General features: G+C 47.7%; 2 protein-coding genes across 2 annotated transcripts in view; one reads left to right on the forward strand and one right to left on the reverse strand.

Moving 5' to 3' along the window:
• Positions 1–21,693: 21,693 nt before the first annotated feature.
• On the forward strand, positions 21,694–31,160 carry LOC149333446 (uncharacterized). Its single transcript, XM_089556047.1, has 4 exons — positions 21,694–21,727; positions 26,668–26,724; positions 28,124–28,253; positions 30,245–31,160. The coding sequence occupies exons 2-4, from the start codon at positions 26,675–26,677 to the stop codon at positions 30,386–30,388; spliced, it is 324 nt and encodes a 107-aa protein (XP_089412173.1). The 5' UTR covers positions 21,694–21,727; positions 26,668–26,674; the 3' UTR covers positions 30,389–31,160.
• A 34,318-nt stretch (positions 31,161–65,478) lies between these two features.
• LOC149333447 (signal-induced proliferation-associated 1-like protein 2) overlaps positions 65,479–72,089 on the reverse strand; it is a 101,171-nt gene continuing 94,560 nt past the window's right edge. Inside the window, exon 27 of the mRNA XM_089558684.1 lies at positions 65,479–70,952. Coding sequence (XP_089414810.1) covers positions 70,809–70,952 — 144 coding nt within the window. The 3' untranslated portion in view covers positions 65,479–70,808. The remainder of the gene's footprint in view (positions 70,953–72,089) is intronic.

The raw sequence follows: 72,089 nt of genomic DNA on the forward strand, positions 1-72,089 counted from the left end.
AAGGGGGAAAGGAAAAGATATTAATTCCACGTGTGATCCAGGTATGCCAGCTCTTTTTCTGTTAACGAAATGGACGGTGCGCTTATGCATGAATTTCCCTGTCGCGAAATATAAAAAGCCTCGGTAATTTCGCGCTGGAGGCGTTCTCTATGATGTGACAGAATTTCAGCCTGCGCATAAAGTGGATTGCATTTTTTCTTGCACACTGGGCCACATTCCGGCACACAATCCGGCTTGCACTCCTTACATTCTTGGCAATGGTCAACCAAATGCGAGGACTTCGACCCAGAGAGCGATTTCTCGTGTTCTTTTAGCCGCACGTTTACACAACGCCCTGTCTGACCTATGTAGGTCTTGCCACAGGAGACGGGCAGTTCATATACCACACCCGTTTTGCACGGGATGAATCCCGAAGGATGGCATGTCTTCTTCTTATTTTTATTTTGTCCTCTCTGGTTCCCTATTTTTCTGCTTACTAGGCCGCACACTTTCTTGAGCTTGTTTGGGGCCGAGAAGATTACCTGTACGCCATAGCGCCTGGCCACGTTGGCAAGGTTGTGCGAAAGTTGATGCTTATATGGTATCACCACTTTTTTCTTCTTTATCTTCTCGTCCTTTTCCTTCTTTGGGGCAATACCTTTTACCCAGCGGATAAGTTTTTCGCATGCAAAACCAATTGCGCTGTCCGGATAGCCTGATGTCTTTATTCTATTTACTTGTTCATGAAAACTTTTAGCCATGCCGTGCGTGCAGGACTTTACCAGGACTGAACGTAGGCATGAGAGTACAATGCCATTTTTTACAACTTTCGAGTGGCCTGAGGCGCAATGCAGTAGGGGTTTTACTGATCTCGGATGATAGCGCCAGCAAACATGATTCTGGTTGAAAGATAGCAGCACATCAAGAAACTGCAATTTATCTCCGGCTGGTAATTCGTTTTTGCACCCTTTATGTACCTTTTGCACCCTCAGCACTCTTCAGATGTATCGCCCTCTAAGGTTTATCTTGACCATATCATGTATGTTTCTTCTTTTTGATTTACTTCACGAGATGGGTATATATATATGTTATGTGTTCTTCCATTAAAGTTTTAGTTGCGAAAAAGCGCTCGTGTTGTGTCTTCACTCCTACTTTGTCCTCGTTTTTGGCGCTAAACTTCATCATTCATCATGACTATCACAGGACATGGGCACAATAAACACATGTGAGAAAAGGCCTCTAAATTCAGTGAGAGCTTCGCCTTTTTCGCACTTCTTGACCATGACATCAGCTATAAAAGCAATAGCAAACCTGCTACAGGAAATAGGTCTAAACATAGCGTGCGACCAGAAACACAGACTTGACCACGATATGAACGAATACACTTGAGCCCGGCACGTCCCAGAAGCTAGAGCTCGCTAGACGCTTCAAACGTTACACGCTTGAAACGGGCGTGTAACAAAGTTTCTGCAGTATGCTAAGAGCAAACCGAGCGCAGCTGCTTTCTTTAAAATATCGCCCTCCGCCCAAGTCATGACCCCCGCCGCTCACACAAGCGCAATCGCCGAAAAACTAAAATGACAGTTATACCAACACCAGTGACAATCGCTGGAGCGTTGGAAGAACACGCACAAGTAGCAACGAGGTTTCACTGCCGATGTAAACGAGAGAGCGAATGGCACACGCATACTGCACGCACAGGACGCGAAACGTCCGCACAATGTGCCGACGACCTCTCTAGCGCACGCCGTATTGAATCACTGGTGAACGAACGGCGCGAATGCTCTCCAGTGAGCAGCGGTAGTCTCCCGACGGCTCCGAGAAGAGACGCAGTACACGAAATGCCCGTGCGATCGTTGAAATCCTGAGGACGTTGAAATCCATGCACGCAACAACGGGTTTTTTGCAGTGAATTCCACCTGAGATTTGAGTGGAACGGCGCCAACGTCAGCCTATGAGCGCGATCAAAAACAAACTCGAGCAGTTGAGGAAAGTACGCCTACGCCGCACTGCAAATGCTTCACCGCGGCCGTCTGCTACCGCCCTGCTTGTAAACAGCAACTACGACGCCGTTGCTAAGCCGCCCGGACAAGATGGCCTCCTGATCGAGAAAAACCACGTGATTTCCTCCACACTTTTCTCCCTGGGTGTTGTGTGGAAAGGGCCTCTCCTGAGTTTTTTCCTTCCTCCAAGGCAGGAGCGGTGGCCGCGCGGTGACCGCGACGAGCCGAGTTGCCGGAGAATCGAGGCCCGTGGTGTGACGTCACACAGAGGGCGCGGCGAGCACGCCAGGTGTGGTGGTTGCCAGGCAACGGCAGACGTCAGCGCTTTGTGGTGTTTCCTTACTTGTGCGTGTTTGTCTTTGCGCTGTGTAGTTGTAAGCATTATTTACCAACACGCGCAGCAAGTGGTGTTAAGAAATGGCTGTCGCGCGCCTCTAAGAGCGGTGGCCGTAGCTATGTAGCTATAGCTACAAATTTTCTACAGTCTAGCACATGACACCGAGAGGGCATCGCTACTGACGGGCGCCGACATTAAGTGTAGGAAAGATAAGTATGGCTTTAAGTTTGAAACATAGCTGCAGGCCACGTCGGGCGAGCGGATTACCGATCGCACTTTCATGCAAGGCGCGATGGAAGTATCCGGAAAATATAAAGTTTGAATAATAAGTTAAAAGTAAGGAAGGTGTAACAGGTGAGCTTTGAATAATTAGAATGTGAACTGGGTTCTGAGAGCAGAAGTCTACTTCAACTGCATTCTGAATAATGGTGCTGCAGACAGGTGGACGGAATGGCTGTGCGCTGCTTTGAAAGCGCGATCAGACTTGGCTCACATCGCAGAAATCCAGCCACGTGACGCCGCAGTCGTCAAACGGTCGACAAGTTAGGAGACTACGCTAAACACCGTGCATTGCACTAGACCGAAGACGACGCCATCAGAACTGCCGACTGGATGTCGTCGTACTGTCAGAGTAGTTGAGGCTAACGGTGAAAAAAACCTGGATGGAGGTTTGCAACACGACCGGCTCCAGACATAACGGCGGAGAGCATAGTCTACTTATCTTCGTCACTTGTGTCTTTTTCGCGAAAGTGAGAGTCAAATAGTACTCCCTATCGCAGCATGAAAATTCATTGCTCAAGAATAGTCGTGACGTTGGAGGTCACTTCATGGCCTATTAAGCATTCAACAGCATGGCAATCGCATCCACCAGCGCTTCTTTTGCTTTCGCAGCTAGGAAGTGTAGCATGTATTGCTTTGCCAAGCAATTATTCTCCTACGTCGAGTGCGGCTAACTTAGTCTCAAGCAGAGAAAATACACTGGGTTCCCAAAGTGGCTAAGTAATTAAACAGTTTAGCTATTGTGCTGCCATCTTCATCGCCATAATCTTGAACACCGTTTGTGTTATATCTCACGTGCTAATATCCTTTGATACAGTCTTGTTTAAGGATTGGTTCAGGTAATTCAGCAAGTGTTTCCGAAGCAGGCCGTGAAAGAAAGGTAGAAGCAGATGCCAAGACCAGCACCCGATACATATATGGAAGCTGCAGTAGTGTTGTCAGCCCGGCTACGGGAAAAGACAGTGTGGAGGTATTGGCTACACGCCTCATGCAACTGGCGAGCAGCAGCGTCATATTCATAATCATAGTCGTAGTCATAGGCCGATTTCGCGTAGTCTGCAAAGCTGCCGCCGCTGTTTACTTGGCGTTGCCCTCCTGAGCAAGGGATGCGCATGACAGCATTCCCTGTACGTCAGCTATTTGCGACGCTGCCTTCATCACTCATATGGAGATATTTTTTAATCAGCGCGGAAACTCTTGGCCGCAGGGAAACCACTTTCATTGTTTCCTTATGATTGCAATTTCAACAGCACGGAGCAATGCCGCACGGACTGTCTGCAACCCGCGGAACTAAGGCGTCGCACATCCGCGATTCGGCCGCGCAGATCGCGGATGGTTTTTTAGAAACAATCAGGACAAACAAAAGTCCTGTATCGGCAGCCTGCTGCGTTTTAAGCGATCTTCGCACCTGATTTGAGAGGCTACGAATGCTTCCTGGCACAGGCTCAAAGGAAGTTTTGACCAAGCCACCTCAACAGACTAATTATATTTTTATTCCTTCAGACATAGGTCAAAACGGTCTAGTAGTGTGATGCTTCTCCACTTTTCACTAGGTGCTTAAAACTGAACACCTGTTATGCCTCGGTACGCACACATTTCTCCTGAACAATTTTTTTTTACAGGCATCTTTGCATATGGCCACAATGCTGGGCATTCAGCCAGGGCCATCTCAAGCCTTTCAACTTACACCAGTAAGTTTCATATCATCTTAGTGTGGTTTCCATCTAGGTTTATTCACTGCATGAGGTACGATGTCGTTGCAATTCTTCAATGTAAAGTGCAACAGAACCTGCATTTGTTTGGCAGGCCCCGTGCTTACTGGAGACAGTAGCAGAGTGCAGTAGGTTCTGCAAAGATCCTTCGTATAGGTTGGTACCTTTTCTGGAAACACATGAGCACATGAGTAACTGCCACAATATTCTTTCGTGTGCCTTCATTGCTTATGTTCGTTGCACAAATTAGTATAGTCGTCTCGTCAGAGTTCCACTACAAATAATCTGTCAGTATCAAGAAACATTTGGCTATGCAAGACGCACTCCACCAGGTGAGTGATATCTTTTCTGCAAAATTTTCTCACATTATTCCAAACTAATTTTACTGAATTTGAAGAAGGCCATTGACAACTATGTAGAAAGTATTTGGTGCAAACTGGCATGCGTGCTACATGAAAAATTTGTATTGTCATGTTTTCTTCTTTTTCAGTTGTTCGTTGTAAAAGTTCTCATGAAATACTTCTTATATGGGTACATGCCAACCTCTTTAACGTCAGTTCCAGTGGGCATTCAGAAAAGAAGATTGCACGACACAAAATTTAATGCAATAATTTTTAAAACAGTATGAATTCATGCTTCTACACTGTTGTGCTATTACCCCTGCTTCATTTCTGCAAGACTTTGAGTGTATAATAACATTAATTAAAAATAAAATGTCTAGACATATACCATTACCTTGGTATGCTAGTCGATATCAGTTTAACAATGTGCGAGCGTTTTTCTTTTGCAGTGACATTGACAGGAATTGAGTACACATACACTGAAGCTGTTGCATGGCCCAGTTGTGGGCATGCCGAGTAATTTTTTGATTAGCCTCATGCCCTGCTTTCCTTCTTATGTCTTGATGCATGGCGAAGGAGAACAGGGCAACGGGCATTCAAAGGTGGGCTGCATTACTAAACAGTTTATATTATGCAGGAACTTCTTACTTTGCCAACCACCCCAGCCTCTGCCGGGATGCCACGAAGAAGGAGGCCAGCAATGGTAAATGGGCCTGTCAAATGTGCCTATTTCTCAAGCAGAATTCAGCACCATGAATGTCAAATGCTTGTGCATATGCCAAGAGCGTATTTGATAGCATAAGTGGCCCATCCACAGCACGCATTATAGCATAATCTTTAACACAGCATGTGCAGGCACCCAGACTGTGTGAATGCACCTAGCTTGATTTCGCCGTGGCAATTTTTACTAATATCCACTGAATGATCTGCATGGTGTAGTGTATGCAATGATGAATCAATAAACCAATCAATTTTTAAAGGGTCAGTCTACTCACCGAGATGAGTGTATAAATAATGGCATAATCTGGTAGTTGGCATCCTATAACATCATTAACGAGGGGTCTGCCCTTATAAAAATGGTCTATAGACTTTCTATAGACTTTTTATAGACTATATAGCCATCCTATAGACTTTTCCTTTTGTCTACAGACAGTCTATAGAAAATCTATGGACTAAAGTCTATAGCTGCTTCAATTTCCTTTTGTCTATAGACGGTCTATAGACTCTCTATAGACTAAGGTCTATAGCCGCCTCAATTTCCTTTCGTCTATAGACTTTCTATAGACTCTCTATAGACTAAGGTCTATAGCTGTCTCAATTTCCTCTTGTCTATAGACTGTCTATAGACACTTCATAGACTAAAGTCTATAGCTGGCTCAATTTCCTTCTGTCTATAGACGATCTATAGACTCTCTTTAGACTGAAGTCCATAACTACCTCCATTTCCTTTCGTCTATAGACGGTCTATAGACTCGCTATAGCCTAAGGTCTATAGCCTCCTCAATTTCCTTTCGTCTATAGACGGTCTATAGACTCGCTATAGACTAAGGTCTATAGCCGCCTCAATTTCCTTTTGTCTATAGAGTGTCTATAGACTAAAGTCTATAATTGCTTCAATTTCCTTTCGTCTATAGACGGTCTATAGACTCGCTATAGACTAAGGTCTATAGCTGCCACAATTTCCTTTTGTCTATAGACTGTCTATAGACAAAAGTCTATAACTGCTTCAGTTTCCTTTCGTCTATAGACAGTCTATAGACTCTCTATAGACCAAGGTCTATAGCTGCCTCAATTTCTTTTCGTCTATAGACGGCCTATAGACTCTTTATAGACTACGGTCTATAGCTGCTTCAATTTCCTTTCGTCTATAGACGGTCTATAGACTCTCTATTGACTACGGTCTATAGCTGCTTCAATTTCCTTTTGTCTATAGACGGTCTATAGACTCTCTATAAACCACAGTCTACAACTACCTCAATTTCCTTTCGTCTATAGACTGTACACTATAGATAGTCTACTGCCTACAGACCAGTCTATAACAATCGTAATTTTATCTAACAATGTTCGATACACTGACTTTCGACTAAGTCCAGAACAATGTCAATTTCTTTTTGCACTGCATGTTGAGGGGACCTGCATCTAGTGACCGCAACTATGTCGGGAGTCCCCCACCTCCTTCGCTATTACGGAAATTAAAAAGTATTGCGTAAGGCCATTACAACACCCTCCTGTTTATTGTTTTCAGGAGCATTGACAAGCTCCTTTTCGTTATACCGTGACGTATATTGTCAATACAATTAGATATTTAATGCTAACAAGTAAGCCGAGGAAAGGCAGCCATTCTTGAAGTAAGGGCGCCCGCAAACTGTACTACATCGAACGAATACGCTGTCCCTTAAAGGAATCGCTCTACACAATTCCATGCCATCTTTCGAGCGTTACTGTCCAACGCGCTGAAATCAGAAACATTTCATCAATGGTTCTACATTTCTCTTTAAAACGTCCTGAAAGCAAAGGGGGAAATACGGGTGTGAGAATTCAAGGAAGCGCCCATCCCTTAGAAACATCTTAGATTAATCTCAAAGAGCCTGGTCCTCTGTGCGATTAACATCTGCCAGTTTGTATTCACGTGAATAAGTGGCGACGCAACAATCACAAAGCCAGTATTTTTTCGTTCCTACCCTTGCACCTGTTGCTTCGGAGCCGATGACACGCTGATGTGGCGCATATCAGTTTTCTAAACACGAACACACGCAAAAAAGACGTTATGCTATGGAACCTTATAATTATTATTTGAGAATTGTACCACATACTATTCGGTGGGAGATGCGGCGCGTATACCGAGAAGTTAGATTTCGGTTCTGTTTTCACGAAAACAATAAGATTTTTAGAGGGTAAGCGAAGTATTTAAGCTTATAAACCAATTGCCTTCTGTGGTCTTGGATATGAGATAAAGCTGCACACGGCAAGAGTGCGAGCGATAAAGATACGACCGTGAAATGGGTTTGTGTTTCACGTTTTACCCATTTTACCGCGAGACGGCGGAAAATCATTCGGGCTGCAAACAACCCTGTGCGTGGCTGCATCAATGGCGTTGGCGTGTTTTTCGCGGATTACGTTTTCTTCAAAATCCAGCTTCATCGTCCGCTTACGGTAAGTCTACACGTTTATATTTTATTCATTTGGTCTCCTAAACCACTGTGTGTGCAGAACAGATTATGTGCGCAGTTACAAAAGTCCGATCTTCGTTTCTAAGGCGGAAGCCATCGGGTTCTCGACTTATGCCGCTTATCTCTGTCCCGCTGTCTTTACTAACGCGCGGAAAGGCAGTCTGTGCGATGCCCTTGATGATAAGCCGCTCCTCGCGAGCTGTCTACTAGATTTTTCGTGTTTCAAGGTTGGTGTGCGGCCAGAAATGTCGTTTAGCCTGTGAATGATGGCCGAATTGGAACTGTGTGTTAGTTAGCGCCGTGTGAGCTGAATTTACTTTGCACCTCCGAAAACGTACTTACATACAGTCTCGTTCAGTGGTGGATTACATTTATTTTCTTATCTTTGTGTTATCGCCTGTCTGGACCATGGAGTGCTGTTCTTTTTGAGGTGTGCATTGCTTGCTACGTATGGACGCTCGCTCGGTGCGCGTCGTGGACGCCGACGTTTCAGCAAAGGTGTCTTGTAACGCTATAGACTGGAGCGCGTTACGTTTGTCAAAGTTGTACTCAAGCCGCGCTGGAGGAATGCTTGTAGTGTGATGGGTGAATAAAATTCGTTGCCGGCGCGAATGGCCGGCGTGCTCAAACACCGCGAAGAAGCCACGAGCTCCATCCCATCTCCCCTTCGTTGCACACGTATGGATTCGTCCGTGTCTGTCATCAGAGCCGTTGGCCGCCGCCGCTGGCTTGCGGGCACTTCATTTTGAAAGCCGGGTAAAGGTCGGCTCGACAAGAGGTGGCTTACATTTCGTTCCGAGTGGTTCGTTCATGAATCCCGCTCACGCGTGCACAGATGTCTAGAATACCATTTGCGCGAGAGGCAAAGTATGTGTTTCTGATTTCAGACTGCTACGTTACGGAAGCGCCGATGTGACTCGCCGCTAATTTGCGCCTAAAATTTAATTAAGCTCTCGTGTTATTATAGCTGCGCCTATTGAAGGTGTTAATTGTTTCATTGAAATACTTCCTACTTTGAGCGCGTTCAATGCTTTCGCTGAGTTTTCTAGCAGAGTTGGGTTAGGCTGCCTCCATGCAAGAAACACACCTCTTTACTGCGCTGTTGGAGCTGCACTTGAAGGAAAAACTAAATGAATTTCAGACGGTATTTTATCGTGACAGTAATTTGCTGTCTCAACCTTGCGACTGCTTTTGAAATGGCGCAGCTGCAGCCTCTGTGTGCTGTATTAGTTTTCTGAATAATGAGCGCGGCATGGAAGCGCTGCAACCCGCTTGTTTCTAAGAGCGCGCGCAGATGTACGAGTATACTGTTCCGTCTTTGTGCTTCAAGTTATAGGCGCAAATCTGTGGTGAACTGGTTGCTTCTGCCTGCTGGTTTCGTATAGCTTGTGCCCGTTTGAGTATCGGCTTACGTACACTCGGCCAAATCTTTAACTGGCTTAGGTGTTGCATCGCTAAATGCACCTTGTAAAAAGATGTCTTTTGGCTACACTGCTGGCATATTCATGTTGTAATTTGACGCGTGAGATCGGATTTCATAGTTTCTTTTTGTTAATATAATATTTGAGTGGAGTACTTGCATGATCAAAGTTATCAGAAATATTCATCGTCTGCCGCTATGAAGAGCCGAAACAAGCGGAATACGCAGCAATGGTTGTGGCGGCGCATTTGCACTAATCTGGGTAAACGACTTGTCCGCCATGAAAGGAGTGGTACTTTACCCAGAGGATGAGGCCATGTGGACCAGATCCATTACTGCGTATGCCGCTTGTTTCAGCTGTTCGTAGTGGCAGACGAATGTTTCTGATAACGTTGACCTAAACACGCACGTACTGCACTCAAACATTATATGAACAAAAAGGAACAACGAAATGACATTTCACTCGTTAAATTACAGCATGAATATGCCAGCAGTGTAACCGAAAGGCACCTTTTTTACAAGGTGCATTTCGCGATGCAACACCTGAGCCAGTTAAAAATTTGGCCGGGTGTACCAGGCTTAATTCACGCAGTGTATTCTGAAGCGCTTCTTCTATAGCGGTTATAAGAATAAATGCTGCAATATTCTCCTTTTTGGATCCCTCTGTAAGGTGCACTGAATCTGTATTTTATGGAGGTGGCATTCTTAACAGCTCCTTGCGAGTCAATGCAGATATGTGGCACAATTGTTCGAAGTCTTCTGTTACAAATAGTGTAAAAGGATTGCCATAAAGAGATCAGTATCGGCTGTAACAGTATTGCCATACAGAAATCAATATCAGTACTGGATTCAGAGTAGAGTGCTCCAGGGATTAGGGGTCTTTGTTACAATATTTTATGACGACACTTATAATCTGTCGTGTATTTACTGAAATGATTGAGCCGGCGTGATAGCTCAGTGGCTATCATGTTCGTATGGCGACCTGAAAGATGCAGGTTCGATTCCGGCCTAGGCGGTCGCATTTTAATAGAGGCAAAATGCTAAAGGCCTGTGTACTCGGCACAGGTGACCGAAATTACTCCCCAGCCTTTCACTTCAGCGCCTCGTAGCCTGTGTCGCCTTGGGTTTTTGAACCCCATAAAACCAAACCAAAAGATCAAGATTGCCTTTCTAGAATGGCATAGCCAGGATATGCCTTGCATTGTAAACCACATGTGTAGAGATGGAAGGGGAATTTTTTTTTCAGTTCCTCTTATATTATTTTTTTCCTTTGTGCTGTACAGGTGAACATGCCCGGATGATTTGGTTTGGTTTGGTTTATGGGGTTTAACGTCCCAAAGCGACTAAGGCTATGAGAGACGCCGTAGTGGAGGGCTCCGGAAATTTCGACCACCTGGGGTTCTTTAACGTGCACTGACATCGCACAGTACACGGGCCTCTAGAATTTCTCCTCCAAAGAAATTCTAGCCGCCGCGGCCGGGATCGAACCCGCGTCTTTTGGGTCAGCAGCCGAGCACCATAGCCACTGAGCCACCGCGGCGGCGCCGGATGATTTACTGCAGACAACAGGCCACAAGAATGCTTCTGAGGACTGTTACTTTCAACTTTTATGTTAATGTGGTGCATTCTTATGGTGCATGTATTGCATATTCCCAGCCTGGATAGCTTGGAAATAAACTAAATTTGTAAGTATATTGATTGTTTCATGTGTGAACTCTGTCTGGTGACCTTTTTCAATGATTGTGGACAGTCTATAAGCAGTCTATAGATAATGGTCTACTAATAGTTTAGTAGACAGAGGTCTATAGACTGTCTATAGACAAAGGTCTATAGCGCTGCCATGCCACACACCTATGGAATGTCTATAGACAGTCTATAGACATATGTCTACTGGACCAGTAGACTTTTGTCTGTAGACTGTCTATAGACAGTAGTCTACAGGAAGTCTATGGCCATAAGTCTATAGGTCGTCTATAGTCCGTCTATAAACAAGTGTCTATAGACGGTCTATAGACAGCTCTATAGGAAATGTATGACCATAAGTCTATAAATCGTCTATAGACTGTCTATAGACCTATGTCTATAGACTTCCTATAGACCTATAGACTTTCAGTAGACATTTGTCTATAGACTGTCTATAGACAAAAGTCTACTAAAAGTGTATGGCCATAAATCTATAGACTGTCTATAGACCAGTCTAAAGGATTTGTCTATAGACAGTCTATAGACTTCATAGACTAAAGTCTATAGACAGTCTATGGACTGTCTATAGAAATTTTTATAAGGGTGCGCCCGGTTTAGGCAGGAATTTATATTATATTTCGGCGTTAAAAGTCGCGTAAAAAAGCATGGTGGCGACCCCAAACCTTCATTTTGTTCAAGAAAGTGGTAGTCTTTTTTTGTAGAAGCATAAGTGAATATACTACGTACCATTTGTATGCCCCAATGTCAGAGAAACGCACGTTTTGTTCTAATAAACTGTAGAAGGCGTACCGCTCGCTTTTTCTGTAAATCACATGAATATTTATAGTTACACGTACGCAAAACGCAGGCACATTCCCACTTTTAGTTCAGCGTATGCTAGCAGAGACGCAAAAATAAACAGCCTATAGTGGCGCCATCTGGTCGTCAGGACGGGAACCATTGCTGTAAACAAACCGACTCTCCACTTAAGCCTAGGAGCGACAGAATCGTCACTCTAATTATTAAAATAAAGCAAATTTATCTCTTATATGTTTTCTTATAGGCGAGATGAGACGAAGCGAAAGACAGGCGCCCCATTTATGGCCAGTGAACGCACTGAAAAAGGCAGCAACAACGAGAATTCAGTCCGAAGCGAGAGGTCCGGCTTCGACGGGCGCCACCATCTTTGTCGCCGCTATCGCCGCGCCTAGCCGCGCGGCGGAAATCTAGATGGTTGCCAGATGAGACTACCATCTCATACAGATGTGTTCCCACATTAATAAATTCTATTTTAAAATGTTCTACCGCACTCCTTGGCACCACAGCTGGCTAAACGGTAATTTGAGTAAAGAGCTATCGGTTGCCGCAAAGAAAATATTGTCGATAAAATTCAGTAGACTGACCCTTTAAGTGTGTGAGTGGCCTGCAAGTCAAGGTGAGGAGTACATTATGGAATCTTCTTCTTCAACACCTCTACATCTACCAGAGGAGAATCGGTGAGTCAGAGCTTTATTTATTGATCTATTCAAATACCCTAAAGGTTCACTACGAGCAGTACATAGGGGGAGATGGGGGGACTCAAAGCGGAACAAAATCCTTTCAAAAACAAAAAAATCAGCGTAGGTCGGGAAACATCATTGCCAAGTAAATATTCTTACAAAAATTCACGAAGAAAAAATAAACAGCAGGTGCGAATTTGTCATCTGGGAAATCAAATTTTGTTACTGAAAGTGTGAGGAATCCATATAAGTAAGTGATGCTTATGTATCAGCAGCGCGAACACCACACAGGAAGAAGAAGGAGAAGAAGGTAAAGAGCGCTGTGTGGTGTTCCTGTGTGGTGTTCGCGCTGCTGATACATATGGATCGCAACCAACTAGCCCGACAGATGGTGTTATTTAAGTGGTGCTGACTGAAATAACAGACTCCGCTATCATGGCAATCCTGGAAGGTAAACCATTGCATACTTTTATTATTAAGGTTGCGGGTGAATATTTGTACTTTTCCATCTGGACAAAAACAGGGTTACCCTTGTAGGAATTACCGACTCGATGCGAGGTGAGGTGCTGGTAAAATATGTGATAGGGCAAATCATCTGTTACTATGTTACAATGTGCGAGAAAAGGATGATCAAGTGAATTTTCTGTGCGTTGTAGGTGATGGCATGTTGAGCATTTCCGTCAGAGGTGAAACACTTTGATATTAAAGTAGGACGACGAGATTCTTCTTTTTATGGAACATTCAGAGTGCTTTCTGCTTTATATGTGCACACTGCTGTAACTGCAGTATGCAAGACTTGGATGTGCATTGTTCTAATGATGCATTGCATTTTCTGTCTCTCTTCATAGGAGGACACACCCGAAAAAGCTTATCTGAGAGCAAGGGCTGCATGGTTTTCTGCAATGCATGCTCAGTCAAGAAAAAGCATCAAAAGGCTGCAGCAAACAAGGCGGAGACTGCAAAAGAAAAACGCCGAACTTAAATCTGTTCTGTCAGCATTAACTACGGAGAATATCCTCCTGAGAGAGCAAGTGTCTGTCTTATATGGCCTGAGTAAAGTAAATAAGCACCTACTTGAAAGACAAGTCGCAAAGCATGGTGGAATTGGCACTCCAAAGCAGTACTCCCCTGAACTGAGAACTTCTGCCTTAACTCTAAATTTCTATTCCCCACGGGCCTATCAGTACGTCAGGAAAGTTTTTGACACGTGCCTCCCACATCCCAGAACGCTGCGAAAATGGCATGAGACTGTTGATGGCCAGGCAGGACTGTCAACAGACACTTTCAATGCACTAAAAATGAAGTTTGTGCTGAAACAGCAAGCAAAGGGCGCCAAACAGTTTGCAGCCTCATGGTTGATGAAATGGCTATTCGGCAAAACATCCAATGGAACAAACGCAACTTTGAAGGGTTTGTTGACTTCGGCAGTGGCATTGACAGCGACTCTTTGCCACAAGCAAAGGCTGCATTCGTTGTAATGGCTGTGGCTATTAATGGGCGATGGAAGTTGCCCTTTCGGTAGTTCCTAGTTGATGGCTTAATTGGAACTCAGAGGGCTAACCTTGTCACCCAGTGCCTTCATAAGGCACATGATGCTGGAGCTATGGTCGTTTCACTCAATTGTGATGGGGCGCCTGCAAATATGACAATGTTACAAGAGCTTGGGTGTGATTTCCAACATGTCGGAGACCTAAAAACAACCTTTCCACACCCAGCTACCCGGGAACCAGTGGCAGCTTCTTTGGATCCCTGCCATATGCTGAAACTTGTGAGGAATGCGCTGGCACACAAGAGGGGCTTTATTAACCACCAAGGAAGGACAGTGTCGTGGGAGCATATTGAGTGGCTGCATACTGTGCAGCAGAAAGAAGGCCTACATTTGGCTAACAAGTTGCGCAGAGCTCATATTGAGTGGAAGCGACAGCCCATGAAACTTAGACTGGCTGCCGAAGTGATGAGCACTTCTGTTGCGACCGCACTAGCCGAGGGCAGGGAACTTCACCTAGAAGGGTTTTTTTTTGGCACACAGGCAACAGAGAATTTTTTGTTGAAAATTAATGACACATTTGATTCCTTAAATTCTAGAAGCCCATATCAGAAAGGTTGGAAGAAACCTATAACTGAAAAGAACATTGAAGCTTTCGAAGGCATGTTCAAAACCACAACCCATTACCTGTCTTCCTTGAAGGAGTCTGCAAATGGGAGACGAATGATCGAAACAAACCGAAAGACAGGTTTCTTAGGTTTTATCATCTGCATGCAAAGCCTAATTAGTCTTTTTCATTTTCTTGTCACTGAAAAACGAGTGCTGAAGTACATTCCGGCCCACAAAATTTTCCAGGACTATTTTGAACTGTTTTTTGGCCTGATTCGAGCACATGGCGGGCATAACGACAACCCCGCTACACAGCAGTTTCGTGCTGCCTTCAAAAAAATGATTGTTCAAAGTGAACTGGTTGATGTATCAACAGGCAACTGCCTGAGCCGGGACAGCATCTCCATATTGTCATGCAGCAGTGCAACAGTTATTTCTTCTCAGCTCTTGAATATATCTGCACCAAGGAGGCAACTTGTAGACAGTGATGCTGTTCAGCAGTCTCAGGTAACAGCTGCAGACCATGATTACATCATAGCTCCAGGCTACATCAGTGAATGTGGAGCCCAATTGTGGCTTACATGGCAGGTTATGTAGCTCAAAAATTGGCTGCAAAGCTGACTTGGGAGCACTGCACAAGTGCACTGCTCACAACAGAACGAGGAAACATTTACTCATTAATTAAGAGGAAAAGCAGAGGAGGGCTGAAATACCCAACAGAAAGTGTACTGAAGATCCCTAAAAAATTGGAGGCGGTGATCACGACGGCAGTGCGCCTGAACAAATTGGCATCAAGAACACTACTTACTGACCTTCTCCACGAGGTTCTTTAAGCATTCCACGGTAGGGAGCTCTTCAGTGAACTTCATGAGCACATTTTCGACAACTCTCCACTCTACAATCATTACATGCACCTTGTCAGAAGTGTTGCATAAAATTACATCAAAATGCGCTTGTTTCATGTTGGCAAGCAGGAAACCGAGAGCCTGCACACTGCTCAGGTCCGGCAGATGTTTTAAAAAATAACTCAGTTCAAGGAGCTGTGACTGATGCGACAGTAGTAATTCAAAAATCAGACTTGGTTTTCGTCAGCACATGGTCTTATATTACCGTAGAGTATGAATGCAACCAGCCCATAGAGGTCCCATGATTCACGTTGACGCTGCAGTTTGCTGCCGCAATATGGGCTGAATAAGAATCTCACATGTAACAGACTCTCATATGTGACTTTGTGAGAACAAAATTCTATTCAAAGGGCCGCTCACAATTTAGAGTACATTACAACCTGTCATACTGAGTATTGAAAAGAATAGCTTTCTAATGTGAATGCGTCATGTACACCATCGATTTAGGCTCATGCTTGATGGCAGTCACTGTCAGTTTTTTCAGGAGTGATCAGGGCTTTGGTTTACCTTCATTGCTACTGAATCAACCAGAAATTACCTGCTTCCTAAAATCATATTTTCATATTTTGTGATAAATGAACAATGCGCACATTTTCAAAAAGAAGTCAGTTACGTAACATCAACAGTACATGTCCAGAGCGCAAATGCTAGTTCTTGTTCATGAATCTACAGGGTATCCCAGCTGACTTGCACCAAGATTTATTCAGAACTGAAATCGCGTGGATGGTGTTAGGGTTTGTCTAAAGTTACAGTACTATTTTTTTCGCTCCACCTATTTGATTAATTAGTCGATATAAATAAATTAACTTTTTAAATATAGCTTGAAATGTTCAGGCGTAAATGGGAAAGCTGCGGAGCTCCATAAATATTGTTCAACCCAGGCACTTCTAACGAGATAGACTTAGAGTGGCCGTATTTACTCGGGAAAAACCCAGATGCGCCGCGATTACAGCGCTCTCATCCGTGCTTTGTAAAAACATCACTCGCTTCGCACCTTTCTTGCTGCCCAAGACAGAGCTCCGCGCTGTGCTTGGTTCCATGATAAGCGCCAGTGGGCACGGGCGGCAGTTGTAAGAAAGCGTGGCTCCAGTTTTTGCGGCGATAATTGCGCTCTCACGTTAGCAGAATGCATGCGCAGGAACGATGACAATATCATGAGTTTGAATTAGGGAGCAAGATCCCAACAAGCAACGACGCATATAACAAGCTTGATAACTTCGCGTGAATTACGCTGAAAAACGGGAGCCGCGCTTTCTTTAAACTGTCGCCCGAACCCGCTGGCGCTTATCTTGGAACCAAGCAAAAAGCGAAGCCCTGCTTTGGGCAGCACGAAAGGCCAGAAGCGGGTGATGTTTTTTACAAAGCACGGATGAGAGCGCTGTAATCGCGACGCATTCGGGCGCACGTAGCGCGCTGTCACGTGGTATTTTTTAAATTCCGCGGGCTTTCGTTTTTCCCGAACAAAAACGGCCACGCTAAGTCTATCTCAATGGAAATTCCTGGTTTGGACAATATTTGTGGAGTTCCACAACTTTCCTTTTGACGCCTGAATGTTTCAAGCTTTATTTAAAAAGTTTATTGATTTCGACTAATTATTCAAATAGGAAGATCGAAAAAATATTACTGTAACTTTAGCTAAAACTTAAACAGCATCCACGCGATTTCAGTTGTGAAGAACGCTTAGTTTTTTTATAAATCTTGGTCCAAGTTAGCTGGGACACCCTGTATATGCTTTAGCGTCACAGATGGACATGTACTATTGCTCACTGATGTTCAAGAATAGGGGCTGCAGTTAGCGATCTCCCAGAGCTTTCTTTACAGCGTGCTTGACAACTGACATTTAGGGTACAGGGTGACTGAAGTATCGTATTTTGTAAAAATAGAGAGTGCATGTTTTTCATACTATAGAAGCCGTAATAATCAAGACAGTAATTAGTGTACCATACTTACAATTTTAGTTCTAGATATTCAACACAAACGAAGGTGATTTTGGCCTTTCAAAGTAAAAGTGTCAAAAGGGGGTGGTCATCCCACAGCACGCAGCAACAGAGTAAGCACTAGCATATGAGTTTTGCAACCTGTAACAAATTCATGTTCTTAAATGAAGAAAACACTTCTCCACATGAACTTGGTACATTCATGCATACAGAGAAAAACCTTATCATTCTACCAGCCGCAATTGGTACACTACTTTAATCATTCTTTAGCTGTCATCATGCCATAGTTGGCCACAGCTCAAAGCCCCGTCTTATGTGCACACTATGCTGGTTTGCTCTTGTTTCTGACAAATAAAAAACAGCATGTGCACACAAGTACCACATAGCACACAACAAACAGAAGAGAAAATGGGACAGAAAATTATGCTACTTCTATACTGTTGCAGGCTAGGCAGATAAAAGCCGAATACAACATTGCAACAATAGAAACAGTGTCCTAAGGGTACTCTTTCTTTACATATATTACAGAAAGGAATACATGAAACAGAACGGAGGGAATTAATTCACTTTTTCCACTAGCTGCGACAACTGTTACCAATTTTTCAATTCACTTGCACGCAGTGCTCCAATTACTTTGCATTTATATTGCTTAAATTTTATCAACTTTATGATGCAGAAGCAACTGAAATGAAAGCTTTCACACAATTTGGCAAGATCGGTCCACAAATATTTTTTTGTCTCAAAGGTCCCATTTACTGCCTTCCTATATGATTTTGCTCTCTCTGTTCGAATAGTCCATGGTTGCAAAGCGATCTAATTCAGTTGTGCATTTCTTCTTCTTTCTAGTCTTTTTGTTGAATCCTTTTTGTGTGTTCTCCCTCCATACACGAGTGTTATCACTTTTGTTAAAAGATTTTGCTTGCTTCAGGTAGCAAGCTATGTTTTGTAATAAGTGCTATGCTATATCAAACCTTTTTAAGGATCATATTTTGATTGTCCAATAAACTACAAATTTCGAACCCCAGTAATGCGTTTAATCAGCTGAATGCAAGAAAGTGCAACTCGGCGAGGTAGTCGCGGATCGACTCGGCATCTCGGTAAACGGTATGTTGCGAGGTACACTTAATCTTACAGTGGAATGGCCTTACACTTCGCCACCCTTAAGCGCAAATGTTTTAAACCTAACAATGCGCCTCCTAAACCCGATTATGTGTCACGCCCGCACAACAGCACTCGATCGAGACAGCAGCGCGGCTCGGTCAATCCACTGGGTCCATATTGGAGAAAGCTTGCACGCAGTTGACATACCAACAGCACAGCGTACAGTAAATAGATGTGGTACGCTTTGTTTCGTTTGGTTTGGTTTATGAGAGACGCCGTAGTGGAGGGCTCCGGAAATTTCGACCACCTGGGGTTCTTTAACGTGCACTGACATCGCACAGTACACGGGCCTCCAGAATTTTTCTCCAAAGAAATTCTAACTTTGTGTTTTGGACACTTACGTTGCTTGTGATTGTATGTGTGCGCATCGGGCGACATCTGTCGCTGTAATGTGTTCTTCTGTTTTGTAGAGGGATGGCTGTCCCTTTTCTGCTCCTGGGTCCAAATGAACTTCTCTTCAGTGGCTTCAAAGTGCTTCGCGTATCGCTTTGCTGACGGATACCATCGAATGCGGCGCGGCTTTCTTGGCACTCCACGCTTCGGTGCAAAGGGGAATGCAGACGCAACGGGCATACTTACAAGGACACGGTCTGTACGAGTTTGTATTTATTCGTGGTTAAAACAGCGCAGGAAAAATACACAAAAAATGAAGGAACACGCAAGCGGCGACTCGCAAAATGGCTTTTTCTTCCCGCGCTGCTGTAACCATAAACCAGCGTGTAACCGTCGTCTATCGCTTTATGAGCCGTCGGCACTGTCAATTTATCCTTGGAACAAGGCTAGCAGCGTTGAGGGACGCAAACGCACAAAGCCGAAAGAGAATAGCGAAGCTGCAGCGCCAAGCCTTTTCAGAGAAATCTGTAGCGGGCTTCCAAAACAACCGATTTCGTCAAGACGGCATCCTGAATGGACTAAGCGCACAGCAGTGAATACCAGCACCGACTACAGGCCTCCGGAACTTTGTGGCTCCGGCGAACCACAACGATTGAATAAAAATTCGAATTTCCAACTCGACCGGCTCTGCCAATATGGTTGATGCGTGAAACAGAGATAAGTGCAGTGCGTCGACACTTAGTGAGTGAATAATGAAAGTTTGAACGCTGCGTACTACTTTCCAGAATACTTCTTGCCTGTGGACGGGCCGGACCTGTCGCCCGCAAAAGCGCCACGTGATTTAAACGACATGTTTTTGGGGTCAGGGAAGGTTTCTGCAAAACAACATGACACTGACTTGAAGCGGCGCGTTCCAGAATGACCCACCTTATCTCCTGAGAGCTCGGAATGCAGTTTGAATGGCCAAACTAAAAAGAAATAATTATTTCAGAGCGGGAATGAGGGGCGTTCATGACGAGAAAATACCACAGCGTATTTATGCCGAGAATGGCAGTGACATGCATGTCCATGCGCAGGACATGACAGCTCGACGTACAAAAATATGCATGCTTGAAGAGCAGGCCAAGGACGTAAGTGTCGAGCTGCGGAGATGAGATTATCTTCTGGAGCCAACATACAGCCCGCGTAAGAATTATTTCGCTACACTCATAACCGTAATGTGCGTTTCTTTGCTAAGCTTTTAGTTAACGTATCAGTTATTAGAATTGTTATTATTACTATTTGGCGCTACAACAAGATGGCAGACGCAAAAACACAACGCCTGCCTACTCAGAAATGGGTGAGAAGGAAAAGATGGCGAAACAGTGACAAGGAGAGAAAGAAAGATTATGCAGCCAAGAGCGGTAGCAGAGCCCGATACTACACACACTGAAAAAGGAGGCGCTTAAAAAAAAACTTAATGAATCAAGGCATGAATCAGAAAGTATTGGGCCAGTACAAAGGGTTTTAGCGGGGCAAGCAAAGTTTTAGCCTGGACTGGCGGTTCCCCGAAACGGAATCTAACAGAAGAAGCGTTCCTGTTTACGAGCAAGTCGCAGTACGCCGATGTTTATGACAGAGAAGGCATGCAGAACAAAGCGTGGTATGCAAAGTAGAAATAGCGCGTGTAGTGCAGTGAAAATGTAGTTCTCTTGCGGACAGCGGAATAATGTAACAAAACGTGACAACCACTCGTCTCAAGGAAAGTCAAAAGTGCACACAGCCATCCGAGAAGCACGGCCATACAGGACGAGAATGTCTTCTTGAGTGGCACGGTATAATTCTCGTGCCACTCATTTCGAAGAGCAACATTTCCAAGAGCAGCAAGGTTATTCATGGTGAGTGCTCAAAAATGAAAGGAAAACTACTGAACAATTTTACAGCGACAGCTTTTAAAGGACCGTTCCCCGAATATGCAGCGTTCGTCGTGGCGTAATGCCGCGCCTTGGTGGTGCAGTGACGTCACGCAAGGCCTCACTTCGACATTGTACACAGCGACATGACGCGCCCTCAGGTCGAACAGAATACAAACAACGGATAAAAAAAAAACATTCTTTTGACCACTGTCAGCAATTGCCGCTGAGCCTTACATTGGAAACTGGATATCATCCTATGAAAGAACTAGTATTCTTAAAACCTTAACATATTAGGGATCCTCACGCGGTAACACATGCAAAAATAAATCACAGGCAATGACACAAAACAATAGGTTAGTGCACTTTCTACTTTTGTAGAAAGAGGAGAAAACAACAAGTATGCGAGTGGTAGAAATATTTAGAATTTGAGAAATGAAAACGAGCACCCAAAGTGTTAGAGAATTTCACACTTACGATTATACAGTAAGGTATTTCATTGGTTAAATGCATCGAATCCAGTTATCTGAAATCCTGAAAATAGTTGCATATTTAGTACAGAAATTTGTAAAAGTGCATCACGCTTCAAGGACACTACGACATTGCTTGGCGCGACACTGACTGGCACATCTAATCTATGTGATAGGGCATGGTAGACATCTACTCTGATGTGACGTTTAGAATAGCTGAACATGTCAACTATCTCCACAGTTTTAGCACGAAAAATTTTGTGACGGTGTCTGCGCCCGTACACCGCTTTCTAATGGGATTCGAATTCCGCGGACACAAACTGGAAATTTCTCGTGAAGAGATAATCAGCTGAAACGAGATAATTGTAACAGAACTGTCTCTCTTGTCCTGCTCGTTGATCGCTCCAGCTGTACTAGCGCACTGCCTTGCATTTATAAGGGCTCGCGAACAACAAGGGCGTTATATCAGGTTACTATTGGAGCTGGAAGTAGCAACAGCGGAACGTTGACGGTAGGTGCTATGAGCATTCAGTGTTTCTATTAGTAAAACTCTGGCACCCTTGCGGTTTACTGAACGAGAACTGGTATTATGTGTTCGATAGCATTTTACTAAGCTCATGGAGCAGCACACAGTAGTCATAAGAAGTACAGCTGCTGCATTGGCATAACGTTGTAGCGTATTGAGAATCTTTTCGATTTCTGTCCACAAAATTGCGCTATTTTTTGTAATCAGCTTTTAAGCTTACTTCGATTCAACCTTTCCAAGTTTTCGAAGGCTTTAAATTGCTTTACAATGGTTGACAATACACTGCTGCCGGTTCCTGCGAACACCGCTGCCGGTTCCTGCGGCCGGTCCGCGGTATTTTGACCGTTTCTACATCTTGGAATTGGCACCCGTTGCCCTGCTGTAGTTGGCCGCGGCGCCTGTCCTCACCGGGAAAACATTCAGTCTGTCCCGCCTGCGGCGCTGGGAGACTCAGGTGGGCCGTTTCATCGCCCTCCCGCGCGCGGTCCTCGCCGGCTCCCTTTTCTGGGGCGCTGGCCTTTGCTGGCCGCGTTTTTCGCGACGCTCGGTCCCAGGGCCTCGCGTTGAGGCTTAGCCCTAGCAAGGCGTAGGGCGAGCCCTCCCCCGGGTCCCCGGTGTTCGCAATTCTTTACCGGGTTTCTTTAGAAAGAGTACACTCCATGTGTCGATGCAACTGTACGAACAGGCCTGGGGTGCGGCTTAATCTCGGTGAATAGAACCGACAACGCACTTCCTCACCAGAGCAGCATTTGGCCACCCTGGTGTAGTACTTGGCCGCAACCTTCTGTGAACAACCCAATCAACCCTCGGCCCTCAATCCCCAGTGGCTGCGGAGCAGCTGGCGGGGGCGGCGGTGAGACCTGTGACACAGCGGACGGTGCTAAGAATCATTGGCTCCTGAAAGGCCGCAGGTCGCCATTGGAAACTGAACCTAGCAGCGTTTAACTCAAGCAGCTTAACCAGTTAGTGCCGTTGGAGGAATTAGCGGGTATTAATTGGGATGTCATATATGGCTTAGTGAGGTTAGGAGGACAGATGAGGCGCATAAAGTACTGATGGGCGGGCGCGTACTGTGCTACCATGGATTAGTAGACCGACGACAACTAGGCGTGGGATTCCTCATCAATCAGGATATAGCTGGCAACATAGAGGAGTTTTATAGCATTAACGGGAGGGTAACACCTACAGTAATTATGCTTAATAAGAGGTATAGGCTGAAGGTGGTGCAGGCCTACGCGCCTACATCAAGCCATGATGACCAGATCGTTGACGCCTTCAATGAAGATATGGAATCGGCCACGACCAAAGTAAAATCCCAGTACACTGCACTCTTGTCGACATCAATGCGAAAGTAGGCAAGAAGCAAGATGAAGACCATGTGGTAGGTAACTATGGCATAGGTTCTAGGAACTAGTAGGGTTCGCAGATAGAAATTATTTACGGATCACGAATACATTCCTCCTAAACGAGCCAACAGGAAGTGGACGTGAAAGAGCCCCAATGGTGAGAATAAAAATGAAATAGGCTCCATACTGTGCGCTCACCTGGCATCGTAGAGGATGTGCAGGTCCTCGGAAAGGTCCGTTGTAGCGACCACACAATGGTAAGGACTCGTATTAGCTTAGATTTGAAAAGGGAACGGAGGAAATTAGTGAAGCGGAAGTCTATTAACGAGTTGGGATTAAGAGGGAAAGTAGAGGGATTCACGATTTTGCTGCAGAACAGATTTTCCGCTTTAACTGATGATGACGACTGTAATGTTGAAACAATGAACAATCGTCCCACAGATATCATTACAGAGTGGTGCGCCATAGAAGTAGGCGGTAGGATGGTTCGACAGGATACCGGGAAGCTATCTCGGGAGACTAAAGTTCTGAATAAGAAACGGCAAAGCATGAGGACGTGTAACTCGATAGACAGAACAGAACTAGTAGAGCTGTCGAAGTTAATAAATAAGCGCAAGGTAGCGGACATCGGGAAGTTTAACATGGAGAAAATCAAGCATGCCCTAAAGAGCGGAGGTAGCCTAAAAGCAGTGAAGAGAAAACTAGGCATGGCAAAAACCAGATGTATGCGATAAAAGACAAGGAGGGCAATGTCATTAGCAATATGGATAAGGTAGTTAAAGTAGCCGAAGAATTTTACACAAATCTATAGTGTAGCGATTGCAATCAGAATGTTACTTGGAGAGGCAGTAGAGCACAGCAATGGGACATCCCGCCAGTAACGAAGGAGGAAGTGAAGAATGCCTTAGGAGCAATTCAGACGGGGAAAGCAGCTGGTGAGGATCAGATAACAGCAGATTTGCTGAAGGATGGAGGAGAGATTGTGCTCGAAAAACTAGCCACCCTGTATGCGCAATGCCTTGTGACCTCGACCTTACCTAGGGCTTGGAAATACGTTAACATTATCTTAATTCATAAGAAAGGAGACGCCAAGGACTTGAATAATTACAGATCGATCAGCTTACTGTCTGTTGCCTACAAGGTATTTACTAAGGTAATCGCTAATAGGGTCAGGACAACCTTAGACTTCAATCAACCAAAAGACCAGGCAGGCTTTCGTAACGTATACTCTACAATGGACCATATTCACGCAATTATTCAGGTGATAGAGAAATGCGCAGAATATAACCAGCCCCTATATATAGCGTTCATTGATTACGAGAATGCATTCGACTCCGTAGAAACCTCAGCAGTAGTGAAGGCACTGCGGAATCAGGGTGTAGAAGAGTGTTATGTGAAGATATTGGAAGATATCTATAACGATTATATAGCTACCATAGTTCTCCATAAAATCAGCAGTAAAATTCCAATAAGGAACGGTGTCAGGCAGGGAGACACGATCTCACCTATGCTATTCACGCTATTCACAGCCTGCTTATATATTCCGGGGACTGGAATGGGAACAGTTGGGGATAAGAGTTAATGGAGAAAAGCCACTCAGGACAAGAACTGCAAAGCATGATCAATCAGTTAGACAGGCAGAGCAGAACGGTGGGGCTAAGAATTAACATGCAGAAAACCACAGTAATGTTCAACAGCCTAGCAAGAGGACAGCAGTTCGCAATTGGTGGCGCCGTGCTGGAAGCAGTAAGACAATACGTCTATTTAGGGCAGGTAGTAACAGCTGATCCGGATCATGAGAGGGAAATAGCTAGAAAAGTAAGACTGGGATGTAGCGCATATGGCAGGTTCTTTCAGAACATGAATGACACTCGTAATCCCTCAAGAGAAAAGTATACAACAGCTGTATTTTCCCGGTACTCACCTATGGCGCAGAAGCGTGGAGCTTAACAAAGTTGGTTGAGCTTAAGTTAAGGACAACGCAGCGAGCTATGGAAAGAAAAAATTATAAGTGTAACGTTAAGAGATCGAAAGCGGCCGGAGTGGGTGAGGGAACAAACGCGCGTTAATGGTATCCTAGTTGAAATCAAGAGGAAGAAGTGGGCTTTGGCAGGGCATGTAATGCGAAGGCAAGATAACCGCTGGTCCTTAATTGTAACGGAGTGGATTCCAAGGGAATGCAAGCGTAGCAGGGGGCGCCAGAAAGTTAGGTGGGCGGATGAGATAAAGAAATTTGCGGGAATACGGCGGCCGCAACTGGCGAAAGACAGGGTTAATTGGAGAGACATGGGAGAGGCCTTTGCCCTGCCGTGGGCGTATTCAGGATGATGATGATGATGATGACAATGCTTCTAATGCTTTCATATCTTTACTCATGCAACTCCAGCATTCACTAACTTTATGCACCCAGGAAACTTATAGGACGCAGGAGAACTGGAAAAGCAATTAGTCTTCACTTCATTTCACTTTATTTTTCTTGAAGACCTCCATCGCGAAGTGGTTCATAAAGGGTGGGGTTACAGATATTTGGAAAAAAAGAAGTGCAGTTCTTTGAAAATGGGCTGACACGGCTTCCAGAAATGTAGGTGGGCATGTGGTGGCGGCGACTTCATTGGGAAATGCATTCCAGTCTCCAATTGCTCGTGGAAAAAAAGATGCTGATAACACTGTTGCGCGAGCACCAGGCCGAGTTATCTGAAACGGATGCGTAGCGCGATGAGATATGAGATGCGATGAGATATGCGAGGAGAACACATCGAATTTTAGAAAAGTTCTTAAGGACTAATCAAAGCGCGCCGCCAAATCTGAAAACCCATCTTCACTGGAGGAGCTGGAAGACTGCGGCAGTATCGTGAACGCCATCAGCCGGGCCGCATACGTCATGGACTAACACCACATGAACGTTTAGACCGTGAGTGGGATCGTGCGGAGAAGCTGGAGGCCTGCGTGCCACGAATTATCTTGCTAATTAAAGTGTTTCTATCCATCTATCCACCGCTACCGGAGAGGAGAATCGTAGCAGGAGACGTCAGTGTCAGAATGGAGTGGACCACTACGCCATTGCCACAGCCGAACACCCGGTGTGTTTAACTGCCAGTCTCTCGCGCTGTGCTCTGGATGTCGTCTTCATCAACTTCAATCCGTGAGCAATGGATCCAGAACACACCGTTATCGCATTGCCCTGACTTGAGGGAACCCATAATTTTTTGTATGAGACCCACAACCTTTAATTAGGACAGTATCGACCGTGCCAAAAGCAACCAGGATGTCTCGCGACTAAGGAAATGGAGGCTGGGCAGCTAAAATTTGACGCAGAGGTCGCAAGACCTCGTCGGCTCCTATAGGATAACCTGTGTGGCGTAAAGCTAGGTCATGGCGTTCCTCCTCTGGGTTATGTCTCCTGAAAGCACGAAGAGTGATAGTTGCTGTCTGGTTACTCCTGTAAAGAAGGTATGCATGTTCTTGCACTGCAAGCTCAGCGGCCCCAACCGCTCCCGGTAAAATTTTCAAAAAAGAATTATTCCTTCAGCTGAAATCTGAGGACGGATAAGACGAGCTAAGCGAAATCTTTTCTTCCAGGTACACGATGAAGTTTGCGCTGATGTCACTGTTGGCCACTGCGCTGGTCGTTTCTGGGTGAGTACAAAGTGAATAAAAGAACGGAATACAACAGAAATTAGGCTCTTATAGCAGCGGCATGCTGTCCACACATCTTGTTTTCATATTATCAAATTACATGCACAGGTAATTAAAAGCAAACAGCACAATGCATTCTTTAATCCCGCTTGTGGTACATAAGCCTGCCAATACATTGCTTCGTCACAGATTGCAGCTGCCAATGACAGAGGAGCAAACAAAAGAATAACCTGGGATATGAATGGTCTGGAAACACAACCTCTGCCTTGTTCGCACGTATACGTACCCATCAGTTCGATTCCATCTGTGCGCCCCTTCATTCTATCCTTTTCTATTTCTTTCCATTTTGCACATTCTCTCCCTTTCTCTTTCATTCGTGCACCCCTTCAACGTTCTCTCTCTTCCTCTTTTTATCATTAGAGTTCTCACGTCAAAATCCCGCCGATGTCAGAGACGCAACTCGCTGATTGGTCGAGAGATGTCACGTGACCTTGTGACGTCATCTCTACCTGCCCACCGGGTTGTGTGCAGCCTTATTTATAGACAGCAACCTAGATAGGCGATCGAAATGGAAGGTCAGAAATAAAATGTTATATGTGCAAATGCCGGCACCGTCACAGCATGGTGGATTGTAGCTAGCAGTCGGAATATTGCTGTCGATGGACCGGAAGTTCGAGCGAAGCTGCAGCAAACACTGATCAAATATGGAACAAAAACTGCGACAAATGTTAAATCTAATGCTCAGTTAAGCGTGCCCATAGTTTTCTTCCTACCTTCTCTTCATATCTTTTAACTTTTCTCTCCACCGTCTTCCTTTTTTGCCTCTTTCCGGGCTTCTTCCCACCATGCGCAAATCTGTTATGAAACAAATTCGATATCAAACGACGCTGAATTTGTGTAAGCAGACATCACTGTGCCCAGGGAACGCCTCAGAGTTCGGTAGGTATTTCAACGCAGGTATTTCTTAATCATGAGCATTCCAATGAGCGCCGTGTAGGAAGAAAAACTACGCAGCCTTCTAGAAAATTTCGCAGTTGAAGCAAACGTGAAATTTTTTAATCTGTGAAGAGTCTGAGACGGCCGTCTTGGTTTTGCTTATCAGCTGTTTGACTGAGCTTAGCATGTTGTTGGTGAATGATTCTATATTTCTATATCCCTCCTGTTTAGGCGGTAGTAAAGCCAGGATTATTAAAGAAAACAGATGAATGATAACTACTTTCTTGAGAGCAACGAGGACGTGGAACGTGTTTCTTCTTTCACAAAACTGGAAAAAAATTAATCACCAATCACACGTCCTAGTCTAGCAAAGTTAAATGATCGTAAATAGATGGAAACACTCACACGCACTCCACGGGTTCAACTTCGGGCCAAGTAAAACATATCTCGTTTTCCTTTACAGGGCCTCGGCCGGGCTCTACCCACCGATGGACTGCAGCGAGTTCATGTGCAATCCAGACTACTGCCCTAAAGAGGAATGCCACTGCGGAAGCCACAAAATGTTTTGCGGCTGTTGCGACGTCTGTTTCAGGGTATACGCTCCATGTCGACAGTATGAAACGCAAATTTTCGCGGAATTAAGTATTAATTATTAGTTAGCCAATTCTAACATGCCAAAGCATAAGTAGCAGATATAAGGCGTGAAGTATAGTCATTGGAACATTTATTGAAGCTCTCTTTGGATGGGCTCCGAAGACCACTCCTTGCGAGAACCATCCGCAAGTGCCACGAAAGAAATGTCATGTAGTGACTACCGCAACGGGTCACCGGAAGGTACATCGCTACAGTTAATCCGCAATCTATGTGATGCCCCCCTCCCCCCCCCTCTCTCCTCCCTGCCTCTCGGTACACCCAGCGCAACAACAAAAAGATGACATCACAATCCACCTTTTAGAGATCGACTTTTACTTGAGTTATAGTTGAACCGTTCCATCACTTACTATCTCTTTCTTTTTATTAAACATGAAATTCTTTTAGCTCCTGTTGTCGGCAGTGTGGTGACGTCACGCCAAGACCGACAGCCAACATCCGGGCACTGAATTCCGCACATCCGGGAGCTGAAACGAGAGAATCCGGGCACCGTACGAGATTTAACGAGACTCATACGTGATCTGTTAAGGGCTTTGAGAGAGGGCCGCTTAGAGCAAGAGGGGAGCTCCAGGGCGAGAAGGGCTTTGGGCGGAAAAACTGCTTCCGCGCCGTCCCCAAGGATGGCGCCGCGGTCCCACACTCACGCATGTAAAAGACCGGCCGCCGGGCTTTAGCGCCACGGTTCGCGGCTGCCTACCTAAAACCCGCACTATTGCAGGCGATCGCTTCGACGCAACAAGAAGAGTGTGGTGTGGTGTGGTGTTGTGTGGTGTGTTGAACACTAGACCCATTTCAAGATTTTGACTAGTACCATCTACAACCAATGTGTTATGCCCATTAACATTTCATGCTTACTCTACTCTCGGTTACGGGAGAGGCAGAGGTTTTTCCGAAAGCATTTCCTTATGCAAACACCATAACCATAAGCGCTTTTTCATCTAATTAGCGACTATTCATCCCTTAATTACAAGTAACTCGAATGCTCATACTGAGAGAAAAGCCGAGGTAAACTCTAAGTGACTTTTACCGCTTATAAATACGTCGTTATATCAGGGAATACAAAAACTTGTTGCTCATTCGTAAGAAATGTTGCTCACTGAAAAAAAAACTACAGAAGTAAGCCGAATTTTTGGATAATAAAAGGAGAAAAGATAGTAAAAAGAGAAAAGAGAACCACCTAAACATCGCATAATAAATTCAGGGGAACACTTTGTTGACCTAAAGTGCGGTGAGGCGAAAGCCTGAAGCGCGGTGTTGCTGCTTCTGTCACTGAAGCGTTGTTAAGATGTTAGGCTTCGCCTCTAAGACTGAAACGCGACAGCGTCTTGCAACGCTGCCAGGGAGTCTATGGAACGCCATCGCCCGTTCGGTTCTACGCCTTGCTCATCGGTAAATTGGTTTTTGAGGACAGGAAATGCACCTGTGTCGCATATCTCGGTGGACACCTAAACCTCGCCGTAACGGGAAGTGAGGAAGATGGCAGTGAACGAAGACACCGTATTCACTAGACGCGCCTTTGTTTATTCCAAACCATCGAGCTGGCATGGCGGAGTGGTTAGCATGCTCATCTCGCACTCCGGAGACCGGGGTTCGATTCCCGAACTCGACCTATTTCCTACTCGGTTTTATTTACTTATCTGGCTTGACTAGAAAGGTTAATTAGGTTAATTGGGTAATTAAGTAATTAACTAAACTCAGTTCCACTCACTTGGAGCATCACTATATGATCCATTTAATTGGTTGCAAGGATACTAGCCAAAGTACAATTGGACCCGTTTGAAATTCGCGCTCTCTGACGTCACAACCGTTTCGACCAATTGAAAAGCGTGACATTTCTGTCGACAACTCCTGCTTACAACGATGAGGCATTAAAGGCTTCCGCCTTAAAACCACGTTTTTTTTTTCATATCTGGTGCATGCGTCTCTCATGCAGTGCCTTGACGAGTACTGCAACCCGATGGAAGGTTTGGATTGCGCCTCGGACTACGAATGTGTTCTGGAGAACCCGAACAGTAACTTCTACCTTGACTTGGGGAAGTGCAAGCCGAAGAGCACCGAATCGGAGCGTGTCCCTTGAAGACCACCTCGTACCGTGACGTGGCACATGCGGTCTTGTCTCCGCTACGTGCACCACTGGGAACGGTCCGGCGCACTCCAATATCCAGCACAGGTCCACAGTACACACTTTGCCACCGATTAGGCTCACGGTACGATACTTCCAGAATATGACTGAAATGTCTGTTGCTCTTTTTCGACATTTTAGCTGCCTACTCGAAAATAGTAAGCGTAAAGCAAATTGAGCATCTTTTTCGGAGAATTTTCCCTGATCGCACTCGCCACATAGCAGCACAGGTAACGAAATTAGTCGAGAAAGAGCTTTTTACAGCACTGCTCCTAATTTCATGGCTGTCCCACGCAAAATTACTTTGTCCGATACATTTCACGTATCCTCCATTGCCTTGATTCAATATAACATACTTCCTTTAGTGTATCGGTGACAGCCTCTTGATGATATAAAATAGGCAGGATTGGAAATCATAATCGGTCTCGTGCGGTCCCCGGCAGATCAGCAAAACTGCTTGAATTTATCTTCGCACACCTCGGGCGATCATATTTTCGGCAAATGTTAAATGACAGACGCGCTTCACCTGGATTGTGAATCATCTAAAGATATCAGCAGCACCTTTTGGATCCTTGCTTTCTTTTATTTGCTCTTTGTTCATGTTTATATTTTGTCCTCATTTTCTTGTTACACTCACTTCCTTCTTAGCTTCCCCAGCAGAGCGGCATGTAAGCGGTTCTGTTCATGACTGCAAAACTTTGTTGTTGAATAAAATGATTCCTTAATCCGAACACATACATCGAATACATGGAAGCAGCGAGCACAGAAAGCTCCCAGGTGGTCTGGCTTGTATTCTGCTAGAGCACACCTCTGTCCGCGCCGATAAGTTGGAGCCACACATGCGGAGGTGACGGCTCCCCGACGAGAGCTGTGACGTGTTTCCTGCTTCGTTACTTTCGCAGTGACGTAGGTAGAGTACTTATTCGGCTGGGGCCCCGGACAAATGACCGGAGAGGTAGGTAACAGATGGATTAGAGCCAAAATAAAAAAAAAACTTACCGGAAGATCATGAAACAGGATGCAAGAAAGCTGCAATAGCGCTTGGATTTCCAGTCGATGTTTATTTTGATGCTTTTGCACTAAGCCGAGGCTTGACACGCACGACAGAATATTTCCGGAAGGATAAGGTGACGGAGGTAGGAGGGCGGGGCTGAGGTGAGGCGATGGTTTGAAGGTGACCATAGATAGGTGGGCTAAGTGGGTTACGCCAGGATGCGTCTGGTTAGTGGGGCTTCTGGAAAGCAGTTAGAATTCGATATCACTGCCGCTTTCTGGTTCTGCTGCTCCATGGGTGGGGACCGTGTGGAGGGGCCAGGTGAGTGGCACTTTTGATGGGTGCAGCTGAGGAGGTGCGTAGTGTGCAGCTTTCGGAGGGCGGGGGCTTCATTCAAAGAGGCTGATTCACACAGATGACGCGGCATTTTCGCCAAATGACAATGGTACTGCCGTCGTAGTAAAAATCAAAAAATCAACGAAAAATAGTTGCTACGCTAAAGTTGTGGGGATGCACTCACCTCCCCGTGGTTCGCTTTCCCGCAATGCACCCCAACTGTGGTTAGCTCCCCCGCAACGCACTCTTCTCAGTTGTGTTACTTTAACTAACAGGGGAGGGCGCTCGCGTCGCAGCGACACTAGCGCCATGGATGGCGTTTTGCTACGCGCACGCGGGGGAGGGTCGGCTCCAGTGATGCCAACCCTAGGGATTTATCCCTAGATCTAGGGGTTTTTTCTTTGCTTCAGGGATCTAGCGTCTTTTTTGTGAAATCTAGGGATTTTGAGAGGCCGTAGAATTGCTACTCTAGACGGCTTAACGGCAGGTGTATCTGATTATTTTGCGCTTGGAACTGAAAAAAAACCATAAGAAATGCTAATTACTACTCTTATTTTTAGTGTTCTGCCGAGCCGAGAGAGGGCAAAAGCAGTTCTGCAACGCGGAATTATCGACTGCTGCACAGGGAGGAAAAACGAAACCATGTGACTTTCAAACTGTTTAACGTGCGTGCCATCTCTGGCGCTTCGTGTGACTGCTCCTCTACGAAAGACTAAGTTGAATTTTGACTTGCAGTGCCTGGATCAGCGCGCTACGTTTGCGCTCACCGCTTACCTTTACCAAAAAGTGCTGCAATTGTACGCATTCTCCACGTATGCTAGTCCACTTCATTTAAACGTGCTGTTCAACCAAAAAACACATTCCAAGTTGTAAGGAATCACCTTCTGATTTTGTAATTACCAATCCTACATCTGTATCATTGCTGAATAACTATAAAACGAGATTACTTTTTTCGTTATGTCAGTTTCTCGTGATGTCAATCCTTAGTAGCTCCAAAACTATTTGACGGCCTTTGATTGTGACAATGATTAATAAATAACTGTGCGGTGAGATACTCCATTTCGCCGCTTCTAAATGTTCTCTGAGGCAAGAAGGGGTCTTTAATGAATTCAAACATTTTTGTCTTTCCGTATGCCTCTCATAACAATCCTTAAAACAACCCTTAATGGTGTCTGAATAAAATACTTTCATGTGTTGACGGGGCTTAGCAGAAAATGCCAGCTCTTTCAACTTGGGATCAACTGCACTTATTTTTCAAAGGCCTGCATAGGTTCTTTGCGCGAAAAGATAAGCCGGCTGAAGGAGCAGCTCAAAAGCTGGGGCGGTGAAACGGGAGTCGTCTGCTGGAAGTTCATTTTCGATAGAGGGGGAGTCGGCAGAGCGTCTTTGCTCACTATCTCTCTCTCCAGTGACCGCACGTCTCTGTAAAAGCTGGCGCTATCTGTGGGCCCTTGTTGGGTTTGGGATGCCCCCCCCCCCCCCCCTGCCTTGTGGATTAAGGCAGCTCGCGGTTCCCCTGCTGCCTAAGTGGATTAGGCAGCGACCTTCCAGGACCGTGGGACCATGGTCGCAGCGGCGAAGGTCAAAGATCGCCGAAGGCCGAAGATGCGGCGACGATGGCGGCGTTCCGTGGCCGAGTCGACCCTCGGGTCAACGAACAGAGTGGTGGTGTGCTTAGTGAAAGACAGCAGTGTTTAATTACTGAGCCTCTACCCTCTCCCATCAACCGAGCTGCGGCAGAGCACCACGGCCCAGCGCCGCCCCTGCCGTGGGCGGTATCAACAGTGGCCGCAACTGTCCATCTGATTGGACGTCATTCTTCGAACTATTTCCCCAGACAGGGATCTGGGGAATCTGTGCGCTATTTAACGAGGTGTTGTTTTGGGGAAAGGAGTGCACTCCCGCTAGCGAAGCAGTCCTCATCCACTGAGAGTCCCTCTCAGTTGCTCTTCTGTAAATCATGTAAATAGCCTGTATAAAGTTTTCTTCGTTTTCATCGCAACCCCGTCTCCCGCCTTCCTCGTCCCTTCTCCGGCCCGACCACGCTCACCCGATCCCAATAACTGGTTGCCAGCGGTGAGATAGAATCTGCACCCAACAACTCGATCGCTCGATGAGATGCCCAAGTCAAGTCACCGGCTCCAACGGACCCCGGCAGCTACGTGATTGACGGCATCAGCTACGCTTCTGAAGACCGAGAGATGGACGCGTCAAGTCACCGGCTCCAACGGACCCCGGCAGCTACGGGACTGACGGCGTCAGCTGTATCTCGGCAGGGTGAGTGCCCGATGTTTGCCATTCGTTTCGCCAGACCGCACTAGCACAGGCAGATGTTAGTAGTGGGATTCTGGATTTCTGGGAAATGAAAATTTGGCAGTTTTGTGTTTTATTCGCTTCAAGCTGAGGCTTTTGTGTTTTAGCGGGGATCAGCGGCACGAGGTGCGTTCCGCGATGGAGAAGTTCCAGGTAGAGGACCTCCTTGAAATTTTGGAAGAACTGGGCATATCAGTAGGCCCCGCTAAAACGAGAGAGGCGATTTTGGATGTGATACGGGCGGAGGAGGTGACAGTCGAGGAGGCAGACGAGACGTGGGAGACAATTTTTGAACGAAAAGCGGAGCAAGAAACGCGAAGGCTTCTCCAGGAGAGAGAGAAGCGAGAGGCGCAGGAAAAGCGAAAACTCCGCGAGGAGAAAGAAGAGAGAGAACTTCTTCAGCAGCAGGAAAGACGAAGGCTCCGAGAGGAGCAAGAGAGAGAATGGCAGGAGCAGTGTCGTAGGAGACGCGCTGAGCTTGAGGAACTGCGGGAACGAGAGCAGCAGGAGCTCATGCGTAAGATGCAGTTTCTAAAATGGAAAAGGGCTCGAGATCGTCTGAGGAGTTACCGCAGAGGCGAGAGCTTTAGATCTTTCCTCGAAAACTTCGAGCGAATTTGTAGTGAGGAGGAGCTTGAGCTGGGTGAATGGTCGATGATGTTGGTGGCCATTCTCCCTGGTGACGTCGGCGGCGTATTAGCGCGCCTGTCCGACGAGGAGGTCGACAGCTATGCAGTAGCGAAAAGGGCCCTATTTCGCTTCTTCGGCATAAAGGTAGAAGTCGACTCCAAAGGTCAAAGTGATGGCAGCGGGCAGCGCTCCCATCAGTGCGTCAGCGACCAGCCAACGAACCCCGGTTGGTCCGCTGCGCACGAAAGAGTCGCTCAAGAGAGCAGTGACATGGCTGGTTCTAGCCCTGAGACAGTTGCCGCTATGGCAAATGAGGCGGAGGTTCGGCGGAAGAAATACGGTACTGAGCTTGAATGCCGCCGCACTGAAAGACAGCTTTCCGGGAAAGAGCGCCACGGAGAGTTACCAGATATCAACGTTGAAGCGCCAAGTAAGAGCGCAGCGTTAGATATGAAGAGCGATTCCAGTCAGATTGTCGCTGGAGTCTGGAATGTTGATGACGCCGCCCCAAAACGCCTAATTCAGGACAGAGAGCTGTTGCGCTCAGAGGAAACAGCAGAGGTCACGGGAGCGAGTGATTCTGCAGGTGAGCCGTCGCCTGGCACTCTGAGCAAAGAACCAGCGGCTTTGCTGCGCGACAAAAATGGCAAAAACGATGAGCCTTTGAAAATTGATGGGCCGACTAAGGCGAGGGCCGGCGGCTTAGCACCTGTTGACCACGCGCGAACTTTTGACGGGCAGCGAAATTCAACCGGCGAGGTTTCCGGAAGACGGCCACGCGTGAAGACAGCTGGTACGAACACCTCTGCAAGAACGCAAAAAGCGCGGGTCAGGCTTCTGCATTTGAGGACCCGGCGTAATTTGTCGAAATTGCCACCGCGGCGCTCAAGGGTTCGCAAGCTTTGCAATATAGCCCAGCAGACTACGCGTGCGCATGCAGGGCGTAAACGACCTGCTCCATCGAGAGATAAGGCATGTGACGCGGGCGGCGTGCTAGAGAGAAGGGTGCACGGTCGCCGCACAAAAGAACGCCACAGAGGACCCGCGAGTCGGAGGGGGACACAGCATGCGGGGAACCAAGAGAAGGGGAAGCGCCGCTCTAGCACAGGCGAAACTAATCAGCCCCGCAAATTTTTGGAAACCTTAACTGGTAGCCCGGCCGTCCGACCGCGACCGCGCAGGGCGCGTCTGAAGAACAGGAAGCGCTGGATTCTTTGAATGAATCACAAGACTCTTTCCAGGCGCATTTCACTAGGCACATTTTGTATTTACTGTTTGCTTTTCCTTGTATTCATTTAATCAACTGTAGAAGAAAAAAAAATGAAAGCAAACCAAGTTTTGAGCTTTTGTGCTTGAGTGGAATTTTGCATTTTTGTTACTTTCATTGTAGTCATGTAATCTTGACAAAGCTTGTTTTTAAGTAATCTTTGTATGGCGCAGTTCACTGTAGCGCGAACGATTTCCTTTGTGAACTGTAATCTCACCCGCGTTATTATCTATGTTTTGTTCTTTGACGGCATCACTCGGACGAGATTTGATGCGAATTGCCGTGCAGCAGGCACTTGTATATAGGTTTAACTGCGCTGCGAATTGTGAGAGCGCCCGCTGAGGCGCGGATGTACACCGAAGTTAAGGTGTCTATCGAAGTAACTCATGGGCGAATGTGGCATAGTCCCTCGCGTGGGCGCTACGAGATTACTTCGAGTTTTAGCCTTGTCAGGTTTGTTTTGTGGCTTGACACGCAAACTTTACTTGAGCTGACTGTTGCGTGTTAGAGTGCCCGCTGACATAGAAGCACGAACGAGGCCACTTTCGGCCATCATAGCTTAGGTAGCTCGTATGAGCTCCCAGAGCTCCCTTTTAGCCGAATTTAGTTTTGCAGAACGTAATTGCTTCGACAGTGTTTGTTCTGCGGTTCTGCAAGTAGGGTTACCTACAATATTTGTTACACGCTAGTGTCCGCTGACGTAGAGGCGCGAGCGAAGCCTCTCCTGGACATTGTAGCATACGTAGCTCGTGTTAGCGCCTAGAGGCGCTACTTTGTGTGCCCGTATGAAGTTGTGCAGTATTCCACTTCTGCAAGTTTGTTGTGCAAGTTTCGCACATTTATGTCGTGTCTGCAACTATGCAGAACGCAAGGAAGACGACATGGGCAATTGTCGTACTTGAGAATAGAGAACAGCTTTGGGGCAAAATTGAAAGCCTCTGTCTGACCTCTCGGCTGATCCTTCCCTGCCCGGGTGACATCGAGAATCGTTTCAATTTGTCCGACCGATTCTAGACCCATTCTAATTTTCCCTCTGTTTCTTGAAGTGTCATGCATTATGACAACACTTTGAAGAGGTCCAACACCTGAACCGTGCATCGGCTACGCACTTCGTGTTCGTTCAGGAAAATTTTGTTTCATTTAAGATTTTACTTAGTGGGAAGTCTGAGTAATCAGTTTTCTTTGGTTTGGTCTGGCGGGGCGAGTGGGCTACAGACGGCACTTGCTTTTGTTGTGTGCGGCTTGGCGTTTGTGGTTCCGTTTGGCTCGCCTTCCAGAGAAATTCCGAGAGCGGGACATCGACAGCCGATGAAAAGAGGCCTGGAGAAGAGTGGATCAAGAGCCCCCTCTTGCACGTCCTGTCAGCCGAGCTGCGTAGGAGCGGCTCATCTTCCGGACGCATTGTCTGGTGGCGGGGGTGCTGTTGGGTTTGGGATGCCCCCCCCCCCCCCTGCCTTGTGGATTAAGGCAGCTCGCGGTTCCCCTGCTGCCTAAGTGGATTAGGCAGCGACCTTCCAGGACCGTGGGACCATGGTCGCAGCGGCGAAGGTCAAAGATCGCCGAAGGCCGAAGATGCGGCGACGATGGCGGCGTTCCGTGGCCGAGTCGACCCTCGGGTCAACGAACAGAGTGGTGGTGTGCTTAGTGAAAGACAGCAGTGTTTAATTACTGAGCCTCTACCCTCTCCCATCAACCGAGCTGCGGCAGAGCACCACGGCCCAGCGCCGCCCCTGCCGTGGGCGGTATCAACAGTGGCCGCAACTGTCCATCTGATTGGACGTCATTCTTCGAACTATTTCCCCAGACAGGGATCTGGGGAATCTGTGCGCTATTTAACGAGGTGTTGTTTTGGGGAAAGGAGTGCACTCCCGCTAGCGAAGCAGTCCTCATCCACTGAGAGTCCCTCTCAGTTGCTCTTCTGTAAATCATGTAAATAGCCTGTATAAAGTTTTCTTCGTTTTCATCGCAACCCCGTCTCCCGCCTTCCTCGTCCCTTCTCCGGCCCGACCACGCTCACCCGATCCTAATACCCTCCATGTAAGGTAAATCTACAAAAAAACAAAGAAAAAAGATGCAATTGCGGCTAACACGCTTCTATCTCTGACAAAATTTATAACCAATGGACGAAACAGTGAACTGCGCTGAGACTTTGTTAAAGCTGAAATGGCCGCATTAACACTTAAACAATTAAAGGCTAGGGATTTTTCTTCAATCTAGGGATTTTTTGGGGTTCAATCTAGGGATAAAAAGTTGACCTGAGTTGGCATCACTGGTCGGCTCTCTTCTCCTTGGGACCGGGAAAGCACGCGGACGTTTCGCGAGCCGCTCCACTATTCGCCGCGGGCGCCTCGTGGTCGGAACATGCCGTCCGGCCTCGGAGCTTCCTTTTGCCCTAGCGTGGGCTAACGTTCGCTCGTTACCGTGCTGGTGAGTCGGACATCCTCGATTCCTCAGTGTATTTTGTCGCTATCTGGCGTTATTGTTGTTATAGCAATAAATGCCTTGTTTGTGTCAGCCAGTGTGTCGTTCCTTTGTTCCCGTGGAGCAAGGCCCGCCGTGGTCGGCGAGCGCTCGGTAGCGTACGCGACCACGGGGTGGGGTCCACGCGTTTTCGAACTGGGTCAGCCGCGCTTAAACGGGGGAGAATGTGTTTATCTCTCCCAAATTAAACCCCCACAAAGTCTGGCCTACCTTATGTTTTATTCAGCGAGAGAGAAAAAAAATTTTTGCCCAAACAAAACACCGTCTTCGGCACGTCGCGTGCAGAAAGTCAGAACGGTTTGGTTCGGCTGCAGCTGCAGAAGATCCGGATACCACAAACCCGCGTCTTTCGGGTCGAACCCGCGTCTTTCGGGTCAGCAGCCTAGCACCATAACCATTGAGCCACCGCGGCGGCCCTTTGGTTATGGTGCTCGGCTGCTGACCCGAAAGACGCGGGTTCGATCCCGGCTGCGGCGGTTGAATTTCTTTGGAGGAGAAATTCTAGAGGCCCGTGTACTGTGCGATGTCAGTGCACGTTAAAGAACCCCAGGTGGTCGAAATTTCCGGAGCCCTTCACTACGGCGTCTCTCATAGCCTTAGTCGCTTTGGGACGTTAAAACCCATAAACCATGTCAAAAAGCAAGTCAGTGGGCTGCAGTTCTTACAGTAGTGTAGCAGCATGAGTTGTTTTCAATCACCCGGGGTTCTTTCACTTGCACGTAAATCTCGCACAATATATGGGTTGTTTCGAAGGGACGCATAATTTTTAATTTGAAATCTCTTAAGTGTAACTAGTCGTTCCGAAGAAATTGGTGAATTATTAGACAAGTTATAGCTCATGCGGTTGCGCACATTACTAGTTCCCGCGCACATGTAAATGACGTGGTCGAAGTAATTACAGCAACGGTATTCGTAAGTGCACTTGTTTTTTCGGAAGGATGCGGAAATCCCCAGAATACTCATTGAAAGTTAACAAATGGTGAACTAAATCTGTCTCAGTTAGCAAGCGAGAGGTTAATAACGCTGTCGTCTTCAACAACACACGTGCAGGCTGGCACTTTTTTCGACGTCAGAGCAAAGAACCTGTGCCGAGAGAGGACGACCGCTTGGGACAGACAAGATACCGATTAGATCACCGCCTAGTGTAGTTGTGAAGGATTTTTTTTGTTCTGACAATAACATAGGACCACTGCAAAAGTTCTATGGCTGTGGTACTTCTCCGACGTATATATTGAAATTTTATGCGCATATCTAGATCCAAGTGAACACTACCCGGCCTGAAAGACTGCTCTCGGTATAATGATCAATAGAGACGCGCTGTTCAAAGCTAACTCGAAACTGAAAATCGAAACTAAAAACAGCACATTTAGACCTCGGGCAGGATATCTGTGGCAGGATGTAGACGCCACATTGAAGATCGCTTTATGCATCATTCTTCCTCTGGTTTGTCTGCATTTTGCTGTTCCGGTTCGCCAGGTCACAGCCCTCAATGAGTAACGTAGTGAGCTTAAGTCGTAGTGAATCCAGCTTTGCTTGCTCTTTTTTATATTTGGGTTTGCGTTTCTCTGAAGGTTCTCCATTGTAACGCCGTTGCCTGCATTCTGATTGCAGTGCGAAGATGAAGGTTGCTGTAATTTTGACGGTGGTGTTATCCGTCGCTGTCGTCGGGTGAGTAATGTTTAGAGCCGCTATTCGCAAAATTAGGTCAGTGCATGTAGATTGTTAATTATAAATGTCTGCAATTAAAGAGCAATACCCTCGCATCTGAACCTCTTCAAAATGCGGAAAAATAGCTGGAATTGAAATCTTGACACCTTAATTGTCACATAACCTCAGCGATGTGGCACAACCCAAGCAGCACAGATAATTAGCCCAATACTGGTAATGGATGGTTTACTCGGGTCCAATACAGAACCGGTCGGTGCCAACACATTTCCAATGATGGACCCATTAGTTGTGCTGGTGGGGAACAGCTGGGCTCGGACTTACGACTGCTCCATGATTGTACTGCGTCTATTCTCGGGTCTGGCACATAAATATCGACAGAGGGTCTGAGATAATCGTTTGCGAAGAATCTTGTTTTAGATGTGTGGGGGCGCGAGGAGAGAGAGCCGAGCCGGCTCCGCAGGTGCCGCGAGGAGGGGTCGCTGACTCGCCGGATATGCGCCTCGCACGTGTGCTAGTCGGCGTCTTTTTCAGCCACCCGATCCCTTTCTCCCCGCGGCGGGAACGGATGGCTCGCCGCTTTCCCTCTCTCTCTCTCTCTTTCCCTCTCTCCTGTCTCCTCTTTGTTCCCGCTGGCGCTTGTTGGAAAATAAAACCAGTCTGCACGGAATCTCTACGCAGTCGAGACGTCTCTTCGTTTTGATATGTTTTGCCGGGCTAGTAGCTTGTTCCACCAGGCATCGGGTCCAGGAGCACCACCGCGGTGCCGACGAAGGAAGGAACGTGGGCCGGAGACAGGAAGTAGGAGAAGCGAAGGAAAAACTGTATTCACATATTTACAAAATTATTTGCAAGCAATGACAAATAAGGTAAAAGCTAAGAAGTCTCAGGGAAACGCTGAGGGAATCGCTCATGGAATCGCTTTAAATAGACCCTCCCGAGGTCTTCCCGCCTTTTTCGACCAATCGTAGGGACTTCGTCCGCGTTCCCCGCTCCATCGTCTTCCTCGGCTGAGGCACTTGGATACCGGGAAGTGTCCTCTCCGGCCAGGTGGATCCCACATCTTGTTTCAAGGAAACGCCCAAAGGCGAACACCTGCGGCGGCGTCACCCGCGCAGTTGACAAAAGAGCGAGGCGCGGTTGAATGGCAGACGCTCGTCTCCGCACGCGGCAGCAGGCGTTGAGTCAGGTCACCCTGAGGATTGTACACACAAGGTCGCAGGGTCAATACTGCTGCGTTGGGTGCCGTTTAAGGGGAACTCGGGAAAAACGCGTCGTAGCAGTTAGGCAGAAGTGGAGGTACGTGAAATCCAGGAGTCGTATCCGTCCCTCGTGTTCGGTTCCACCTTTCTTCTCAGGAGGTCGCATGGGAGCACGTGCACGGCGAAACACCACTTAGCAGAACCACGCACTGCCTCCGGGAATGGCCTATGTGGATACAGATGTGACGGGAACACACAAAGAGAGTTGGGGGGGGGGGGGGGGGGTAGAATCACAACAATTTCCTCCCGGACTTACCTGACGCGCGCTACAGATGCACGGCTGGATTTTCCTTTTCCGCTCACCGTTCGTCTGATTCTAACAGCGTGTGGGCGACTTCGGAGCCTGACTGCACCGGTGTCCCGTGTGACCCCTCAACGTGCCAACCGGTGCAATGCTTCTGCGGAAGCCACAAGGATTACTGCGGATGCTGCGACTTCTGCAACGAGGCCGCTGCGCCCAACGCTGCTGTTGGCTGCGTCATCGGCCAAAAACTCCCAGTAGGCCTTGCAAAAGCACGTGACTTCCTGCACGTTTTTTGTCATGCGGCTCGGATAGCGAGGGCCTCTCCTATGGTTTCCTTCCTCCATGGTAGTCCGTCTCTCGCTCCTGGTATGACGTCACTGGGCAGGGTATGACGTCAGGGGTCATTCTAAAAGTCAAAAGTGCCAAGTGGCTGCCGCTACGCGAAAGGCCGTTCTTGGGAGTAGTATTGCTTTCGCAATAAAGAATGAAAATTGGTTTTGAGGGAACGAAATGGTGCAGTAATTGTCTCAAGTATCTAGCTGGGCACTCGAACTGCGCAGTAAGGGATGGGATAAAGGAGGGAATGAATGACAGAAGAGCAGGAGGAGGAAAAACTTAGTTAAAAAGATGATTTGCAGGAGCTTATAGGTAAAGGAAGAGAAAGAGAGGGAGAAAAAATGGTGCGGTTCAACTACTGCTGAAACCTGGTTACAGAGCGAAATCTATGGCGTATCGGGCAACTATAAGGTGCTTGGCGTCTGTAACGTTGAGTGCTTTCCGGACACTGGATGGGCAGCGCACCATCCCGGAAGGTGGCAGTCAATGGTTGATCGCGAGAGTTTGCTCAGCCAATGAGCGCTATGGCCTATTGCAGCAGTGCCGCGTGTCTGCCACAACGTTGTCAGCGCTTACGCATGCAGCTCACATCTCTCTATCACCCCACGGACCTATTAGCGCGAATAAGCCATCCACTGCAGTCATGCAGTCATGCGCACTTCCTTTCCTTATAATCGTCGGAGTGTAAAACGCTGTCAACGCCAATGAACATAGTGAATGACGAGAGAGAGAGAAAAGCTTTATTGTAAGAGGAATTCGGTGGTGGTGGTGGAAACTTTTATTGCCAATGATGTAAATCGTGGGGGCGAAGCCCCCTACATGGCACTTGGATGCCTCCTCAATGTGAGGAGGAGGCACCCTTACAACGCGAAGGATAGCCCCTGGAGCGCAATCCTACTGTGAGCGCTGGAGATGATCCGGCGCTGGTCTTGAGCGGACGAGCTGGTCAGAAGAGACTCCCAGTAAGACTCCGCCGCGGTTGGTGATGGGGGATGAGGGAAGGTGGGGCATGTGAGGAGGGTGTGTAAGAAGTCTCCTGGTTTGCCGCAAAGTTTGCATGATGACGGGAATTGGTCTGGGTATCGGGCATGCAGCAGTATTGGGTATGGATGCAGTTCGGGTTTGTAGTTGTCGCCAATGTGCACGCCCCAGGGTCCTCTCACCACCCCACTGCACCCAAGTGTTTGTTCCTAAGGTCGATAACACTGGCAGCCCGGCTGGTGGCGATGGTCTGCACGGCCGGGTCATCCGAGTGCAGCAGGGTCTCCCAGCCCTACCAGGTATTGAGCCCCTCCGAAGGCACCCTATCGAGCGTACGGTTCCGAGCCGGACGCCGTATGGGTGGACGCTGCCTGCACGGGTTATGAAGCGACAGCAGCCGTGGTGGACTCCTCTTTATCCGCCCTCCTCACACTACCTCTCCCTCCAGACACCTCCCCAGAGGCTGCAGAGGAAGCCACCATTGCACTTGCTATCACCCGCACGGAAACCCGGTACATTTTAAGTGACTCTAAAACTGCTATTCTAAATTTTGCTCGAGGCCGAGTCCCTGTTTTTGGCACACTGGACTCGCCCGATGCACCCCCGCCCCGCCAAGTGGAGCTGATATGGGTGCCCGCGCACTCCGGGAATCCCGGAAACGAGGCCGCCGCCCGAGGTTCTTTAAACCGGGCTTAGGTGGTCTCGGATCGGCGATTCACGAAGGAGCGCATGCACTCATTCAGCGGGCTGACGCAGTCCTACAGAGCCTCACGCCAGCTCTGCCCCCCGCCCCACCCCGCCCTAGATAACAAACACGCAACAGCCTGGCGCAGACTATAGACACACACTCTCCCTCACCCCTTAATCTACCCACTATCATCCCTCCTTCCCCACTCCGGCATGCGCCCTATGCCCGGAACCCTTCGCCTCTTCCCTCCACATCCTTTCCCTCTGCCCGGCGGACCCTCCCCCGCGGGACCTAGAGAACCTCAAGACCTGGGAGGACTGGGAGACTGCTGCGCTCGGAGGACCCGGCCGTGCAGACCATCGCCGCCGGCCGGGCTGCCAGTGTTATGGACCTTAGGATCATAAACACTTGAGGGAGTGGGGTCGTGCGGGGACCCTGGAGCGTGTCCCGAAATCCTCTTGCGATGAAGTTTCTCTCTCTCTCTCTCAAAATTCAGAAACGCGCAAAGCAACGCGCGCTCTCTCTCTAAAAGAGGCAGCCTAAAAGATGCAGCACCTCAAGGTAGTACCATACAGGGACACAGCACTGCCGAAGCCGATTAGCAACTTCGCCTCACGGAATCCTTACAAAATCAGCGCAAAAAAAGTTTAGCAGTAAGCCAGGATTTTTAAGCTCAGAACCTAAAATACGTAAAGATACCCAAATTTTTTTGCCCTGATTACGTTGCACTGCTAAGGCTACAAGAAACTATTAAATTAAATGAAAACCTCATCTGTACAGGGCACTACTTAACCGATATATGACTTCGTCTTGTTTGAGTTTTCGACTGCGTCTGGCGAACTAAAGGCTTACTGTTCATTGGGGCACGGTGTAAGAATATATCGAGTTGGCACTGCGTCCGGTGGCGCGACCAGATCCTGTGCGCCGCTCCTTGTGCTTCTCTTGAACGCGGGCAGATGGCGCCAAGCAACAGGCGCCAACCACGGGGACCAATTTACAACAGATTTAAACAAAAATACAGAGATAAAGCCGGGCATGGCGGCAACTGTCACCACTCCGTTTCAAAGCGGACGCTCCTATCTTTCATCCATCCATTGTCTAGTCGAGCTCCGGCGGCCGCAATGCAAGCACCGCAATGTGCCGCGGCGCGTACGTGTGCTTTGTTGAGTGCGGCAAGTCACAGATCGAAGGACTGAAACTGCTGCCGAGAACAAATCATTTTCGGCTACTTACTGTTTTACTTTGCGTGACGACATGATTGGGCGGAACGACAGCGAGGACGCATCCCTGTGATCCTTCCGAGTTCGTTATCGAAATGCGTTTATTGCAATCTTTCTTCGTTTATCCGCACGACTGTAGGGAGCATAGTTAACTATACCACCTCTTAGATTAAAATGTCGGCCTCAAAGCGCATGCTCCCACATTTGAGCTAAACATTCAAACACTGCTTCAGCAGTGTAATCAGCCGACGCTGTGGTGATACGAGGCCACCCGTGCAGAGAATGTGGTTAACTTTGGCGACCTGGGTTCTTTGATGTGTACAGATATGTCAGGGGCGTTTGCGCGTTTCGCCTCTATCGCAGCCTCTCGTGTTCAGTAGCACAATTCCGCGGCTCTACGTGCGAGCGCCGGAAGCGAAAGGAAACCATCAGTGCTACGCTTTAGTGAAGACCTTTGCGCTGTTTTTACCTTATCTCGGTGGACACCCGGACCAATATATGAGACAGTTACTGCGCCATTTGCTTGCCTGAGAAAAACAATTTTCAATTTTGTTATTCCCTATCTTGCGTACGGCATACTTCAAGATAGCAATATCTCGAGGCCCCCATGTCCCGCACGATAATGTGGACTCCCGCGCACGAAGCCCCTTCGATGTTCATGCAGGCCCCTCGCGAATCTGTAAAGATGACCCGCGAGTCCTGATCGGCGGTGCCGAGCGCGGACAGGCGGATGATGATGATGATGACCTCAATGGCGTTCCCGTCAAACCTGCGAAGGTGGAGATAAGGAGTCGAGTACAAGACTCGTCTCGTTACGAATGCGTGCGCCATCCGCAAGGCATGTTTGCACCGTAACCCTCCGCGGTTATTGGAAACCCACCTGGCCCACCTGGTCCCCCACCTTGCGCAGTTTGGCCAGTTTTGAATAGAGAGACCCAGTACTCTGATTTCATCGTGTTCTGGGATGCCACGTGGTGGTGAAAAAATTTAGAGCGCAACTCTTTGGCGTCCCTTATTGCGTTTCGCGGCGTGGCCATCGCCGTTGTAACCAGCAGTGGACAGCTTAGTCGCGCTTTAAGCTGCGAAACCAATGGAGCGGGAGCTTGGAAAGCAGAGGGTAAAATTGGTAAATTGGTCCCGGCCGCGGCGGCCGAATTTCCATAAAGGCGAAATTCTAGAGGGCCGTGTACTGTGCGATGTCAGAGCACGTTAAAGAAACCCAGGTGGTCGAAATTTCCGGAGCCCTTCACTACGGCCTCCCTGACAGCCTAAGTTGCATTGGGACTTAAACCACATTAAACCAATAAACCAAACCAAATTGGTGTTTGAGGAAAGGAAACGCGCATTATCTCACCCATCTCGGTGGACACCTGAATCAGAGGGAAGGCGCATAACTGCCCTCTTGGAACAGTGGACACCGCAGTCGTGCTTTAGGCTATGTGGCGGTATGTGCGCTGCATGCATTGGCATTGACAATGTTGTGCCAGAAACGCGGCGCTGCCATAGGCCGTCGGCGTTCATTGTATCATTGGCGTTGACCACGTTTTACACTCGGATCATTTAAGGAAAGAAGTGCGCATAACTGGCTCCTTGGATCAGTGGACGCCTGAATCGCGGTTATAGGTACAGTCTTTGTCAAAAGTAACCAGGCTGCATGGTTTGCTTCTAGCTCGTACAGCGGAGCCCTTACAGCTTCCCTGAAGCTGAACTGGTAGTTAAAGGTAAGAACTGGATGTCTTCTTACCTTCCAACAACTTTTGATGTCTAGGAAAGCCCTAAATCCCGCCAATCTATGGCAATAAAGTTGTTTCTCTCTCTCTCTCTAGGAAAGCCACAAGGGCTCCACTATACAAGCTAGAAGCAAACCATGCAGCCTGGTTACTTTTGACAAAGGCGGTACGTGGGGTGAGGAGAGAGAGATGTGGGCTGCACGCGTTAGCGCTGACAAAGGTGAGCGAACTCTCGCGATCAACTATTAATTGCCACCTGCCAGGGTGGCAGGGTGGATGGGATTTCTAATGGAGATATAAAGACAAAAAAGACTTTCTTGCGACTTATGACGGAGAACATTGTTCCACTCGCTCGTAACGCCTCTCACGACTGTGACAACAACGCGAAATACTTGCACTGACCTCGTCTTTGAAAGCCGGGCATTGGTGCAGCAAGTCGACCATATATCTATTTCTCCGACCACAATGACTGTTTCTTGAAGAAGGTTTGGTTTGGTTTGGTTTACGGGGTTTAACGTCCCAAAGCGACTGAGGCTATGAGAGACGCCGTAGTGAAGGGCTCCGGAAATTTCGACCACCTGGGGTTCTTTAACGTGCACTGACATCGCACAGTACACGGGCCTCTAGAATTTCTCCTCCAAAGAAATTCTAGCCGCCGCGGCCGGGATCGAACCCGCGTCTTTTGGGTCAGCAGCCGAGCACCATAACCGCTGAGCCACCGCGGCGGCGAAAATACGTGAAAAATAACAAGCTGTCTGTAATTGTACATACATGTCTTGCTCGAATTCTTTGCCTCGATCTATCTAAAAGCTGCAACAGGTGATGAGCTGCGCTCAAATTTCGCATTAGGAAGTAACGTAATCGTCGGCAATTTTATTCCCTTACTAAACTTGAAACTACTCTATCTCCATCTGTACCACAGATGTCTATCTTCCTTGTTGTCAGCCATTAGCACTATATCATCCGCGTACATTAGTCCCGGTATATTGACTGCTTAATCCATTCGCCTTGCCTGAAAAAAAAAAATAGAAAGGTTGAAGCCAGCCTAGTCCGCACTTCTCTAGTTTGCTCTTATAACCCTTGCAGGTACAACATGAACAACAAAGGTTACAGAAGACATATCCCTGGCCAACAGTGGTGCAAAACTATCGGAAAATTGACTATCGATGGTGTCGATAGTTTTTTTGAATCTATCGATACTTTTTTTGAAACTATCGATAGTGTCAAAAACTATCGATAGTATTATCGATACTAATACTATAGATAGTATTACTATCGACAGTGTTGCTCGATAGTATTACTAGCGATAGTACTGCTAATGATAGCAAGTCTGTCGATAGTGAAACTGTCTATGTTGAGACTATTGATAGAAACAATATTGATGTTATGCATTTGTTGGCCAGCGGTATAACCGAACATTTGCGATACCTGATTGGTTTCACGGTCTCATGAGGCTTAACGTCCCAAAGAGACTCAAGTTATGAGGGATGCCGTCAAGGGCGTCCGCAGAATTTTTTGCAGGGGGGGGCCCCATTGGCTGTTGGCGCCGGAGGGGGGGGTATGTTCGTAGCAAAAAGACACTATTTGCGGAGTAAATTTATTTATTTATAAATAAATAAAATAAATAAGTAAAATACACACATGAAAGAAAAATTACAAACAGCAAATTAAAGCGTGGCTAGGAGAGATACATTGGAGTTTATCAACGAAGAAACAATTAAAATTAATAAAAATGCAAAAAGATACTATCACTTCCTGGAGAAGAGTGCTCAGTCTTGCTGCATACGGGTTCTCGACACACCCGGATTGATGACCAGCACACAGCACAATATGTTCACAAACACGCAACGACAGTCAGTCAGTAAACAGCAACTGTAGACGCCTCGGATTTTTCTGGGCGAATTGCGTGATGACACGGGTGATAAATTCATTCCTGTGCTTCATTACACGCTCTCGGTGCACACTCATCATACAAAGGCCGTCCAGTCTGTCGTTTGTCATCGTTGAGCGTAGCCACGTTTTCACTCTCCTCATTGTACTGAAGGAGCGTTCGACCGTACAGGTAGTAACTGGCAAAGCCAGAGCCACCTCAATGGCTTTTGCAACACCAGGGAAGAATGTCTTGGCCTGATATAGAAGCTCGCAGTAAGTTATTTCTGATGGGTCCCCAGTTTTGTTGCACCACATCTCGTACCAAGAGATGGCCTCTTCCTTGAAGTTGTCGATGCCGTAAAAGCACTGGAGTTCTTCGGCGAGAACAGCGAACTCAACACGGCTCAAGTGCTTCATTTTTGATGGATGCAGCTGGAGAAGTTTGAAGCTCCTCTCATTGCTTTCAGAAAAGCGCCGAGCTAAAGAAGCAGTGAGGGAGTCCAAGTACGGCACATATATTGCCACACGGTAGTATTCCTCCGGCGACTGAATCCCGTAGTTGTCTCGGTGGGCCTGACGAGAGACTTGTCTTGGCACAGATATCACCACATTTAAGTGATTGGCTGCCTCCCTTGCTGCATTCATGATGTTAGAGAACTCCTCTACAGCGTTCGTCCGGTGGCCGCGAAAAATACGTTGCAGCTCAGTGATGTGGTCATGCACAGAATGGAAGTCCATGGATACACCTTGCAGAATGTTCGTAACTGGTTCGAGCCGAGCGCTGTACTTCGCTACAATATGCAAGCAGACGATGAAAGATGAGCTTGTTGTTGCGCAGTAGAGGATGTGAGCTAGTTGCAGCGTTCGAGCATGATTCCGTGGACGCGAGCTCCTCGAGTGCTTCGACTATGGCCACGTAATGCTGAGAGAAGATCCTAATAGACTTATATTTTGCAGACCATCTTGTCTCACACAGCATCGGAATGTTCGGCACCAATTTTCTCCGGAGTACGCTCTCGCGGAAGAAGTTTATGGTTTGTTTGATTATGCCAATTGTGTTTCGAATTTCAGAGACGTCGTTCAGATCGTTGATGACGAGATTTAGTTTGTGACTTGCACAGTGGAAAAATAGTGCCTTCGGGAACTGTTTTTGTATAATTTTGTTCACTCCAGCTTCTTTTCCAGCCATTGTAGAGCATCCATCGTACCCCTGTCCAACGAGGTTCGAAAGAATCAGCCCGACATTCGTCAAAAACTTCAAGATTGCCGCGGCGATGCAAGCAGAGTTTAATTGCTCCAGCTCTACAAATCCCAAAAACTGCTCTCGAACGCACACTTCGGCTCCCGCCTTGTCAATAAAGCGAACGCCTATAGACATCTGCTCTTTTCCTGAAATATCTGCAGTTTCGTCAGCAAGAACGGAAAAAGCAAACGCTTTGTTAGCTTCGGTAACTATCTGCTCTTTCAGGATGTCGCCACAGATTGTGATGATCTCGTTCTGGACGCGGACAGAAGTGTACTTGGCATTGCCAGCAGAAGAAGCGAAGTGCTCCTGAAGTAGAGTATCTCCAGCTTCTACACGAAAGTCAAGCAGATCATTGAAGACTCCACTATCGGACTGCTTGCCGCGAATTGGCAAGTCATGCGTCGCGCAAAAGACAATGGTGGAAACTATTGGAAATAGTTTCTCACGGTTCCTTTCAACTTGCGCGTGCAGTGCTCTGTTCAGCTGCTCTACAACGGGTAGCTGCTTGCCTTTCATCACATCCATAAAGTTCTGTGAGGCCGTCATTGCCTCCTGGTGCCATTGGGATTTTACGTGATCCCTGCACGCCTCGTGCATTTTTCTGTAGTTACTGAAAGCGCGCACGATAAAACTTCCTTGAGTACCCCGGTGAACACGTGGAGGAAAAATGACGCAAAAACGACAAATAGCGCCTTTCGCTGTCGCTGAGTACGCAAGCCAGGGGGCGTAATCTCCCAGCCATTGATGTCGAAAAGGCCTCTTTCCAGGTGTTACATCCTTCTTAAAATCGTATGTAACATTTGGCGACCATGGCTTAGTAAGAAGACGTAACTTCAAAAAGTCCGGTATGCCAGTGAGTTTAGCTTTGCCTAGAAACTCTCCTAAGTCATATTCTTGAGGCAAGTTATTTGTTTTCTTGATGTTGTCTCCGGACTTCGATCCCAAGCAAGGAAAAAGGGAATCGTCTCGGCTTACTGCGTGACCGGAGCTCGCTGGTGAAGTTCCTTCCATGGAGACGACGACGTCGGCTACTGTCCGGTGATGAAAGGTTGCATCGCTCTGGTCAAATCCGGACTTAAATCCCAAGAAAGGAGAAATGGAATCATCTCGGCCTGCTGCATTACCTGAACTCACTGTTGACAGAGTCCCTTCCATGGAGTCGACGACATCAGCTACTGTCCGGTGATAAAAGCTTGCATCACTCTGTTCAAATGCTACACCGTTGTCACATATCACACCAGAATCTGCAGGGGCGCATTTGGATAACGCTTCGTCAGACAACCGCTGACGCTTGAAGAAGCGCCGAATGTCCATCATTCGGAACCGCGCGAGACAAAGCTGGCTATGGAGTTCTTCGGGGTTGGTAGTGTTAAAAATATATACACATTGATTGAAAAAACGGTTGAATGCGTACGTTGAAAACAAAAAATGACTATATATACAACGAAAACTTATTTACAAGATAAATGCACGCTCGCAGCTTCATACACCTCGCTCCATCTTGCTCGCGCAACCGCACAGTCGAGTATTTGCACACACACTACTCGCCGCTCGTCGTTTTCTCGTCCGCTGTCTTGATTGTTCTCAGCTTCGTTGACAACCGGCCACTAAAAAAATACCGAAGCACAAACACAGAGGCGCGCACACATGCAAGGGCCTACTTGCCGCAGTATCCCCGAATACGCACTTTGGGGGTGAAAGGAACGCCTCGTGACTTCCGAGGGGAAGGGACACTCGCCACTCCGGTCGGAAAATTTGTTTTGTGTGTTTTTATGGGGTTCAGAGCCCCAAAACGACTCAGGCTATGAGGGACGGAGTAGTACAGAGTTCCGGATAATGTCGACCACCTGGGTCTCTTTACCATGCACTGACATCGCACAGTACATGGGCGCTGTTGGGATTTGAGGCCCAGCCAGAGGTGACAGGCGAGCCAGGCGAGCCAGGCAGGCGCCATCGGGCTGCCTTGACCAAAGGCGCTGGTTTCCGGAGAAGATGCAAGGAACGCTGGTGTGGGGGCGCCTCTGGAGACTGCGTCGCCGTGAACAAAAGCAACTGCTAATCCCCTTTGCCGAAGATTCTGAAAGCGGCGCTTCTACCGAACTGCGCTCTCCCGTGGATCGGAGGAGACAGCGAGCGGCGGCGGCGCCAACTCATCGCCTGCTTGCCCTTGAGCAGCCCGACAAAGCGGGGGTGGACACGGCTGATTTGTCCCTCCCTCCTGAAGAATTCATCGGTGGCCGGAATGTGCACTGTCTGCCTCCGTGTGGCTATCTCTCTAGAGATCAAAGAAACAGGCACCCATCTCAAGACGCCTCGAAACACATGCTCGCCGGTGCCGCTGTATGTCTGCAACGACGCGTCCCCGGACGCGGCACTTAGCAGATGTGACCCAAAGCTGGAAGCGGGGCCGCTTTTACTCTTTTTGCTGAGCGCACCGCCGCCCCTGGTGTGCGGCCATCACTCACGGTTAGAGTGAGTGATTTTCCAGGGGGGTGCAGCCGCCCCCCCTTGCCCCCCCCTCCGGACGCCCATGGATGCCGTATCGGAGGTCTTCGGGCAAATTTCGACCAGCTGTGGTTCTTTAACGTGCACTGGGACAGTCGGAAAAATACCTGGAACTGCATCCGATGAAAGAACAAACAGCACAAGTTGTGCTGGCTTACGCGACACTATCGTTCATTGCAGACGTCGTCTTGCTGACGTAACCGCTGCAGAAATGCTTTTCGCACGCATGCTTCGCGACTAGGACCTCCATACCACACACTCGGGAAACCAAGTTCAGGATGCAGTGGGTACGCGTGGCTGATTTTATAGAATCGATAGTACTGTGCGTATATAACAAGTAGTGTCGATACGGCTATCAATAGTACTATCAATAGAACTATCGAAAGTACTATCCATAGTCTTTTTTACCAGCGATACTTCGGTAGTGACACGGTCTGCGCATGTACACTAAGGCCGGAATGAAACGCGAACAGAGCATGTCAAGAAACCAAAATATTTTACCTGCCTACTTTCAGCTGAAGTGTACAACTAGCCTGATTCATGTGTCTGGGTAAAGGGCCTACTGAAAGGCATAATCGAAAATAGGTTGTAAAGGAATATCTCGCTGCAAAGCAGAAATGTATGACATATGCGTGTTCGCGTTTCATTCCGGCCTGACTGGGTGAACACGATCTGTGCGCGTTCTCCGCCGCGGCTGGCGGTCAGTGTCAACACCTAAAATATTCTTACACCGTGCTTCCGGTATACTTTTTGGCGTCCAGCTCGGATAGCAAGCGTTTCTCCCTGGCCTTTCCTTCCTCCATAAGGGAAATGATAGGCAAACGAAAGTTTGGTGCGGCGAGCCTAAATTGCGATGTCATCGCGCTGCGGAGAAACCGAGTCACGTACGTGTCCCAGCTCGTTGTTCTCCTTAAGGCACCCGCTTAATTAGTAACTCTTAGAGCGCAGCTCTTCGGCGCCTGTTCCTCTATTCCAGGGCGAAGGAATTAAGGAGGCGATACATATGCTGTGCGGTGTCAGTGCCCGTTAAAGAACCGGAGGTCGAAATTATTCCGGAACCTTCCACTATACGGCACCTATTTCTCGCTTTCTTATTTCCTTCCCACTTTATTCCCTCACGGCGCGGTTGAGGTGTCCGCCAAGAAGTGAGACAGTTTTCTCCATTTCCTTTCCTAAAAAACATTAACTCTATCGAAATTCTCATGTTGAAGGGCCGCCACGTCGGCCGTTGCCGTACTATTTTGCCGCGCCGTTATAATTAGCATGCATACTGAATGGAAATTGGTTTTGAGCAAAATAAATACCACAGAAAATGTCTCACCTATCACGGTGAACACCTGAACAGCACCGTAAGGAAGGGATAAAGGAGGCAGTGGGAGAAGAAATTTGAAAAGGTGCCGTATGGAGGGCTCCGGAATAATTTCGACCACCTTGGGATCTTTGAAGTGCATCGACATCGTAATCATCCTTCTCCCGTTTGCGACCATTTGTGCTCCAAATTTGACGTGTGACGTTTTGTGTTAGCTGTAGCCGGCCTAGGTGCCGACACTGTCGGCGTCCGGGAGGAGCTGAGAGAAGGTGCGCCGGCATAGGAGGAGGATGGGCTTCGTGTATGATTTACTTGATCGCCGTGGAAATGCTTGCTGCGTACGATATCGGTATCATATGGCCGAGAAAGAGCTTCACGCTGTCGTTCGGTCCCTCTGCTCTCTGCCTAGGAAGTGTGCTCTTGCGAAGTTCACGTACATCATGCAAAACCAACTCGCTCAACAGTTCGTGCTTTCAATATCCTTTCTGCTGTGGCGATCGCCTAGCGTCAAAGTTCCAGGCGAGCAGGCTCCGACGAAGGTTTAAAAAGCGGCGCTCGATCCGGGCCGATCGGGTAGCCTGTTCTGCTGTTGGATACGAACTTCCTACCCATAATCGCGTCGAGTCGGCTCCTGGACACGGCTGGACTGTGAGATGTCCTGGAGCAACAGCCAACACATCATAGCCACTAGGCATATAGGCCGGGACAACCGCGCACAGGGTCGGCCTGCGTCACCACAAGAGCTTGCGCAACGAGCCAACGATCACAGCGGCTGGTACTGAACCGCAGCACAAAAGACTAGTTCTGCAAACCTTGTTCACGCATGAGGCCCACCACAACGTAGAAGCAAAGAACCGAACGTTCACACTTTAAGATGCACTGTGGCAGCACAGACAGCTTGAAACACCACCGAAAGCTTCTCAGCATCGTCTGCCGTTGCTCAACCGGTAGGCGCGCGCCCAGCAGCCTCTCCGCACAGCTGCGGTCAGCGCATGTACTAAAGCGCGAACATTACCTATGCATGCTCCGTCGAGGCGGGCAGTCAGCGTCAACATCTAGATATATTCTTACAACGTGGTACGCGCTAGCCGAGACATTCGCGATAAGTCACTACGTCGTAAGCGGGCACCAAATACACGAGGTTTAAAGGGCCACGGACCACCCCAGCTCAGCAGACACTCTCTACCTCTCTTTCAGCGAGCCTCCTCTCCTTCCACTCCCTCCTCGAAATTTTTCTCTCCCGCTCCTCGTCGAGTAGGCTCGGCAAGGCAAAATCACCCCTTCCTTCTCCGGTGTAAGCCGGAGGCGTGGTGTCTGTGGAGTGCGTCACAGGGTGACGTCATGGCCCCGCCTTCAATAGAATTCTTTTCTTGGTTTTTGCATTTTCTCCGCACACTGAACGATCGAGAGGCGCGATCGGCTCGACCACCTAGACTTGTTAGCGAGCGCATCCTTTCATACATCTGTTTGTCATTCCCAGTTAACGAGCCACCTTTTCATTTTCTTTTAGGCCTCCCCACCGTTTCACGAGCGGAGGGGCGGAAGTCGGTTGTGTTCGAAACACACGGCGAAGCGCGGACCCGGCAACCGCCCGTTTGCTTTTCTCCATGCGTGTTTGTGTTCTGTGTGTTTGTGTCTTTTCTCCGCTCCAAAGCATATGTCATTCATTGGAGTCAAGGCGTACGCAAGATGCACGAAAGATAAGCGGTATGTGTGCGGAGCGGTAAAGTGGGCGAGCGAGGGAAAGGCTCTGCTGCACTACTAATTAAAACCTTGTTTTGGGGGGCTCGCATAGAAGAAAAGAAACTGAGAAGGGAGCGCGCACGCAGAGCGTCTCGTGACGGGATCACGGCGGGGGGGGGGGGGGGGGGGGGGGGGGGCGAGCCAACTCCCTCAGTTTTACTGTTTTTTTACTTTTTATGGCTAGGGTTCAAGGCTGTCGCCGCACGCTCCCTCCGCAGTTTTTTTTTTTTTTGTTCCTTCATGCGGGTTTGTAGGCATGAGCCAGAACAGAAGGCGCTGCGGAAAGCGTTGTGCAGACGACGCGACGCCAAGGCTACGCCCAACCTTCTCCCGTCAGTCAGAACGATGCACCAATGGAGTGCCTTTAGCGAAAGTAGCCCCCCCTGACGTCAGCGGGGTGCAGAGTAGTGGGCCGGGCCCGTTTTTGAAGGAAGGAAAGAACGAACGGGCTTTGATTTGAATTTTCGCAGCTTTTCGGGGCGCGCATGGCTCTAGTATTTTGCAGAGGTTATCTTCGATGCCTCATCTATGCAGTGGGCTTGTTTTTCAAAAATGTCCGGACCCTGGTCAGTGGCCCTTTAATGGAAGCCGAGTTGGCGATTTTATGCAACTACGTTCTAACTACCCAGTAAGCGAGAACGCCTAAAAGAGGTTTTGCTGTAAAGGAAACTGAAACCTCTGTTAAAAGCTTCGTAATGCTTAGAAATTTTTGTGTTCTGAAGAGGTAATTTGTTTCTGTTGCCAGCCGTATAAGCTTGTTTTTTCAGTCACCAGTTTTTGAGCCCGTACCTTCATGCAGTTAATTTTTCTGGGTTTAAAAGGAACAACAAGTGACCAGTATGCATTTATGAGGTCATGATAGAAATGATAAAATCTTTTCTCATATTAGCAGACTTTGAAATTCTAATAGGTGGTGTCCAATCTGAACGAGCCGCAAGGCATGCTGGGTACTCCGACTTCCGGGTCTTTCGGCGAGATGCGCGTGTACAGCGCTCTGCTTGAAATGCGGATTTGCCAAGCTTAAATTCGCTCCTAATAAGTTAATACGCGCCAATGAAGTCGTAACAAAGGTCAGCATGCTCTACGTGCATTATTATGCACACGCTCGACGTTCCGTATTGGAATTAAAGGCGGAAAAGCGTTGTAAGTGCGAACGTTTCGGCATGTGTCGTCTGTTCGCGCTGAAGTTTAGGACGCTTCATTCACTCGCTGAAAAGTCCGCTTCTTGCTACGGTTATCATATGGCTGCTACATAGTTCTCTAATATATATTAGAGTACATATTTCCTAGAGGTTTCGCGCTTCCAGGCGCTGAATATATGGACTACCAGCAACCGCAGCCTAGCATTACGTACGAGCGCACATTGTAGCAGGGTGGCTACGACGGCAAGGAGCTTGAACCGTGCAAATCCGCGGAGGACTTTCGGTACTTTTTCTATACACGCCGCGGTGGCCTAGCGGTTAGGGCGCTCGGCTACTAAGTCGGAGGACCCGATCCGGGACTCGGCGGCCGCGTTTCCGATGGAGGCGAAGCGCGAAAGGCGCCCGTGCGCTGCGCGATGTCATGTCAGCGCACGTTAAAGAACTCCCCGTGGTTCCGAATAATATGGAGGCCTCTACTACGGCGTCCCTGACTGCCCACGTGTCGCTCCTCCTCTCGAAAGTCTGTGAACTTATCAATGTTTTACAACCTTAGCAAGGGGCACAATCTGTTTTATTGTCGGTTTCTGTACTCTTCAGCTTAATTGCTTTCGTTGCATATTTGCTATGCTTTATGGAATAACTACTGCAGAAGCTGGCATTATTAACAACTCTGTCATTTGATTTAATTTTAGTTGAGCTGTAATGCAAAAATGCAACTGCATTACAAATGTGTTGAATTTTCAGCACTACTGTAGTCTTTCTGCCTGTACGAATTATGCCCCGACAAGCATGCACCGAGACTTTGTGGCTGAAAACCTCCACTTATGTGTGCCAAGAGCCCAGATGGGAAGTTACATGGCAGCTATTCCAGCAGTGAGAGGCGTCCACTTACTGCAGCTTTGGTGGATGCACAAGAACTTCTCTCACAAACAAAATTGACTATGCATACTTATGCACTGCAACTGCACTGCAATGCATTTCACACCCTGCATGGTGGTGTGGGACATTACAAGCCATTTGCATTTAACTTGCACCTCTGAATGTTAAGAATTTCTGTACTCGATTTCCCGAAGCTGGTTGCTGCATTAGGTAGATGAAAAAAATGTACAAAAATAAATGCTTTGTTTTGTGTCATCTCTTGAACATTCACTAGCTTCAAGGATGTAAAATCAATGTTGCTTCCCATGAAAACAGAGGTGAGCCTGTAGCCATTTTGCTGTCGTGTACTTCGTGCTCTGAGCCTAGTTGAAGGAGAACCACCAGCCTGTGTACAGACAGATGTCGCCAATGATTGGCACCTCAGCTGTTGATGCCCAGCTATGTACAGAAATGTGGAGATGTATAACTTACGCACTGTATGCACAATGTTCAAGGTAAGGTAGGTAAGTAACAACACTAGCAGCTAGGCAAAAGATGAGCTTGCCTTCTGTTTTTCCTAATAAAAACCTAAAGCCAAGACAAGGCATCAAAGCCTGCTACAGAGCTTCACTACAGGCACCACAACATGCACTACAGCACTTGTCTCTTCTCCTTTCTTTGTGTTTGCATGCTTTGGTGCTGCTCCTTTTCTTAGATTCAAAATGCACCAACTAGCCCCAAAAGAAATTTTATTGAACGTAAACAAAGTCAGGCACAAAGACAAAACAGTAAGCAACAGGAGCCAAAAGCAGAACAAGCTCTTGACGTGGGCAGCTTTAGTGTTGAACTGCAAGAGGAGCAAGTTTCTCAGCTATTAACGAGAAACTCTTCTTGTCCTGTAGGTATAACATCATATCTTTGTCTTGCAAAACCTTTCGCAGCGCATTTTCTACAGCATGTAATAAATGAGTTTAATGCAGGAGATCTTTGTGACAAATAGTAAATTATAATAAATAGTATGGTCAAGCGTAAAAAAAATATCATGCTTCAGCTTTTACAGCACACACAGAAGCTTGATACGAGTTGCTTTCAGAATCTTCTACAAGTCCCTATTACAAAGTCTTGTGCAATGTTGAACAAAAGACATTTGCATCCAGTTTTAGCTTTGGTGTTAACAATACGGCACAGCTTGCACATTGATAAACCATCCCTAAGACACTAGTGATACCAAAAAGTCTGGAATGACTGAACACAATGCGTTCCTTGGCTTTTTAATAAAAAAACGTAATTTTATAGCATGATTATTACTCTTGATCGTTATGAACCCAATGACCACTAGACCAGCCTCTGCCTTCCTTGTAGCATCTTGCACTTCTTGAAATCACCAATGTACCTCTCAATTAGTCAATCATTAAGTGCAATATTACTACATGCAAACATGCAATGCATCACATATGCAAGCTATAGACGTAGACATTTATTTACTTCATATGCATGTTCAGCACATAAACAGTGTGCGAATGACACTTTGCTGCACAGTGAGAGTTCAGTATTATAGCATTTGTCTCAGATGTCAATTCTACTAAGTTCTGCACAATGAAAGGTGAAAAACAGCTAGGCTATGTTGGCTGCCATTTATTTTTAATTGTGTTATCCTGAAGTGAAGCTTTTCCCAACTTACTGATTCAGAGTATGAAAAGAAAGGCGGTTAATAATTCTTATCACTTTCTAATGCGATCACCTCATCTGTCAGCCTCCTTCTCCGCACACAGGAAACGAAGAAACATTACTACAACACGGGGGTCCACACAAACAGGGAACTTATGTGTAACAGGTTGTTAATTATAATTTTCGACACTTGCTGCGTGCTCATGTCGACTAGTGTTCTGGTGAAAACGTGTTTCAGTTTGAGCATGAAATTAGCGAAAATGGCCTCATAGAACAATTTATAACTCTTACAAGTGCTCGTAAACATGCCTAAACACTGCGACCAGAGCAGTGCCAGCGAACGAGATGCCGCCGTACGTGGCCGCGGTGTCGCCGCTTCGACAGCTGACGGCAGTAACAACACACGCCTTAAGTATTAGCTATGAATTCGAGCTACTCGCATTCAGCGCAAATGTCTAGGAATAATCGTCCTGTCCTTTAACATCTTAAGTTGTCACGCTGTACTGACGGAGGCCGAACAGCATATATTTGCAAACATAGCCCGCGCGGTGCTGCCGCCGTCATGTGAGAACGGTTGTGGCACATAGCCGAAGTCTTCCGAGCGAGAAATTGGTGCTCCTCAAGGAGATAAACAACCTACTTTACCGAATTCTTCAACTTCCACAACGCTCTCAAAACTCTGCCGCAAACAAAATGCTCGAAGCACAGCATAGGGTTGACCGTCGCAGGCAGTCTGCCAGCGGATCGCAACGGCGCACTGTTCTTGCCGTTCCCTGTACTTGATGGCACTCGGAACATGTTGCATTCCGTTGCAATGAAGTTTCTGCAGGTTGCGGCAGCGCACAACATCCTTTTTCCAGCAATGTGAGCGCCAGTATTAAGAAAAGAAAGACCGAAACCGCACGTCTGCAAGCAATGCCTACGGAAACCAAACGACAGAAAAGACCCGGAAGTTCAAATTCACGTGACAAAGCTGCGCCGTGACGCAATGTCCGCCGTCAGTTGGACACCACCTATACCAATGAAAATACAATTTATAATCCTAATTCGGTATTGAACAATCACTTAAAACAAGCCAAAGGTGAAATTCAAGCTGCAGCGAAACTTTGTATCCCACCATGTGTCCACATCTTGGTAAAATATTGTCACGTGCTGCGCATGGGCGCTGAGGAACAAAGAAGACGTGCGGCGGCTGGAAGAAGAAGAGAAAGTCCAGTATCCTGCCGCCGGCGCACCAAGCTCTTCTCGACCTGCCTTGTACATAGTATTTTGTAAATAGAACCTGTAACAGTGGTTACAGCGCATTGATTACAGCGACGCTCCCCGGATCACCCGCCCCGGCCCCAGGGCGCCAGCTCGTCCGCAACGCCACCTGCGGCAGCTGGAGTACGATGGTCGTTTCGACACTGGCTACGAGGAGTGTTATCCCGAGTGCCCCCCCGACCCACCACTTTGTTACCGCTGTGGTATGGTCGGTCACATCTCTAGATTCTGCCGTCGCCGGGGCCAGTATTCCCGCTCCCAGCGCCAATGGTCATACCCTCGCCCCAGTTTCAATGCGCCTGCTCATGACCGTGTCTTCACATCGTCTCAGCGCCCATCCAGTTACGCGCCACCACGGAACGACTCCCCTGCCTCTGACCGAAGTCTGACTCCACCTCCGCACCGCTCTCGCCGCTTGCCTTCTCCCCAACGTCGTTCCCCACCGTCCCCGGGAAACTAGCGTGTGCGGCCGATGGAGGTGCGGTCGCCGGATCATCGATAGTGCCAATTCCTCTGCCCGTTGTTATGTTAAGGAACCGCCTTGAAGTTTTAGTGGACGGTATTTGCGTCATGGCCTTAGTGGACACTGGTGCCACGGTGTCAGTGATGAGTTCAACTTTCAAGAACCGCCTGGGTCGTAAAATAATGTTCGCTTGGGATCGTGCTGTTATATTCCGGGGTGTAGGGGGTGAATCATTGGTTCCGATTGGTATTTGTTTTGTGAATGTAGTGATCGCTGGCCACATGTTCCGCACTGAATTCACGGTGCTCCCTCGTTCTACGCATGACATCATCCTCGGTATTGACTTTTTGCACCAGTGCGGCGCTACTCTCGACTCCGCAGTGGTGGCATATCGTTAAGTCCTGGCCTTCGGTCAGCTCTCATAGAAGACTCGCCAGTGGTTGCCCAAGTGTTTTTTGTCTCTGAAGATACCGTCGTTCCAGCAATGTCTGCCATATTCGTTCCCGTTGTGTCCTCGAGCACGATTTCTGATGCCTTCGATGCTGTGGTGGAACCTTGTTCCCTTAACTGTGCAAAGAAAAGTGTGCTAGTACCCCGCAGCGTCGTCCATGTGACCAAGGGCCATGCCACTCTTTGGACTGTCAATCACTCCAACGAACCTGCAGTATTGCCATGTGGTTTAAAACTTGCTGGCTTTGAAGAACGTTTTTCTGTACCAGTTGCCGCGATCACTGACAACGTGTCTCGTCCAACTAGACGCCGCGATCTGAGCGACTCTCAATTCCTAGCCATGGTCAACAAATCCCTACCCACTAGCGACCGCCAGGTACTAGTGGCCGTTCTTATGAAGCATGCTGACGTGTTTGACTTTGGTCGCGACCAACCACCGCCGATTCCAGCTTCCCGTACCCATCACATGATCAATACTGGATCCGCACAGCCGATTCGACAGAAGCCATACCGCGTCTCGCCTTCCGAACGTCAGATAATTGATGAACAAGTCCGTGACATGTTGCACCGCGGCATCATTCAGGAATCCTCAAGCCCGTGGGCTGCTCCAGTGATCCTTGTCAAAAAGAAAGATGGCACTTGGCGATTTTGTGTCGACTACCGCCGGCTTAACACTGTCACAAAGAAGGATGTTTACCCGCTCCCGCGCGTTGATGATGCCATTGACTGCCTCCACTCAGCCTCCTACTTTTCCTCGGTGGATCTACGGTCCGGGTACTGGCAGATCCCGATGCACCCGCAAGACAAAGAGAAGACAGCATTCGTGACACCTGACGGGTTGTATGAATTTAATGTTATGCCTTTCGGCCTTTGCAACGCTCCTGCCACTTTTGAACGATTTATGGATACGCTTTTACGTGGCCTGAAGTGGCAAGTTTGCATGTGTTATCTGGACGATGTTGTCATTTTTGGTAGGACCTTCGCCGAACATAACAGCCGCTTAGCCATTGTCCTAGACTGCATAGAGAGAGCGGGCCTCGTGCTGAACTCGAAGAAGTGTCGCTTCGGTGAGCGCCAAATTACTGTGCTTGGTCATCTCGTTGACAAGGATGGCGTCAGACCCGACCCGCAGAAGGTTGAAGCTGTAAGCAGTGTCAAAGAACCCAAATCAGTGAAAGAGCTCAGGAGTTTCCTAGGACTTTGCTCATATTTTCGGCGTTTCGTTCCCAAGTTTTCTGATTTAGCCTACCCGCTTACAAGTCTCCTGCAGAAAGACACCCCTTTCCACTGGACTCCCGAATGCGACTCCGCGTTTCGGCAGCTCAAGTTTCTCCTCACCTCGCGGCCAATATTACGTCATTTCTGCCCGACAGCACCGACTGAACTCCACACTGACGCCAGCGGCATCGGCGTGGGTGCTGTGCTTATCCAACGCCATGAGGGCAATCAACACGTTGTCGCTTATGCAAGTCGCACCCTCAGCAAGTCGGAACGCAATTACACTGTAACAGAGCAAGAGTGTCTCGCCGTTGTTTTCGGCGTACAACGGTTTCGTTCGTACCTTTATGGACGTGCTTTTACAGTCGTCACAGACCACCATTCTCTGTGCTGGCTGGTCAATCTACGCGACCCCTGCGGTCGGTTGGCCCGCTGGGCGTTACGCCTCCAAGAGTTTAACTTCAAAGTGTCTTACAAAAGTGGCCGCCAACACGCCGACGCAGATTGCCTCTCGCGGCTGCCGCTCACGGTTACTACTTCCGATGATGAAAACTTCGACGACTATCTCGCTGCCGTTTCCCAAGAGTTTCCAGATCTTGGCACTTTCCAGACGAAACAACGCAAGGATCAGCACTTGGCGCCGCTTTTTGCCGAAGCCCGTGACCCGACATCCGCAAGCCCTTTCTGCATTCGCGACGGTTTACTCTATAGAACGAATTACTCGCCTGGAGGTGCGCGCTTTCTCCTCGTCGTTCCGGCTACTCTGTACTCCTCTGTTCTGCAGGCAATGCACGATGACGTCACGGCTGGGCACTTGGGGTTTGCCAGGACCCTTAACTGCATCAAAGAACCTTTTTACTGGCCAAAAATGCGTCATATGGTTCAGCGCTACGTGGCCACCTGCGTGCAGTGTCAGCGGTTCAAGCTTCCCACGACTTCTTCGCCTGGACGCCTGCATCCTGTGCCACCTCCAAGCACGCCATATGAACAAGTTGGACTCGATCTGCTCGGCCCGTTTCCCCGCTCGTCCAACGGTAACCGCTGGATTATAGTGTGCGTTGATCACCTCACCCGTTACTGTGAGACCGCCGCCCTACCTTGCGCCACCGCTGCTGAGGTCTCGCTCTTCCTTCTTCGTGCTGTCATCCTCCGGCATGGACCTCCTCGAGTTGTTATCAGTGACCGCGGTCGCCAGTTTACGGCAGACGTTGTGGAAGAGCTTCTGCGTCTTAGTTCATGCCATTTTCGCCACTCGACGCCGTACCACCCCCAGACTAATGGACTGGTTGAACGTACCAATCGGACACTCACGACCATGCTGGCCATGTATGTCGATTCCCGCCATAAGAACTGGGACGACGTGCTTCCCTTCATTACATACGCCTATAACACGTCGAGGCATGAAATAACTGGGTACAGCCCATTCTTCCTCCTTTATGCCCGTCCGCCTCGAAGCTCCCTCGACAGCATCTTACCTTTCTCTCTCGACACCGAGCCTTCTATTGCCAACACTCTATGTCGCGCTGAAGAAGCCCGTCGGATTGCCCGGATACGCACCTTGGCATCACAGCATCGCTCTAAGCAGCGTTATGACCGCCGGCGCAAGGATGTCTCCTACCTGCCCGGTGACGTTGTATGGTTGTGGACGCCCCTACGCAAGCGTGGTTTGTCAGAAAAGCTGCTATCCCACTACACAGGCCCGTTCATCGTTGTTGCTCGCCTCAATGACCTCAACTATGTCATCTCTCCCCAATCAACGCAAGGACGCCGCTCAAGGACAACCCAGGTCGTGCATGTCGCACGGCTGAAGCCATTCCACTCTCGGGATCCCGATTGATTCAGTGGCCCAGAGGGCTTCGTCTGCGAACGGGGAAATGTCACGTGCTGCGCATGGGCGCTGAGGAACAAAGAAGACGTGCGGCGGCTGGAAGAAGAAGAGAAAGTCCAGTATCCTGCCGCCGGCGCACCAAGCTCTTCTCGACCTGCCTTGTACATAGTATTTTGTAAATAGAACCTGTAACAATATGACTCATTTTCACAAGGGCAGAGTGCTTTTTACAGCGACAGCTGTTAAAGGGACACTGAGGAGAAATTGAAGTTGGCTTGTTTTGACAGATTACCAGCTCCTGATTACAAAAACACCACTCATACTGACAACAAAGCTCTTGTAACATAGAAAAGAGCAAGAACCAAAATACAGGTATCGCCGCCACAGTCCAAACTCGCAAGTACAAGCGGGATGACGTCACAGGACAAAACAGTGTTGCTAGAACCAATGATTCTAGCAACACTAGGACACGAGAAGCCACGAATCTTTGAGGCACAGCCAATGCATGCGCAAGTCTCCTTAACGTCGCCAGATGGCACCACATACCCGGCAGCTACGCGCGTGCCTGCACATCGGGACCAATCAGCGCCTGCTTACCGGCGGTAGGCGGGCTCCCGGTATTCCGCTAACAGTAACAAGGTACAAGGTATGCTAAAGGTGTCTATTTGCGAGAACTTCGTTGACGACCTCGAGGGCGGGATCCATCGTAACGCTGGCAAAACGCCGGTGCAAACGTAAACGAAGCGACGGTAGCGACGGCCGCAATAGCCGATAGATGCCTTCAATGTGCGGCCGGCGGTAGCTTTCTTTGCGGCTGCTGCGAGGCTGCACTGCTGGCCGCCAGAAATCACGGAGTCTGCGTTGCGTCATGTTTCACATCACCTAGTCCTGTGTCGTCATAGGAGAATCCCAAGTTTGAATCAGAGCGGCGGGAAAAACTTTTTCAACTTCGAATCCAAATTTCTTAGAAATAAATGCATCTTTCGCTGCCAGCCAAGTGGCAACAAAGCTATGAAATGCCGAACTATCGGATTTTGCTTTAAAAAAAATATTAATAGAGCTCTCCTCACTGTCCCTTTAATAAAATGTTGGCGTAGACATCCACACAATGAGGGGGATAGAGTAGGAGAGAAGAGGTAGGCGAGTAAGGACACACAATTGTTGCAAAGTCAGTAACCTTGGACAACATGCTCTCCGCAGTGCCCGACAAAACTTCAGTCCTTAAAGTTCACTTCTCGGAGCATTTAAACATGTCCTCCTGTAATTCGATTCAGTCAGGTGTCTCACCACACTTCCTTGAATGCAATGCACACAGAAAAGACAAAACAAGAAATGATCTGAACGCATCTTTGGCTACTTTTATTATTGCTTTTCTACAAAAAAGGGGGATGGGGCAATATGGGGAACATCTTTCTTTATGACATCTTTCACAGGCAAACAGTCGGAGAAAGACAGAGAGAAGGAAATAAAAACATAGAATAGCCTACAGATGTCACGTGTTGATGGCGTTGTAAAAACAAGCAATCATAAAATTCGCGATGTGTCAAGAGTGAGGTATCGTACAGGAAGTAGAGTTACGAAGACGTAAACGACGGGTGGGTCGTCAGTTTGAAGGAAAACAGCAAATCTCACAAGTGCAACATGCCCTCCTCTGACAGAGAACTGAACTTGCAGTCAAATAAAACAAAAGAGAACAATTCAAGGTCGATGCAGCAGAGACTCCGTACACCTTACCACTTTAATGAAGATTATGCGCGCACTCCCAGCCAAAACTATGACCCTACTTAACGTCACTCAAGTGCTGCACGATCACATTAAGCATCTTGTGTCGAACATTCCTAATGAACGTGCCTGAACCCCGAGCAGAATCTAGAAGAACGAGAGCTGGTGCAACGGGCTTTAAGCTAAATGAGGTGCCCAGGTCGTCACTTTCACCGTGCCATTTCAAGGATACGAACACGGCAGACAACATGATGGTAAAGTGTACGAGATCCACAGGCAGTGACGTGCAGCAGCCCCTCAGTGACATAACCAAGTACCTCTGCAACCACATGCTTGCGGTATCCATCGCAGAGCCTACCACTTATTGGATACGATGGATACTACAATAGCCAGTGGATTGCAGTGCAAACTCACAGTGGGCTTGAAAAATGTGGCACCACTGCACAATGCTCACTTCTGAGGCAATGGTGGGCAATGAAGCCGCCAAATTGAACAGCCAGGAGAGCAAATAATGCAAAACCGCACATATGCCATGCCCGACTCGTTATTCAGAAGACAGATTGTCACATCTGACCAACTCCTTCGATGCACGGGAACCCGCGAAACCATACTGTTTCCTCGATGTTTGTAAATGGGTACCGAAACAGTGGCGGAAACACTGAGTCCGCATGGCAGCGATGACGACACCACCCCCACCGTGTCCCTTCAATAGCGACAAACGAATTCAAAGCTCCCCCAAGTACTTGTCGGAGGTAATCAGAGGTAAAGGAGCCGCCAAAGCTAGCCAGAAAATCACAATGGTAATTCTGGAGTTAGAAAAAAAGGAGTCACGGAAAGTTGTGCTGTCACGTCAATGCGACCAAACTGTTCTCGCCACCGCTTCGGGACCTTCGTTAAAAAGGACGGCAAAATGGCAGCATCAAATCCGAGTCCTGGAAAAGGCGGAGAGACTCGGAAGTGAGAAACAAAAGGAAATAAAAGAGGGAGTACAATGTGTTAGAAAATGGCAACGGGACTTTGAGCATGTGCGGTTGCCTCGAAACACCGAAAGCCATGTGCCGGCCAGAGAACAAAAAACATCACCACTGGCCAGCATGATGTGCTCACGTGCCTGAAGGCGAGAGAGAGAGAAAGCGAGAGAGGAAAAAATGGATGGTAACCACACTCACACCAGCCTACCTAATACATTGCTAACTGCACGGACTTCGCCAGGCGAGTATACGACCAAACCGCGAGTCATGTGAACTACGAACAATACCAAAGGATAGACACGTGAAAAAAAAAAAATCGGTTCTTGGGGAATGGTCATGACACGGAGGATCGTTTTCAATGCGACAAGCAACGTGGGTAGTGCCTCTTAAATGCATTTCAGCCGATTGGCCAACGTCCTAAAGCACGCAGCAAGCATAATTCGAAATGCCCTTAAAAAGTTGTTTTGCAATACCTGCAGCAATGGTTTGGCATACGATGGCCGCACACTTTCCGCAGGCAGCCATAGAAATCACGCGCCCAAATATCTGACACTACGCAGACGGAATGCATTGACAATGTTAAAAAAACAATGTACCGTACTTCAAACTGGAAAACGCTGACACAGACTTCTCACTGTTATGAAACTAGCATAGACCGAAGTTGTAAAAAGAACAAAGAAAATACCCTGCTCAAGGACAGCAGCAGGCTTCTTCGTAAGCATCGAATCAAGAACTACACTACAATGCATTTCACGGGATAAAGCAGGAATTAAATGATATTCGTGGACTCGCAGCTAAGCTTATACATGACAGTATCTATGTGGGACAATTTCATCTACTTCTAATCACCATCAAGCTGCCCAAAGAAAAATTTGATGCCTCGGCATGTCCTAAAGGTGGGAAAACATGGGGCACTGACATTAGAAACCAAGAGTTGTGTGAAGCAGCTCTTGCCTGCGTGAACAGCCCTGTACACTGATCCAGCAACAGTACATTTTTTAGCGGCTTGCAATTCCAATTTTTGCACTGCCATTAAAACCCTAGCAGCTACACTGAAAACGTCAGAAGGGGCAGGAAAATTACACGAGCATTCAGAGATCATTTAGCGAGGAATGCAATCAACGCTACAATGTTGGGAAGCATAAAAACACCAGGAGCAAGTTTTCAAAAGCACACTGTTGAGCTGCTAAAAAATGTCAACCTTTCAAATCAGACACCAAAGCTGAGACCGAGGAACAACACGTGAAGAGCAAGGCAGCATACCTGTTCATCAATAACTCAACCTACAGCCCAAGATGCAACTTTGCAAGCACATCCACTTTCGCATCAGGCTTGATGGAATGTTCTAAGAAAAAAAAAACAACATTGTCTAGCGATCTTGAAATGCCTATGAACTAAATTCAATTGGGCAGCAGTTCATTCGCACTGAAATTGAAAGCAAAACTAATGTATGAAAACCACTGCACTGCAAGATTCTTCGATAGGCTAGTTGGTTTATGTTTATATGGGAAGGAAAAACTACAGTCAAACCTCGTTACAACGAACAAGTAAACAAATAGTTCAATATAGCTGGAATTTGCAATACAAAATTTCACCAAAAACTCAAGCAGGAGAAAAAAATGGAAATGGGGAGAAACCTCTTCCAAAGCTTTAGCACAGTTTCAAAACCAAGGAGGCAGCGAGCGCCAAAAGCCAGTCAGGCTGGCTTCACCACACAGCATCAGCAGCGTGAAGTGCTGGCAGGTTAGATGCCAGCTAGGGTGGCTTCCCCGCATTACAGCAACATTAGGCGAAAAATCGGATGCCAGAATGAAAGCTATTGCCATTTCCAGTACCTAAATGACAGTTGACGTTAGCACTGGATAATAACTGGAAAGGCTAGCTGAACATGCCGCTGGCTGTTTATCGACGGGAGCGAGAGGCATAAAAGGGTGATGACCTCACACCACTATACACCTGTGACGTTGTTGGCAGGTGCGAGATAAAGTGTGAAGCGCGACACGAACACTTGTCCCACCACCACCAGTCACTTGTGTAGCGAGGCAAAGCCTGAAACTCGGCCACTCGATATATCTATTTTATGGGGAACCACATTTGATAGATACAGTAATGATATGCATTTGTTAAAAATAGCTAGGAACAGTTCAATATAGCCAATATTTTGCAATATCCGTATTCGTTATGTCGAGGTTTTACTGAAGCATAAGAACGGGACAAAGCACGACAGAGATGCCAAACAGCCAATGAGTATTTCCTGCTTGTTGCTCAATGCGTGGTCTGTTCCGACCGTACATAAAAGCCTGGCTTTGTCAACAAGAGTAAATTGCTTGCACTTGCATCATTGCGTCTTGTCCTATTTTTGCCCCATTTTCCTTCTCGTATAACTACTGTGCCTCATGCTACACAATGATGGACATTTGGAAACGTATTTACCGATATTCTAGCTAAGCTTAAATCCAATGCGCAGCTGCACTTAGGTGGAAGCACATGAAATGAGCATCATCAATGAGCGTGTCCCAAGAACGCTACTTTTCAGCTGCACGTGCGTTTTTTTTTCCAGAGCAGTTTTGGCAACACCGCTGCCTTGTACAGAGTCCACGAGGAAGAAGAAAGATTGACATAGACGAGAACTTCCATATCAATGAGACAGTTGCGCCACTTAGCTTAACGCTGTTATGAAAATTCACCGCTAAACGCTACGCTGAAACACTCCTCACGTTTGCGTCGAATTACAATACATAATGCCATCACGTGCGGTTTCACACACAAAATGATCATGTTTGAGCTTCGTTCTCTTTGTGCACACGTGTGGCTGGCTTGCGTGCCTCGGCTACTCGAGAACACCCAGGCAAACGAACCTGCCCCTGAACATACGTTAGGCCTAACACAAAACTGCCTGCAAAACCGTTAGGCCTAAACATGCTAGGCCTAAACATACGTTAGGCCTAACACAAAGCTGCCTGCAAAACCATGCCCGCTGAAGCTGGGTTCACACACCTGCCGCGCTCCGCAACGTGACGCACTACCATTCGGGATGCAACATTTGATAGAAGAAATATGAGCACATATTGCCACTACAGTAAAAGTACAGCAGAGCATGTGGCGCATATATAGGTGGGTTGAGTACATACAACAACCTGCCTGCCCCCTTGTGGCTGGCATGGAAAACACACGACACAAATACGCAACATCTACAGGGATATGAACAACACTTACACGGTGAGTTGCCCTCTCAGCTTCTTTTGATGTGAAGAACGGTCAAGCTGAGTCGACCCGACCCAAAGCTAGCCATCACTCGGCACTCGTGTGGGCAATGCGTGCGTCAGCACTAAAAACAAAAACAGTTTTGCCAAACAAACCACTCTCTTGTCAAAGCTGCGAGACTCCTGGTAAAGGTCATCCAGTCCTTGCCAAGTGCTCCCTTGCCGAATTGTCCCCAAGCAAAGCACTGGACCACAGGCCCATGAAAGAGCATTCACAGTTTGCTGGTTGAGGGTGGGATCAGTAACAAGCCAGTCAGATCCAAGAGAACTCAAGCCAAGCCCGAAGCGTTGAGAAGCAATCGGCCGCTGACGTACACAACCGCGACGACCTTCGCCATCTTCGGACTTGAACATGTTGACTCGGTCATTTTGGTGCCGGTCAAGTGACAACGACTTGCCGAAACAGAACAACTCGCGTTCATCTCCAAAATCTTTAAGCTTGCCATTACATGCAGTCAGTCGTGGCTGCGAGAAATCCTGGGACTTGGCTTTGCCGGCGACACACGCGACGTTGCACTTGGCCTCAATGCTGAGACAAACAGGTGAAAGGCAGACACTGTGGTTTCGGTCCAGCGAAGAAGCGGCGACGACCACGTGTGGCCACGAAAACTCCACTGTTGCCTCTATCGGGAGGGTGGCATGCGAAATGGCTAGTGGGTGGTGACGGGTTTGTTGTTTGTTTGATGTCTGTCTTGCTGTGCCCCTCACTATGTGTCCGAGTTGTTGCTAAAAAACCAGTCCGTGAAACGACGGAGCTGGGCACTGGCCGTCTCGGACTGTTCGTGGAGTCGGTGGTTCTCCTGCTGCAACTGGCGGACTTGGTGCTCGAGGCTGGCTTTCCTATGCTGTTCCTGCAGACAGGTAGAGAGAGAGAATTTTTCACTCATTTGAGTCAATCACTGGTGAGCTCCATGCACCATGAAGGTCTATTTATTTTGTTAATAAATATGAGCCAGACTCACAAACAATCCATCCAAGATTCAACTTTGCAAGCCGTTGGAGAAAAAAACAACAAAAGAATGCATCCATTAGACACTCCGTCATTTCTAAAATTAACATAGTGCTCGGCTCAAACAGTTTGGGACATGCACAGCCTGCATCACCTAGTAGTTTGCATCAAACTACAGCACTTTGCTAAGGTTTAGAAAGAAATTTTGATGCGATATCTTGCTTATGAACCACAGTGGAAATACAGTGAAAGCTTGTTAATTCGACCCCCGTTAATTAGAAAAATTGTTAATTCGACCCCCGTTAATTAGAAAAATTGGGGCGTCTCTCATAGCCTTAGTCGCTTTGGGACGTTAAACCCCACAAAACCCCACAAAACCAGAAAAATTGGATAATTCGTTGCGCACGCGAGGTACCTACAATTATACACAGGAGTCTATGGGGTGAAACTCTCGTTAATTGGAACAAATTTTGCCGTGCGTCGGTTAATTCAACTTCACTCCACAGCCCGCCAAGCCGGTGCACCGAGAGCAAAAAGGAAAAAATACTGTGCCACGAGCGGCGCTACTGTATGGCTGATAGGCCATCCATATGGTCATCGTCATCAGCAGCGTGAGAAAGGGTGAGGGAAGCGAGGTTAGCGGCGCGGCGGCCGAAGCGGCTGGCGTCTTTTCTTTGTGCTTTGTTGTGTCGCAGCAGTCGTGTTGGTGTCGTCAGCTTAACCCTGTCGACAGCAAGTCTCGTTTTGACGTGTGTCGTCGTTTCCACGTGTTCTTGCTGCTACGATCGTGGTTGTTTAACCATAAGCCGGCGTCTTTGTTGGTAATTGCGCGCTTTGTCAGCGTGTTCACTGAGCTGCTTGTTGTTGTTGCGACTGACAGGATGAAAGGAAATGAAGGATGAAAGGAACTTGCACGGGCCTGCCTACTGGCTCAGCCGAGCCACCACCGCTGCCACGTTCAGATAGAGGAGAGTTAAAAGATCAAAGGAAAGATAAAGAGAACAGACGCATGTCGCAGCAACAACCGCGAAGCGGACGC

This window comes from Amblyomma mixtum, chromosome 8 (genome assembly GCF_055824585.1).
Source record: "Amblyomma mixtum isolate Tamu chromosome 8, ASM5582458v1, whole genome shotgun sequence".
Taxonomy (NCBI): domain Eukaryota; kingdom Metazoa; phylum Arthropoda; class Arachnida; order Ixodida; family Ixodidae; genus Amblyomma; species Amblyomma mixtum.

What these genes read in the sequence shown, in the direction of transcription:
- LOC149333446 (XM_089556047.1), top strand. Translation starts at nt 26,675, where the DNA reads ATGAAGTTTGCGCTGATGTCACTGTTGGCCACTGCGCTGGTCGTTTCT. An exon ending in ACTGCGCTGGTCGTTTCTGG is followed by an intron (nt 26,725 to 28,123) that starts GTGAGTACAAAG and finishes TTTCCTTTACAG; the next exon opens with GGCCTCGGCCGGGCTCTACC. An exon ending in GTTGCGACGTCTGTTTCAGG is followed by an intron (nt 28,254 to 30,244) that starts GTATACGCTCCA and finishes TCTCTCATGCAG; the next exon opens with TGCCTTGACGAGTACTGCAA.